This window comes from Scyliorhinus canicula, chromosome 18 (genome assembly GCF_902713615.1).
Source record: "Scyliorhinus canicula chromosome 18, sScyCan1.1, whole genome shotgun sequence".
Classification (NCBI taxonomy): Eukaryota; Metazoa; Chordata; class Chondrichthyes; order Carcharhiniformes; family Scyliorhinidae; genus Scyliorhinus; species Scyliorhinus canicula.
Window position 1 is genome coordinate 127025608 of NC_052163.1, and position 72089 is coordinate 127097696.

General features: G+C 46.2%; 1 protein-coding gene across 1 annotated transcript; it reads left to right on the forward strand.

The window, feature by feature from the left end:
• Window positions 1–914: 914 nt before the first annotated feature.
• fstl3 (follistatin-like 3 (secreted glycoprotein)) lies at window positions 915–20718 on the forward strand. Its single transcript, XM_038777743.1, has 5 exons — window positions 915–1096; window positions 7515–7700; window positions 15110–15328; window positions 16725–16952; window positions 18376–20718. Exons 1-5 carry the CDS (start codon window positions 1012–1014, stop codon window positions 18450–18452), a joined length of 795 nt encoding a protein of 264 aa, XP_038633671.1. The 5' UTR covers window positions 915–1011; the 3' UTR covers window positions 18453–20718.
• The last annotated feature ends 51371 nt before the right edge of the window (window positions 20719–72089 follow it).

Consider the following 72089-nt stretch of genomic DNA (forward strand, 5'->3'; position numbering starts at 1 on the left):
AGCTGGGGAAAAAAGTGATCTTCTGATTGTGATTTGGGCAAATGTGGACTACAAATTTATCAAATAAAAATGTCATACTTTAGGGAGGGTGGTCAATGTTAAAGTTACTTCAATCGACCCAGCGACGTGTCCTGAAATATGGGCCGATATCCAGGAGTGATTCGACTGACAGAAGTTAAGGTTAGCACCGACTGGAGTCAGAGAATCTCATCCACAGGTAACAGCAACTCTGATCCTTGTCACAATTGATGCTGAAGCAGAAACAGGCAAGAGTTTTTAAATAATATTATAATAATAATCACTTGTCACAAGTTGGCTTCAGTGAAGTTACTGTGAAAAGCCCCTAGTCGCCACATTCCGGCGCCTGTTCAGGGAGGCCGGTACAGGAATTGAACCCGCACTGCTGGCCTCAGTCTGCATTACAAGCCAGCTATCTAGCCCACTGTGCCACTCTGTCTGATCTGCAGCTTATTATTGGGGATGCTCAGCCGACCGGGTGTCAGAATGTGAATGTTAAAGATATCCCCTGACTCTCCAGCGACATTCAATTCTTCAAGCACAGCCAAATCGGGGAATCATGTGTAAACATTGGAAAATAACAGCCACCGAGGCGGGTGAGTTACAGTCAGCCCACATTGTCCCCAGGAGCTGGGTCAGTGGAGAATGGTGACTAATGGTAAAAGTGGTCTGGATGTTGGCGGCGAGGCTTGTTTTGGGTCAGATCCAAGTCAGGATCAGTTGCTGGCGCGATTTGAGATAAGATAAAAGTTTACAGACAGAGAGAGGGAGAGAGAGAGAGAGAGGGGGGGGGAGACAATAACTGTGCCTCTCACCTCACTGGCTGCTCTGAACCCGCCCAGCCCTGTTCTGTCCGCCCACCAAGTATTTAACGAGCAGTTAGTTGGGAAATCGCAGCCCACACTCACTGGGGAAAGTCAAGTTCAGCCCTGCACGGGAAAGTTCCGGGCTTGCCATTTGATTTTGTTGCAGTTTTGCTTTCTCGCTCTCGCCATGCGTTTGCTGAGCAAGAACATGTTGCTGACACCATTCGCCTTGGCCATCCTGTCTCACATCCTGGGCGGCAGACCCTCTTACGGTAAGAAGACACCGCTCTTTACTTTAGCAAATTGTGGAACTCCTTCGACATAAAGACGTCTTCATTCCGCGGAAAGTAAACTCTCCCCTTCCCGCATTGAGGGAAGCTTGTTGGGGGCGGTAGGGGGGTGAAATGGACAATGCTGATGTTTGGGAGGGGGGGGGGGGGGGGTGAAATGGACAATGCTGATGTTTGGGGGGGGTGAAATGGACAATGCTGATGTTGGGGGGGGGGGGGGAATGGACAATGCTGATGGGGGGGTGAAATGGACAATGCTGATGTTGGGGGGTGAAATGGACAATACAGATGTTTGGGGGCGATGTTTGGGGGGGGGGGTGAAATGGACAATGCTGATGTTTGGGGGGGGGTGAAATGGACAATGCTGATGTTGGGGGGGGGGGGGTGAAATGGACAATGCTGACGTTGGGGGGGGGGTGAAATGGACAATGCTGACGTTGGGGGGGTGGGTGAAATGGACAATGCTGACGTTGGGGGGGTGGGTGAAATGGACAATGCTGACGTTGGGGGGGGGGGGTGGGTGAAATGGACAATGCTGATGGGGTGGGTGAAATGGACAATGCTGATGTTGGGGGGGGGGGGGGGGAATGGACAATGCTGATGGGGGGGTGAAATGGACAATGCTGATGTTGGGGGGTGAAATGGACAATACAGATGTTTGGGGGCGATGTTTGGGGGGGGGGGGTGAAATGGACAATGCTGATGTTTGGGGGGGGTGAAATGGACAATGCTGATGTTGGGGGGGGGGGGTGAAATGGACAATGCTGACGTTGGGGGGGGGGGGGTGAAATGGACAATGCTGACGTTGGGGGGGTGGGTGAAATGGACAATGCTGACGTTGGGGGGGTGGGTGAAATGGACAATGCTGACGTTGGGGGGGGGGGTGGGTGAAATGGACAATGCTGATGGGGTGGGTGAAATGGACAATGCTGATGTTGGGGGGGGGGTGAAATGGACAATGCTGACGTTGGAGGAGGCAATATGTGTAAAATAAAAACTCTGAGCAAAACTTCCATCCAGTTGACGGGTTACAGAATAAGTTCTCAATGTACTTCAGTGACAACTCTTGTGATATGCACCGATTCAATCTCCCTTCACCAGTAACATGAATAATAAATTGTGACATAGAACCAGGGGATTTTATGACCACTTCCCTCCAGGTTCAATAAACACCCCTGCCCCGCCCTGAGAGTTTAAACTGCTCTGATGTTCACTGACCTGCTGTATATTTCCAGAATGATTCATTTAAATAAAAACATAGTGGTAGTATTTTCTTAATCCCTTGTTCATCAATCAAACTCCAAAGCAAGGTTATGGAACTTTTAAAAGTAACAAAAACAAACTTAGCACATTAGTCAACTCGGGTGGGAGTGTTGAGCGTCTGTGGAAAGTCTGAGGAAGTGATCTGGTGGGTGGGTGATTGATGAATAGTTCAGAAAGTGATGATTTCAGGGGACCAGATGAACTTGCTCGCTGGCTGGTTTTGTTTTCTCTTTCATGAGGTTGGATAAAAGTGCAGGTGAAGCCCAGAGTGTGAAACGGGGGGGGGGGGGGGGGGGGGCATTTGTAACGAGAGGGGCATATTGAATTATTATCTTACAAAAATGTCTACCTCTGGGCTAAATAAAGCTTTGTGTTGCTCGCGATAGTGAGAAGGGTTAGATGGTAAAAGTAAAGTTTAGACAGAAAACTGGGAGTGACTTTCAGTTTAGTAACCCAATCACCTCACCATGTCCATCCCTTTCAATTACAGCTACTCCAAAAGGAGTCTGCATTAGTTGAGAAGGGGCAGGGGAGTGTGCTGGAAGATGTGGTACAGACTTATGCCTGGGGATGACTGACAGTGTGTGTGGAGCACCCTCTAGGGTTCCATAACAAAAGCTGCCGTACAGACAGGGCGGGCCACAGCCCCAGGTCCTGACTCTGCAGGAACTCAGTCGAGGTGTGGGTGACTTGGGCAGGGACAGGCACAGATTCGGGGATTCTCCTCTCCCCCAGAAAGGAGAAACCTGCTTTCAAGAAAGCGGAATCATTGAAGTTCCCCAGTAATTTTAAAGGACACATGTTATATATACACATTTTGTAAAGCAACACACGGAGAGGAAAGGGTTTAAGTTGAGTCCGACGCTCTCCAACTGGGTGTTTAGGCAATGAGGTATAAAACAGGCTGCAAATAACAACATGGTTTTGCAGCACGTTTGGACTTGCTGCCCCTTTGCTTCAGCACTAAACCTCCCGACTGCGCCAAAAGATGCAAACATGTGTCTGGTTTCTGGGAGTTCTGCTTGGACAAGAAGGAGTCAGGGTTCTGTTGCTCTGAGTTGCAAAGCAAGTCAGTGGCACCTACTGGGTGAGCACCTGTGGCTGGGCTCCACCATCTCCACATGAATCCCTACTCCAATTCTCCCCCCCCCCCCCAAAATCCTCAAAATGCAAGTTGGCAGCACCAAGTGCATTTCCTGCAAACACACAAAAGCATTCTTTGATGTGGCACTCCCTCGATGTAAACCATCTTGTGGGTCATTCGCCCACAGATGGGACATACAATTAAATCTGTTGTGCTCTATAATTCCATTCCTACGGGTTGTGCATTTAAGAAGCACTGCCTCCAAATTCTAATACTCTGGGCAATTTAATTAACAGGGTGGATAAAAACAAGGACAGCATGGTAGCACAGTGGGTAGCACTGTTGTTTCACAGTGCCAGGGTCCCGGGTTTGATTTCCGGCTTGGGTACCTGTCTGCACAGAGTCTGTACGTTCTCCCCATGTCTGCGTGGGTTTCCTCCGGGTGCTCTGGTTTCCTCCCACAAGTCCCGATAGACGTGCTTGTTAGGTGAATTGGACATTCGGATTTCTCCCTCTGTGTACCCGAACAGGCGCCAGAATGTGGCGACCAGGGGATTTTCACAGTAACTTCATTGCAGTGTTAATGTAAGCCTACTTGTGACAATAACAATTATTATTAATATTAGATTGCCACCTCACTTGGAAGTACTTCGAGTGAAAGTAGCAGACACATGGGAAGAGCACACCTGTAAGTTTTCCTCCAAGCCTGACTTGGAACTATATCTGCTGCCCTTGTCCTTTTGGGTGGTGGTGGTTTGGAAGGGGCTGCCTAAAGTGCCTTGGCAAAAAGTTGCTTAATCTTAGAAATTGTAAGCATTTGTTTGAGAATAACTACTGAGATTGAAAGGCTGAGTATTTCTAATCACCTTTGTCGCAGTGATCTTTGATAATATTAAGCACCCCTATGTTTAATTCAAATACATTCACTTTAAAGGAAATGCCCCAGAGTTCAGTGTCCCATTATCAACTGAATGCAATAATATATAAACTGCAGATACATCTTCCTACCCTAAGCAATGTGTAGGTGTGTTTGAACAACATTGGATGAGATGATCAGTAGGTAATGTATTTGGATTTGCAATGGTGTCAAAGTTGTAATGTGTCACTTAGTTTTTTTTTGTCAGTATTCATGGCTGGGTGCCGTTTTTCGTAAATAGACCAATTCACTTGTGTACTAGCACATTTATAAATCACAGTGCATATGGCCAGTTTTAACATAAATCCTAATCATTGTTAAGGAATACATGGTGTTTGTCTCCACTTTCTCAATTCCTCCAAAGGTGAAAAATAATCTGTTTTCAGACAAGTGCATATACATTAAAACTACTTAGTAGCATTTATTTCAAAGTTGTAATAATACATGGAAGCAGAAGGATACAATCACTAAATTGACACAATATATTAGCTGTTTCAAAACAAAAGAAACATCTGAAATCTTGTTATTCTTTCTGGCAAGTTTTGAGTAATAGTCTCTGGTGTTGGGATATGTGGGAGGTGAATCTTCACAGCATCCCATTGATTCTTTCATTTGTTAATGCAAAGCAAGACATCTTTTTAGTGAAAAGGTCCTATGACAACAAACCAATTGTTAATTATCCTGAAGGTATCTGAGCCTTTCCAGTATAATGATTCATGCAACAAGTGTCAGCTCAGTTGACCCCCCTTTCTCCACCTTGCAACCTTGCCTGAAGTGTGGTGATCCGCGGGGTAAATCAACACCAGTCAGCTCTCCCCCTCAAAGGGAGTCATCTGGGATGATAGCGATTACTTAATCACACCTTCCCAATGCAATGATTAATTGTTCTTGGTAAAATAGTGATTCCTAGCTCTATCTATTAATCCACAAAAGGTAATTGCTCTAAAAATGTGTCCTGGCCACGAAAAGTATTTTTAGTTAATTGATTTCTGAACCCAGACATTTGCTACTATTCCATGTCAAACCATTTAGAACCATAGCACAATTATGATGCAGAAAACGGCCATTCGGCCTATCATGTCTGCGCCAGTCAAAGTAGAGAAAGAAACTAATAATAATAGCTTATTGTCACAAGTAGGCTTCAATGAAGTTACTGTGAAAAGCCACCACATTCCAGTGTCTGTTTGGGGAGGCTGATACAGGAATTGAACCCACGCTGCTGGCCTTGATTTTGCATTACAAGCTAGCTGTTCAGCTCACTGTGCTAAACCAGCCACTCATTTTCATCCCATTTTCTAGCACCTGGTCCTTGGCCTTTTTTCATTTTACCATTTTCAGTGCTGGTAAGGGAATGCACTTCTTGCATTTTAACTAAAATATACATTTAAATCTCCACAGTTGGAAATCTTGTTAAACTGTAATGCTTTCCCTGTATTAATCACCTTTTTAATGAAATCTAGCTGGGAACCTTTGTCAAAAGCTCTCTGACTGCACAGTAATGTAAGATCTGCATTGTTGTGCGTTAAGGAATTGGGCTAACGATGGCTTCATTGTCTCAATAAATCACAAATTAGGAAGATTAGCTATACTGTCTCACATATTTTCTGTAATATTTACATACTAAGAGATGAATTACACTTCAGCAGCAGATTCTACCAGAGTCACTCAGCTCCAGACCTCATTGCAACCTTGGTCCAAACATGGACAAACATGTTCAGGAACAATCGCAACACCTCATGGTGAAGCAGTTTGTGGCCACATGTAAGAAAACCAGGACAACATTCAGACTTGGGTTGATAGGTGGAAAGTAACATTTGCTCCAGGCAATGACCATCTACAACAAGAGAGCATCAAACCATCTCCTGTTGACATTCAGCAGCATTACTTGAGTCCGCCACCATCAACAACCTAGGGGGTTACTTTAGGGGATGAGCCCTTGTGGTCACGTGACTGGCCCTGAGCCAATCATGTGGGAGCTTGCAAATTCCGACCAATGGGAAAATGATGCAGGGCCCTGGGAACACGTTTCCTGGCAAAGTGGACCCTGGAGCCAGAGAGTGAAGAACTGTTTAGTGACTCCGCGTGTGGGAATAGTTTACCGTCTTACTTGTTACCAATAAAGCCTGGTTCAGTTATCCTGGAAGTCTCTTTAGTATTGCCTTGAGCTATCTGTTATCGTTGACCAGAAACTGAACTGGACCAGCAAAAGCAGTTCAGTGCCTGAGGATTACTTACTGGTATAGGTGGATACGTTGACTTGAGTAGGGTGATCATTGCTCGGCACAACGTTGAGGGCCGAAGGGCCTGTTCTGTGCTGTACTGTTCTATGTTCTATATGAGGCGCCCAGAATCATAACCAGGTGAAGTAATTATTTTACTTAATATACTATGCGGCCCTTTGAAATTGTGAATTTCTGAATGTGGCCCTTGCACGGAAAAGTTTGCCCACCCCTGGTTTACAAGATGCACTGCAGCAACTTGCCAAGACTCCCTTCAACTTTCCAAACCTGCAACCACTACCACTTAGAAGGACAAAGGCAGAAGCCGGATAGGAACACCGCTATCTGTAAGTAACAGACCCTCCTGCCCTGCAAATATATCACTATTCCTTCACTCGTTCTGGGACTACCTTCCCAACAACTCAGTGGGTGTGATTACACTGGATAGATTGCAATGGTTCAAAAAGGCAGCTGCACCACCCACTTCTCATAGGAATTAGGAATGAACAATGGATGCCCACATCCCGTGAGCGAATGAATAAAAATTCAAAAACATTGAAAATCGTACAAATCCAATTTTTCTATCCTGATTTATGACTTTCATAACATGCTGCTCAACATGAAATGTTACGGAATGAAAAAGGGCAGCTAATATTTTCCAGCACAAAATTACTACTTTAAACAGGCTGCAGAGCACACAGCCCATTGGTGCTCCAGTGTGCGATGTAAAGTGTTTAACTACTGTTTTTGATTTTTAGAATTGTTAATTAAGGAAGGGAGAGCCTCAATGTGATGGCAGATGCAAGGTGCAATTTTTACAAATTGTAAGAAACTTAATTATATGTAGAAAAAAACATCAGTGAAAGCAGATGTTTTTGATGTTGCTCACCCATGTTTTCTCCATTATGGTTCTTTCAGCTGGGGTATGTTGGCTACAGCAAGGAAGGAGTGGAAAATGCCAGGCTTTATCTATGACTCGGATTGATCGAGAGGAGTGTTGCAGTAGTGGCAGTGCTCAGGCTGCATGGACAAGTCAGGATATACCAGAAAGTGACCTTTTAAAACTTATAATTCTTGGCGGAATCAATTGCTACCCATGCCGCAGTGAGTATATAACAATAACAGCAGCGTATATACCTGTCCTGAATGTAATAAACATCCCAGGGTGCGACTCTGGCAGTGTTAGGGTGCCTGGGTGGCACTGCCAGGGATCAGGCCCAGGGGAGATATGAAATAGCAATTCATAATGACTCTGTCACCCGTGTTTATTGGGATTTATCTTGACTGCAATAGTAATTGATTCACCTGAAGAAGGAGCCGTGCTCCGAAAGCTCGTGTTTGAAACAAACCTGTTGGACTTTAACCTGGTGTTGTAAGACTTCTTACTGTGCAATAGTAATTGGCATGGAGATACACAACACTCTCATTTTTTTGTTGTTGTGTGAGGCCTGTACATTTTTCTTCACAGCTTGGGACAACTCGTGATCAACTTGTACAGTAGCTTCCAAGTAGCTGTGTATACACGCACCTTAGGGGGAACCTTGGAGGTACAGATGACCCTGGCCAACCTTGCTGCTTTGAGGTCATTTATATTGAGATGCAGCAAGCCTCAGTGATCTGCCACAGGCCTGCAGGCAGCCTTTAGCTGGAAAGATTCCTTGCCTTGTTATTAAAATGTTGCCTTTTCAGGATGTTCATGGCTGATATTGACCCCAAATGCCAGAAAACAAATGGGGTCCTTTATTACCATTAAGAGATGGCTGGATACCTTGCCTAACCAGCATTAAAACTTATGGAAAACGCATGTAGAAGACATATTTTCTAAAATTAGCATCACATTTTTATGTTCTCTCCCAAATAAAGGCAGGTGTGCTGTCCATCAACCAAGAACTGTAGAGAATGGCAAGGATGCACGTCGAAGCTTGGCAGGGGGCTGGCAGAAGGTTTAGGCCATTTTCCCTCCAATATGAAAGATGAACATGCTGATAAATATGATTTTACAAGAAAAAAATTATACTAGTAGCTAATTTGATTTTTAAAATGGCCTCCCTGTACTTGAAGACAAGCGTGGAAAACCGAGTGTCACGGGGTCTAATCCCAAATTCTTGCCCGGGTCTGAATCACCATTTAATGGTAAAGTAGACTCAATCATTTTTTTTTTTAGTTAATAGCATGAGATTTGGGAGAAGCTTCTGCAAATAGCCAAACCATAAGATACATGTGAACTGTTATCAACATTCTATAAGTTAGAAAATTACATTTCATTCCAATGTATATCTTCAGTAGAACTGGGCATGATAATGTGAGATAAAATGGTAGGAGTAACACTTTTCAAAATTTCAGAATTTACAGGGCAGTAGGAGGCCATTCAGCCCATCGAGTATGCACCGGTCCTTGGAAAGAGCACCCTACTTAAGCCCGCGCCTCCACCCTATCCCCATAACCCAGGAACCCCATCGATGCGACCATCAATTCACTCGGAGACTCGAGTTGAAGTAAACAGTGGTTTTAATCAGCTTACAACTTTGCCTGCCTGCGACTGGTACATTACTGAAGGCGGTCCCGCAGGTCAGCTGCTCTTATACTTCCTATAAGGGGCGGAGCCATGGGCAGAGCCTGTACATGCTCCTCATCTCCCCCTGTGGGTGAAGCCACACAGTGGCCCATAGATGGAGCCCACAGGGTTAATAGCATGGTATAATGCAACACAGTATACTGGTAAATTAATAGTACTTGTACATTCACCACACCCATCTAACCTTTTGGACACTGAGGAACAATTTAGCGTGGCCAATCCACCTAACCTGCACACCTTTTGGACTGTGGGAGGAAACCGGAGCACCCGGAGGAAACCCACGCAGACATGGGGAGAATGTGCAAACTCCACACGGACGGTCACCCACCCGAGGCTGGAATTGAACCCGGGACCCTGGAGCTGTGAGGCAGCAATGCTAACCACTGTGCTACCGGGCCGCCTTTTCTTTGTCGAAAGTTTTTAAAACACAGTACAGTAGCAATCACACTCCATGACAAATCATCTATCAAATCTTTTTTGTCTTCTGATTTAGCATTCATTTGTTTTAATTTCTGGGTGGATTATTAGTCATAAAATGCTGCTCTTGGGGCAAAGCTACATCTTGCACACATGAAATTGTTTCATCTCTGTACTAGGCTGCAGGGAGCCTCTGAAATCTTGACAGGTGCCTCATTTCTACAATTTTCTCTGTGTAAACTTTATTTTCCTAGAAATTTGGCTTCGAGTTCTGAGGGCATGTCCCATCCTTCTACAAAATTCTTGGCAGGTAACTTCATCAGGACACTGCTTACCTTGGCACGCCATTGGCCATTTACCATTTTGATCACCTCAAAAACTGCCTGCTGACAAAATGAAACGATCGTTTGTTATTATGGTGAGGTGTGCAAATGGTGTATTGGCCTTAATGGGCATGTCGTCGGGAGCGCTGTTACAATATTTATACTTTAGTGAAGCTGTTTTTCTTTAAAGCACAGTGAAGTTGAATAAATATTAGAACCAAGTACTCTGGATCAGAACTCCAGGGTAAGTTGTTTGATCTGAGGATTGCTTGGTGGCTGCAACTGCACGGAGTTAAGTTCTGCGCACACTGCTATTGTCATATGGTTCTTGTAAAATATAGTAATAGCGGTTATATTGAGAAGATTTCTTTCTTGCTGGGGAAGTGATAGTAGCAGCCCCAAACCGCTAGACCACCAGAGAACTTGCCCACATTTGTTAACCATTAAATTTCAAAGGCAAGTTTAATAAACTTTCAATGGGCTTAAATAACACTTGCCCAAAAAAGTAGACAAGTATATTATATCATAACTTAATTATTGTAATAAGAAAGTTCCTCACCTACTCACGCCAAGTATCCCCCTCACCACACTTTCCCGAGCTGTATGGCTGATCCCAACTGCTCAAGCTACATATAAAGGGCTCTTCATTACGTAAGCCACCCAGAGCACGATCTGATGACTTAAAAAGCAGTGGAAGCCGTGGGTTGCCTTAGCCACCATAAAGAAGAATAGAATATAAAAGACATTTGTAGCTTCCATGTAATTTCAAATAGTGAGAACCGCTGCCTTAATGTAAGACCTGACTTATGTGGCTTTTACAATTCCAGTCCAGTGGCCATGATTTAACACACAAAAAAACGAATCCCCTTTTGAGTGCGTGTAACAGGCATCGGGAAATACCCCGCTTTCTTACGGGACTCTGCTGTTTTGTTTTGGCCTCGATCGGGAGCGCCCCGCCTAATTTCCTGAACTGGGGTGTTCAGCCTGTGTGATGATCGGAATACCTTGCCCCTTTAAGAGGCTTGGCATTGCCCCTTTAAGAGGCTTGGAACCCTGGGGGACTCCGCCTCTGGCTACGCCCCCTGGGAAACAGTATTTAAGATGAGACTCCATTTTGCGAGCACACTTCTCTTGGATGCTGCCATTGTTCAATGCTTATTAAAGCCTTTGATTACTGACCTAACTTTCGCGTCGTAATTGAGAGTGCCTCAGCTTGTCACTGTAGAAAGATGAATATTGGATAGGGGAGCCATTTTTAAACTACACCCGGATCTTGCGAGTCCCCCTCTCTGCTCTTCTGCCGTGGCCTCTGGAACCCACCCCATTGCCCCCAACTTACCTGTTAGGCAGTCCCTGGGCCCCATGTCATAAGAGCGGGGCAGCCCTGGGCCTCATCCCTGGGACGGGCAACCTGGCACCCGTGCACCATAGCATTGCCAGCCTGCCATCCTGGCAGTGCCACTCAGGGGGCCAGCCAGGGGGCCGGGCTGGCAGTGCCAAGTTGCTTGGGTGCTTGCAGGAGTGCCAGGAAACCACCTTGCCCAGAGCCCGACCACTTAGGGTATCCAATGACCTGGGAGACCCCCCCCCCCCCCCCCCCCCCCCCGCCACGTGCCGTTCCGCCAGGCCCACGTTTGTGTGCGAGGTCTCCCAGACGAGGACGGTAGTTCCCGGGCTTCGGGAGAATCTGGCGTATAAATACTTTTAAGCCTAATAGCACACTTGAATATGTTCATCTGGATCGCGCCCAGTGATATAATATTAACTCCATATGCTGAGTGACTATTTCACACACCCTCTATTCTTGGCAGGGGGAGGAATTATTTTATAGGCAACATCCTAATTTTGTACTTGCATCTTTTCACTCACTGCTGAGTTTGTATTTACTCTCACTTGAAGCACATGCTGCCCGTCACTTACCATTTTTAAGATGCTCCATCAAATCTGATAACAGTGAGTTCCTGAAACATAATATGATGTTACTCCATATTGATTATTTACAAATTCTTCAGCTGCATACATATTAATAGCTGCACTGAACATTCTTACGAGGCATGTTTGTCAAACTAACTATTTACAGCGTTCAGCTCTTTGTAGAATGCTTGCTGGCCCACAGTGCAGGTCGGGAGGTGGGTGCCTGGCCCTTTTTGTTTAAGTAAAATCTTATTATCACTGAAACCCTGAAAGTAAAAGTTTGATGTTTCCGATGCAGCATTTTAAAAGGTTCAGCTTGCACACAAGCAGTTCCATGCATGTTTCCCTCCTTATGTAGGTGCCACCAGGTACAAAACCTAACCTCCCTCCAGCTTTAGAATGAGCAGCAGGCGGTAATCCTCGATTCATTCCTCACTCTCTTTTAAAAATATAAACCACACCTGCCATAGTCTCATCCAGTGTCCAACAAGTATTGTAACCCAATTGTTTAAGATGCATTGATAAATTCCTGATGTACATTTTTATATAGAGTTGGATTGGTGTGGTGATTTATTATTGATTAAAGTATTGGATGTGAACAGATGGGTCATACTGAAAGGTTTAGTGAGTTGCAGCCATGAGTGTCGGTTCCTATGTGTTCTCGTTGCCGAGTACAGTGGCGCATGAATGGGCAGCACGGTAGCACAGTGGTTAGCACTGTAGCTTCAGGGACCCAGGTTCGATTCCCAGCTTGGGTCACTGTAGGTGCGGAGTCTGCACGTTGGCCCCGTGCCTGCGTGGGTTTCCTCCGGGTGCTCCGGTTTCCTCCCACAAGTCCCGAAAGACGTGCTGTCCCGAAAGACGTGCTGTTAGGTAATTTGGACATTCTGAATTCTCCGTGTCTACCCGAACAGGCGCTGGAGTGTGGCGACTAGGGCATTTTCATTGCAATGTTAATGTATGCCTACTTGTGACAATAAAGATTATTATTATTACATTCGAGTCTATCAAAGTGCACCCAAGATTTGGTGCCTTACAACAACAACTCACATTTTAAACATGGGAAACGCGACCCAAAGTTCTCCACAGATGCATTAGCAGCAAAATTCAACAAGAGGTCACATAAGAAGATGTTAGAGCAAGTGACCAAAGGGGTCAAACCGGAAGTTATTAAGGGGTGACTTTAAGGAGGTGAAGTTTGCGGAGGGAATTCCAGAACCAAGGACCCAGGTAGTTGGAGACGTGACTGCCAGTGGTGAAGCAATTGAAAATTAGGGGTGCTCTGGAGGTTAGAACTGGAGCAGTGCCAAGAGCTTGGAGGTGGTTGTGGGGCTGGAGGGGTTTGCAGAGGTGGGGAGCGGCGCGGCCACGGATGGGGTTGAGCACACAAATGCGACTTTTTAAACTGAAGTCTCAACAAACCAGGAACCAGTGTAGGTCAGTGCGTACAGTGATGATGGGTGAATGTTTTTACGAGTTAGGATAAAGGCAGCAGAGATTTGGACGAACTCAAGTTTCCAGAGGAGCTTGGGAGGCTGGCCAAGAGAACATTGGAATAAACATAAAATCCTTTCCACTATTGCTATAATACAGACCACAAAATGAGTGATGTTTGTAATCCCCTCAACTGCCAGATTGAGCTGTACAGTGAAATAAGCTACACTGGGGAGTAAACTACACAGTGAACAACATTGTCTCATTATGTTCAGGCTGCCAGTATTGGTAGTTACTTCAAGGTAATATTTTGTTTCAGAATTTACAGCTTCAAAATTCAGTTGTAGCATGTGCACTTTTATTTCAATTTCACAAATTATTGTTTCCTAAAGTTCTTCCAATGTTAGGGGTGGCCTGGTAACACAGTGGTTAGCACTGTTGCTTCACAGCTCCAGGATCCCAGGTTCAATTCCCAGCTTGGGTCACTGTCTGTGCGGAGTCTGCATGGTCTCCCCGTGTCTGCGTGGGTTTCCTCCGGGTGCTCCAGTTTCCTCCCACAGTCCAAAGATGTGCAGGTTGGGTGGATTGGCCATGATAAATTGTCCATAGTGTCCAAAAAAAAAGTTTAAGTGGGGTTACTTGCTTACGGGAATAGGGTGGAGGCATGGGCTTAAGTATGGTGCTCTTTCCAAGGGCCGGTGCAGACCCGATGGGCCGAATGGCCTCCTTCTGCACTGTAAATTCTATGATCAGTAGCTCTGCTGGCATTACTGTATGACTATGATCAGTCAATACAAGTTACTCCAAACAACAAAATGCATTTGTGAATAAGCTATGGTAGCTTCCTTATAAATGAATATACAGTGTTCAATTGCACTAATTTTCCAAGACATCAATTTGTGAGCAATTGTGCAATAAGGGCTTGTTGTTCTAGAATTGGCATCATATTGAGTGGGGCAGCCTTCGCATTTTGTGAAATATATATATCATTAAATACGTGACTGCAGAATAAAATGCAGAGCCATCATTCATATTTCTGTTTTCTGAAACCTGAAGAGAAAATCATGGTAGCAGCAGAGTGATTGTGACCTGCGAAATATCTTGTTGAAAAACTGTTTTGTAAAAAGATCGGCCTTACTATACCAATGACATCATCCAGCCCCGAAGCCCATAACTATCGTACAAATATGCAGATAATCAATCAGTTCATATACAAACATTATCCCCTTGATAAAACTGGCAGTTTCCAAAACGCCATACATGAGACCTACCTGAAACGTGGATGGAAAACTGAGACTAATATCATAATTGGTCCGTTCTATGTAAGAAAAAATATATATAATCCACATTTATGAATTTGGATCTTCTAGAATAAACACCATTGGAATATTATGATTTAGGGCAGAACGGTAGCACAAGTGGATAGCACTGTGGCTTCACAGCGCCAGGGTCGCAGGTTCGATTCCCCGCTGGGTCACTGTCCGTGCGGAGTCTGCACGTTCTCCCTGTGTGTGTGGGTTTCCTCTGGGTGCTCCGGTTTCCTCCCACAGTCCAAAGATATGCGGGTTAGGTGGATTGGCCATGATAAATTGCCCTTCGTGACCAACAAAGGTTAGGAGGGATTATTGGGTTACGGGGATAGTGTGGAAGCGAGGGCTTACGTGGTGCAGACTTGATGGGTCGAATGACCTCCTTCGGCACTGTATGTTATGTGTGCTAACATGGACCATGTTCTTTGCATTATTGTTCATGGAATTACTGGTAGTTTAAAATGGGCACCATGTTACTGTTCAATATTCTACATCATTGACACACACCAGTTTTGCTGTTTTGTCTGTTTGTTACTTTAGAAACTTGTGAGGGTGTGGACTGTGGACCTGGGAAGATTTGCAAAATGAACAAGCACAACAAGCCAACCTGCATCTGTGCACCTGATTGTTCAAATGTCACAAAGAAGGTCCCTGTGTGTGGGACTGATGGTAAAGTCTACAAAGATGAATGTGGTCTCCTTTTGGCAAAGTGCAGAGGACTGCCAGAGCTCGAAGTACAGTATCAAGGAGAATGCAAAAGTAGGTTTTTAAGTTCATTTTTCTTGGAAGCTTGTTTTCTCCCAATATTTCCTGTCTCCTGCCCTGTTTTTGTTGATGGTGTTCCTAAATCATGTGGAAGATGTGACATGATTTTTTGCATTTGGTGCACAGGGGAAGGCTTCAGTCTAATGAAGACAGGTGGGGCTGAGTGGGGGGAGGGGGGGCGGGGAGGGCTCCCTAGTCTTCAGCGGATTTCCGATGGAGAGATGCAACTGCCCCACCCCACCTCTTGGCAGAGATCACGAGTGAGAAGTTTCCTGTTTCCCTCCATCCCACCCTTAGTCAGCAGGCTCCCGACATTTTAAACATTGAGGCAGGATGGGAAAAGGCCATTAAGTGGCAACTTAAAGACCCTTAATTGGGGCATGGGTGGGCTTCCCGTCTGTGGCTCTGTCTGCTCCACCGTTAAAGTCGCATCGCATCGGGTGGATCCCCCCCCTCCCCCACATAAAATTCTGGGCTAAATAAATATAAATGTCATTTGTAATATGAAGCGTTTGCAAACACAGTAACCCAATGACCGAGTTCTTTATTGATGAGTCACATATTTGGATTGAGTTATCTATAGCACTGCAAATGGTAAGCATATTTTTGGTAAATTGGGTTCATAAAATGTATACATGAATGAAATCCAAAACAATGAAAAATTGTCCATAGATCTATGTCGCTGCCATTTTAACATCTCTCCACCAGTTGCTAATATAATGAAAAGCTGTTGCTGTAAATGTCATAACCTCTGTTAGAAATTCATAGAAGCAAACTGACCTTTTCCATGTAGAATGAATACTGATGTGATGCTAATTCCTTTTTATTAATAATGCGTTCTCCTGTTGTTTCAACAGATAAGCAGTGTTCCATAAGTTTAAGAAAAAAAAATCAGTTTGCAGCCTATGTTGATGCCGTCTCATGTGTGACATTAGGCTAAGTTTTGATTTGTATAATCGATTGCAAGTACTGCATATTAAGTCACTGTGGAAGGATGGATGGAGGCAGTAACTTTCCACCACACTTGCCTGTCCTGAAGCACTTGACACTGTTCTCCTTAAATGTCAAAATCACTTGATGACAGAGACATGTCCACTTGGATCTGTCCAAGGTTTATATTTTCCTGTGCATTGCAATCCAGGTTGCAAGCCCTGCAGCTGGCTTTCAGATTGCCGTTCATATTATTTTACTGTTGGCATTATTGAAAATAGTACTTCATCCTTGTTTTGGCAATATTGATATTCAGTGGGCAATGCAAATTATAATTTAAAAGACCCACATTGTTGTAAGCTGTATCCATTATAGCTTCTAATTTATCAAAACTGAATATAGCGTTTTTGTTCATTTTTGCTTGTGGCACTTACCATTATATATTACATATGTCTTCCAGAGTCTTGCACACAGGTTTTATGCCCTGGTACCTCCATGTGTGTGATAGACCAAACTCACAGTGCACACTGCGTGATGTGCAGAGTGATGCCATGTCCAGAACCGTTGTCATTTGAGCAAGCACTTTGTGGAAACAATGGTATTACCTATCATAGTGTCTGCCACTTGAGGCGTGCAACTTGCTTATTGGGAAAATCGATTGGTGTTGCTCACTATGGTAGATGCAACTGTAAGTTAAACATATTTTATCAACCGTCTCCGCTTCTAAGCATAAGTTTGAAAATTGTTTGAAACAGTTTGTACAATACACATGTAACGTTTTAAATGTCTCTGGAGATACAACGGTGTAGCAACCAGTGTGCTATGCTCCCATTTGTCAGTTGTAAAATGGGTACAAAGCTTCGCAGTAGGCCTGGCCACTACCTAATCTGTGCAGGCATTGTACCCACTGCCCAATTCATCACGCTTCTTTTTAATCATCACAAACCCCTCAGACAAAGTAGCACCTCATGAGAATGACGGGCATCAGATTTTTTTTAAATAGCTAATTTATAGCGCCATGGCTTTCTTGAATGTTTCTTAGCTTCATATGCCTTTAGTTTTCCTTTACCATGAGTTAGAAAATTATCTTTGCAGGTACCAATGGAAAAACAAGAAACTTTAAGCATTCCTAAATCCATATTTGGCATTTTAAGGTGCAGCAATCATTTAATGGAAATGAATAAAAGCTGGAAATGCCAAGCAGATCTGGCAGAATCTACGGAGAGTAAGAACCAGAGTTCATGAGCTGAATTCTCCGCCGTCGGGAGTCTCCATTTTGCCGGCAGCCCGGGGGTTTCCCGACGGCGTGGGGCTGCTCCCACAATGGGAAACCCCATTGACCAGCCGGCGAACCGGAGGATCCCAACGGTGTGGCGGGACGGAGAAACCCACCTGATGTTTACAGTTGGTGAATTACATAGAACATAGAACAGTACAGCACAGAACAGGCCCTTCGGCCCTCGATATTGTGCCGAGCAATGGTCACCCTACTCAAACCCACGTATCCACCCTATACCCGTAACCCAACAACACCCCCCTTAACCTTACAGGACACTACGGGCAATTTAGCATGGCCAATCCACCTAACCCGCACATCTTTGGACTGTGGGAGGAAACCGGAGCACCCGGAGGAAACCCACGCACACACTGGGAGGACGTGCAGACTCCGCACAGACAGTGACCCAAGCCGGAATCGAACCTGGGACCCTGGAGCTGTGAAGCATTTATGCTAACCACCATGCTACCGTGCTGCCCCCAAAGTCAGTTCCGTCAGTTCTTTCCACTCTTGCGTGAATGGAAAGGACTTCCTCAGTTATAAAATCCAAATAACATGCAGCAGTGAACCTCCAATGATACCTCTTCCTCAATGTATTGAAGTTGGAAATTAAAATAAAGAGAAATGTATAAAGGATCACTGATCGATATTGGTCGATTTTTGCGAGTCAAAATTGCCCCTCCTTTGATTTACCTCCAGCCTGAATCCCTAAAGTGAACTGTGCTCTTCCATGTTATGCGGTATGGTGTTTTAATAAACTTTGGTGTCATTGTGTTCATTTATTTTTATGAATGCAATTCAGTATTGAAATAACTTTTATGGTTTTTGCTTGCAGCTTCAGAAGAAGGTATCAAACAAAAAGTGGACAATCAAGAAAATACAGTATTTTCGAAACTTTTCCTTGGATGGTAGTTAATAATGAATAATGAAGTTATAAGCAGAGAAGAAAAAGACACTGGGGCAAAAATTCCTTTGGGCATTAGAGTAGTGCCTTAGCTATGTGAACACTATTGCGTAGTCATTTGCTGCTTTAGATCTAACAAAACATCCATTCACTTCTTCCTCTCACTCGTGTCTGACTTGTCACGTGTTAATGCACAGATCTGGAGCTCAAAACCCTTCATTTCCAAGTGCTCATTGAGGCATAACTAAAGATCAAAGGGGCTTGTGCACAATTTGTTCAGGTTGGACATCGTGTACTCAACCTTTTCTAATTATACCCAGTAAAAGCTGATGCTAAAACAACAGTGTCGGTGGAGTTTCAGCAGGATTTCGAGCAGGAGATATCATAAAAGAACAAATGGAGGAGGGGTGTTTTGTGTGCACTGCAGAAGTCGGACTTTGATAGGCAGGTTGGAGGAATATCAGGAGAGAATGGCTTGGGGTGCAGGGACACCACAGTCTCCTGCAGTGTCAGCCCTGTATCTGTTGGAGATTACTAATGGTTAAGCCCAACAGAAACATTATATTGCCTGTGCCATCTCATAGAACTAGGCCTCCAATCAAGGAACCAGATCCCCAGTGCAATCTCAATGAAAGTCATACAGCCCTAATCCTCAATATAACAGATTCCTTTCTGTTGCCCATTAGATCAGCCAGTATTGCAGTTCACCAGTGAATGAAAGAGGCCATGGTCTGCGAAAGTGACCCACATTCTCCTACATTTGTCCCAGCAATGTCCTGCTAGATGTTTTCAGGGTCTTCCATTGCTGGTCTTGACGCACATGATGCTGAATGACTGACATGTGCTACTGAGTGTGTGTCACTGTTTGGAGACCAAGTCCTCAAGGTATCCATTGGTCTATATAAGAATACACCATTGAGTGTGTGTACGATCTCTGCATCTCTTCAGTATTGTTGTACGGATTGCCTCTTTAAATGTATTGAAGGCAACCTTGTGTGGACACACATCTGAACAACAGCATTTATGAGGGGTGACCCTATAGAGCTTGGGGGTTTCTCTGCAGATGCCATTAGTTCTACATTTTCGAGCGTAGAATAGGATGGTAGACTTGCCAACTATTCCCTGATCAGCTTCTATGATGCAATGAGGCACAAGACCAGAAAACCCATCCCTGGCCATGCGGTATTCCTTATTTCATAGCTTGCTCTGTGAGATCAGAGTCACAGAGCAACGCAATAGAACCATTTGTCCTGTTGGACCTCCAACCAGTAATTTAGAACCTTGTTTTTGGAGCCATTAGTATCCATCAACCGAGTCCCATGTTGAAGGAAGTTCATTTGTTTCTAATTTTGTTGATGATAAAGTTCAGTAGGAAAGTTTGTAAAGTTTTGACCTTCAGGGATTGTGGTATTTCTGTGTAAAGTCATGACATGAGGGGAAAATGCGCAATGGGATACCACACTTAAAAAGATGTGTGCTTCACAGAATCAGTTTTTCAGCTTCATCTCAAAGCTATATTGTGCCCTCCCAAGTCGACATGAAATGTCCCATAGTATTGTTTTGAAGAAGAGGAGGGAGTTCTCCCCAATGTTGTCCACTCAACCCTCAATTTAGCCCTCAACCAACATCACAAAAATAAATTCTGGTCCTTTTTCTTTTGTTTTTTTTCTTGAGGCGCAATTTCAAACATTTCATTCCCATTGCCTGTTGTTGTAATGCTAGCCTTTGTTGCTTTCTAATTTCGTGGCATTAATTGATAAATGTAGGTTTGCAGTGTTCTTTGTAAAATTAATTTGGCATACAGTTGCAAAGTCTTTTCATCTGCGTTTGTCCAGATTTGGGTAGTTTACATTCGTTTTTTACATGCGGATCTTGTATATATCCTTCCATGTGTAGTGGTTCATTGATTGATTCGATTTATTGTCACATGGGCTGGAGAAGCCATAGACACTGTGGTCCAAATCCCCAATCCTAGATGGCTGACTCAGCAGATCCACCTGGGTTCGAAGGGCCCAGTTTCCCCCCAATCTTTGCACTGTGGTGGGGGACTGCCAAGACAGGCTGGTTAGAAGGCCCGCCTCAGTTATCTGGGACTACATCCTAGTTGATTTTAGATGCTGTTAGGTTTTCTAGCCCTCCCCGCTCACAGTTCCCCATGCCAAGTCATGCGCCTTCCATACTATCTCATGTCACCTCTTACTCCCATTCTACCTCCATAACCACTCACCCAGAGTCCACAAACCTCAGCCACCATGTGACGACTGAAAAAAAAAATCCACAGGCCTCATCCACTCATGATTTGGGGGGGAAAAAACTCATTCATGAAAAACATTCAAAGAATTTCAACCTCCTCAAGTGTTCAGTCTGTCATAACAACAAACATATTCACTAACTACATCATCATCTAATGGTTTACATAGAAACATACATAGAAAATAGAATTAGGAGGAGGCCCTTTCGCCCTTCAAGCCTGCTCCACCATTCATTATTCGCCACTCAGTTCTATACCCTGATCCATTCTTTTTTTAAAATTTAAATGAAAATGAAATGAAAATCGCTTATTGTCACGAGTAGGCTTCAATGAAGTTACTGTGAAAATCCCCTAGTCGCCACATTCCAGCGCCTGTCCGGGGAGGCTGGTACGGGAATCGAACCGTGCTGCTGGCCTGCCTTGGTCTGCTTTAAAAGCCAGCGATTTAGCCTGGTGAGCTAAACCAGCCCCTGACTCAATTCATTTTTTTCAATTAAGAGGTAATTTTTAGCATGGCCAATCCATCTACCCTGCACATCCTCAGGTTGTGGAGGTGAGACCCATGCAAACACGGCAAGAATGTGCAAACTCCACATGGACAGTGACACAGAGCCGGGATCAAACCTGGGACCTCGGTGCTGTGAGGCAGCAGGGCTAACCCACTGTGGTACTGTGTGCTGCCCTTACCCTGACCCATTCTGCCCCCCACCCGTTTCCTTTGATCCATTTAGCCCCAAGGGCTATATCTAATTCCTTCTTGAAATTACACAACGTTTTGCCTCAACTACTTTCTGTGGTAGCGAATTCCACAGATTCCTCACTCTCTGTGTGAAGAAACGTTCTCTCACTCAGTCCTAAAAGGTTTACCCCTCATCCTCAAACTATGACCCCTAGTTCTGGACTCCCCCACCATTGGGAACGTTCTTTCTGAATCTACCCTGTCTAATCCTATTAGAATGTTGTAAATTTGTATGAGATCCCTCACTCTTTTAAACTCCAATGAATATAATTCTAACTGACTCTCCTCATCTGTCAGATAAGAACACCAAAACTGCACACAATACTCCAGGAATCGCCTCACCAACGTTCTATACAATTATAATAAAACATCTCTATTCCTATACTCAAATCCTCTCACTTTGAAGGCCAACATACCATTTGCCGTCTTTACTGCCTGTTGTACCTGCGCGTTTAGAACATTCATAGAACAGTACAGCACAGAACAGGCCCTTTGGCCCGCGATGTTGTGCCGAGCATTGTCCGAAACCAAGATCAAGCTATCCCACTCCCTGTCATTCTGGTGTGCTCCATGTGCCTATCCAATAACCGCTTGAAAGTTCCTACTCCACCGACTCCACTATCACAGCAGGCAGCCCATTCCACACCCTAACCACTCTGAGTAAAGAACCTACCTCGGACATCCCTCCTATATCTCCCACCCGAACCTTATAGTTATGCCCCCTTGTAACAGCTACATCCACCCGAGGAAATAGTCTCTGAACGTCCACTCTATCCCCCTCATCATCTTATAAACCTCTATTAAGTCACCTCTCATCCTCCTCCGCTCCAAAGAGAAAAGCCCTAGCTCCCTCAACTTTCCCTCATAAGACCTATCCTGCAAACCAGGCAGCATCCTGTTAAATCTCCTTTGCACCCTTTCCAATGCTTCCACATCCTTCCTATAATGAGGTGACCAGAACTGCACACAATACTCCAAATGTGGTCTCACCAGGGTCATGTACAGCTGCAGCATAATCCTGTGGCTCTTAAACTCAAGCCCCCTGTTAATAAACGCTAACACACTATAAGCCTTCTTCACGGCTCTATCCACTTGAGTGGCAACCTTCTGAGATCTGTGGGCATGAACCCCAAGATCTCTCTGTTCCTCCACATTCCTCAGAACCCTGCCGTTGACCCTGTAATCCGCATTCATATTTTTTCTACCAAAATGAATCACCTCGCACTTATCAGGGTTAAACTCCATCTGCCATTTTTTGGCCCAGCTCTGCATCCTATCAATGTCTCTTTGCAGCCTACAACAGCCCTCCACCTCATCCAGTACTCCACCAATCTTGGTGTCATCAGCAAATTTACTGACCCACCCTTCAGCCCTCTCCAAGTCATTGATAAAAATCACAAATAGCAGAGGACCCAGCACTGATCCCTGTGGTACACCGCTGGTAACTGGTCTCCAGCCTGAAAATTTTCCATCCACCACCACCCTCAGTCTTCTATGTGATAGCCAGTTACTTATCCAATTGGCCAAATTTCCCTCTATCCCACACCTCCTTACTTTCTTCATAAGCCGACCATGGGGAACCTTATCAAACGCCTTACTAAAGTTACTTTCAGTAACTGATACACAAGGACACCCAGAGCCTGAGTATCTGCCTCTCTCCATTTGCATCCATTCAAATAATAATTTTCCTTTTTGTGTTTGCTACCAAAGCGAATAACCCCACATTTATCCACATTATACTGCATCTGCCATGTATATGTCCACTCACTCAGCCTGTCCAAATCCCACTGAAGCATCTCTACATCCTCGTCACAGCTCAGCCTCCCAAACAACTTTGTATCATCTGCAAGTTTGGCGATAATACATTTAGTTCCCTTGTCCAAATCATTAATATATAATGTGAACAGTTGGAGTCCTGCCATAGATCCCTGCGGTCCCCAACTAGACTCTGACTGCCAATTGGAAAAAGACCCATTTAATCAAACGTTTTGCTTTCTGTCTGCTCGCCAGCTTTCTGTCCATCTCCAGACACAACCCATAAACCCATTATTCTGCTATGCGAGACCTTGTCAAAAGCCTTCTGAAGGTCTAAATAAACCACATCCTTCAAGCTCGCTGGTTAACTCTATTAGTTACATCTTCACAGAATTCCAGTAGATTTGCCAAGCATGATTTCCCTTTCGTAAATCGATGCTAACTTTGTCTGATTACACCACTGCTTTCCAAATCCTTGATAATGGATTCTCGCAACTTCCCTACTACCGACGATAGGCTCATTGGTCTATAGTTCCCTGGTTTCTCTTTACCTCCCTTTTTGAATAGTGGGGTTATATTAGCGACCCTCCAATCTGTAGGAACCATTTCAGAGTCCAATTAATTTTGGGAAATGACCGGCAATGGATCTACTATTTCTAGGGCCACTTCCTTAAGTTCTCTAGGAGAAGATTATCAGGCCCTGGAGAGTTATGCATCTTCAATCCCATTCGTTTTCCCAAAGCCATTTCTGTACTAATTACCAATTTTCTTCAGCTACTCACTAAAACTTGTGTTTTTCAGAACTTCTGGTACATTATTCAGGTCTTCCTTTGTGAAAACAGAAGCAAAGTATGAATTTGGTTCCTCTGCCATTTCTTTGTTTCTCCTTATGAATTCTCCTGTTTCTAATTGAAAGCCGCCTCCATTAATTTTTATCAATCTTTTTCTCTCTTTACATACTAGTAGAAACTTTTACAGTCAGTTTTTATGTTCCCCGCTAGTTTACTCTCAAATTGCATTTTCTCCTTCTTAATCAATCACTTGATCTGCCTTTAGAACTGGATTTTAACTGCTCCCAATCCTCAGGTCTATTGCTTTTTCTTGCTAACTTGTATGCCTCTTCTGTGAATCTAATACTCTCTCTAATTTCCCTTGTAAGCCAATGTTTGGCCACAGTTCTCTTTCTACTCTTGCGCCAAATAGGAATAAACAACTTTTGGACGTCACCTATTCATTCCTTTGAATGTCTGTCCACTGCCCTTTCTTTAAATAATGTTTCCTAGTCCATCATAGCTAATTAATGTCTCATGCCATCATAGTTACTTTACTGATATCCTGGACCCTGGTCTTAGAATCAACTACCTCACTATCCACCTTGATAAAGAATTCTATCATAATATGGTCACTCATCCCCAAGGGTTCTCTCACAACTAGATTGCCAATTAATCTTTCTCATTGCACAACACCCAGTCCAAGATGGTTTGTTCCCTTGTTGGTTCCTCAACGTATTGATCCAGTAAACCATCTGATATACACTCCAGAAATTCCTCCTCTATTGCACTGTGACTAATTTGACTCACCCAATCTATATGCAGATTAAATTCACCATAATCACAGATGTTCTTTTATCATATGCATCACTGACTTCCTGTCTAATGCTATTTCCAACATTATCACTGTATTAGCCCTACAAATGTTTTTTGCCCCTGCTGTTTCTTAACTTGACCCATACCGTTTCCACATCGTCTATGTTAATATCGTTCCTCAATATTTTATCAATATCTTCTTTAGTCAACGATGCAACTCCATCGCCTTTTCTTTGCCTGTCCTTCCGAAAAAACTAACAGCCCTCAATGTTTAATTCCCATTCTTGGTCACTTTAGAACCATGTCTCCGTAATCCCAACTATATCATATCCCTTTCCATCTATCTGCGCAACTAGTTCATCCATTTTATTTAGAAAGCCCCACACGCTCAGGTAGGAAACTTTAAGGCTAGCCCTTTTAACATTCCGTGTCCCGTCTCTATGATTGTTTACAGTGTCATTATCTGATACTGGCCCCTGATTTATCTGCCTATCACTTTGCTTATTCTCCTTGTTGTCTTTTTCTTTTCTTCTTGATTTCCCCTGCTCTGAATCATTACATATGTTCCCATCCTCTTTTAATAACCTCATTTATACTTTCAATTAATGTGTGAACTCAGATCTCTCTTTCTCTCCCCCCCCCCCCCCCCCCCCACACACTTAACATAAGTGCTTTTGGAGCTTTCTTTTGAAACATGGTCAAGGATTTATAATGACCATAGCTGTAATAATAGCCTGTGGGAAATATCAACAATTATTGAAACTGCAGGAGCAAATGGTACTGCTTTTATTTGACTTGTACCAGATGGCCTGTCAATCAAAGCAGATTTTTTTTTTTAGCTAATTGACCGTTTCATACTTCTTCATTTTTAAAGATCTGGTCATTTAAATAACTTGAGCTGACACTATCCATATTCAAATGTGCTTATCTCTGCTCCATAAATGTGTGGCTCCCATACCATGGGTTAACGCACTTGGAACAGTGGAAATGAAGTCAGTTTGAATCAGCACCAATTTTACAGGGCCTTGATGATGTTTGAGTATCCCAGATTTATGATTCACACTTCATTTCCTTCCTGGTAAAAATGGGCTCCATCAAAAACGGGGGCTGGTCTTCCGCATCCTGGTCCTGCCTGCAATTTTTAAAGATCTCCAGAGTTAACCTGGCCCTGTGTAATTGTCTCCCATGTCTGCTGTGCACTGTTTATTTGATAGTTACTATTCTGACCAGGAGACGATGCTTTGCTGCGCCCTCTCATGGTCAATTTTTAAAAAATTTTGAGCACCCAATTAATTTTTTCCAATTAAGGGGCAATTTTAGGAAGGCCAATCGACCTAGCCTTTGGGTTGTGTGGGTGAAGCCCACGCAAACACTGGGAGCATGTGCAACTTCACATGGACAGTGAACCAGAGCCAGGATCAAACCTGGGAGCTCAGCGCCATGAGGCAGCAGTGCTAAGCACTGTGCCAACGTGCACCCTCTAATGATCAATAATAATCTTCAGGACATCTTAAGTGAATAGGATTTCAGGACCTCATCGTCCCTGGATGAATGCTGCAAATTGTATACTGCACAGTTGAGTTGTCACTGTGTGCTATTTATACCCCTCAAGTGCCAATTTAGATAATTCACAAATGCGTCAGCATCATTAGTGCAAGTTTCCTCTGATAGGCTTCCCATTGTGCAACAGTAGTCCATTCTTTCATAATCCTTGACTATGTTGTACTCTCCTGTAAGTCCATGGTAACAAATAGCGGACTTTACTCTTTACTTAACACATTCTCAGTGTACTAGTCGGTATTTCACCCCTGTAATGTGTATATTGTACATACTCCATACCATATATTTATTGTAAAAGAAACAATGAAGAAAATACTCCATATTATTTATACCTTATTATTATTTGTCATAACCATCTGGTGTAATTATAATTATTTTTCACAAAGTTTGCAAATTCTTAGACACATTTGCAACTGTAAAAATAGATGTATTTTGTATTCATATTCTATCACAACATTGTTCAACCCTGAAAACAGCCACATTTGGAATATATTGTCAGTCATGTAAGGTGAAAGATGTATATACTAATAAACAATTAAAATTGGGTTGTGGGATATTAGCAACGTCTGGTTGATGGGAAAATTGTTTCAAAAACTGATCAATGCGATCATTAAAATAGTGATCACAAGGATTTCACATTAATTACTTTGTTGCTCGTAACACACCGTGCATTATTCACCTAGTTTATAGTAGTCATTTCCAAATCAACTTAAATATTTGCCAATACAATGAATTATTGTATTTTAACATATATATCTTGGGCGGGATTCTCCGACCCCCCGCCGCGTCAGAGAATCGCTGGGGGCAGCGTCAATCCTGCCCCCGCCGGCCGCTGAATTCTCCGGCACCAGAGATTCGGCGGGGGCGGGAATCACGGCGCACCGGTCGGCGCCCCCCCCCTCCCCCACAATACTCCGGCCCGCAATGGGCCGAAGTCCCGCTGCTGTAATGCCAGTCCCGCCGGCGTGAATTAAACCACCTCCCTTACCGGCGGGACCAGGCGGCCTGCGGTCCTGTGGGGGGCGCAGGGCGATTTGGCCCTCACATCATCAAAATGAAGGACCAAGTACAGAAATAATTGCTTAAAATGAAATGTTTTTTTTAACATGAAGATTCGCACAGTTGTAATTTTCAATTTACAGCTATTGGGATGCAAAGATTATTGGAAGGAAGAGTATAATTTAGACTCTCAATTGTCCCTTCTTATGTCTTTGTTGGATTTATGCTTAAAAAATATTTTTTCAAAGAAATTAATAATGGATTTTGTAGGTCATAACAAATGTAAAGTATTATCTATAGAATAAATCTCTGTATATGAAACCATCTGAGGAGAATAGATGCTTTTTACCTTGTATTATTTTTGATCATCACGAATAAATACTATCTCTACTGCTATTGTCATTGTGAAATTCTCTAAACCCTTGGTTCTTCCTCTCCCCTACGAGATGCAAACTTTTAAAAAGTTTTCCGAATGCACTTCTCTAGTCGGTAAGCTTTCCCACTGTGAACGTGCGTGCAGTCAAACAGTGCACCATTTGTAATGGCCTCTCTCATGAAGTGGAAGGTTACCATCAGCATCCAGCCAATTCAGTTTGCTCCCCATGAAATTGCTGTGTACTGGTCACAGCAAAGACTACGAACGCTGACCACATTCCCGGCAGGTAGTGGCGCAGTGGAATTGCCACTCGAACAGTAATCCAGAGGTCCGGCTTAAGGCTTTGGGGGACCCTAATTCGAATCATAGCAGATGGTGAAATTTGATTTCAATACAATCCTGGAATTAAAAGACTAATGATGACTATGAAACCATTGTCAGCTGTTGAAACAACCTATCAGGTTCACTAAATGTCCTTTAGCGAATCAAATCTGACAGCCTTACCTGGTTTGGCCCACATGTGACTCCTGCTGTTGACTCTTCAATGCCCATAGTTCAAGATCAATTCAGGATAAGCAATAAATGCTGGCACAGCCAGTGATTGCCCTCATTCGGTGAATTAATTTTTAAAAAATCAGATTAAACTGCCATGCGAGCCAAGTTGTTTCAATACAACTGTGATATTGACGTCCTTACAATATGAAATAATTCCCATTTGCAAAGAAACGGTAGCACAGTGGTTAGCACAGTCGCTCCAGGGTCCCAAGTTTGATTCCCCGCTGGGTCATTGTCTGTGCAGAGTCTGCACGTTCTCCCCGTGTCTGCGTGGGTTTCCTCCGGGTGCTCCGGTTTCCTCCCACAGTCCAAAGGCGTGCAGGCTGGGTGGATTGGCCATGATAAATTGTCTTTAGTGACCAAAAATGTTAGGAGGGGTTATTGGGTTACGATAAGGGTAGAAGTGAGGGCTTAAGTGGGTCGGTTCAGACTCGATGGGCCGAATGATCTCCTTCTGCACTGTATGTTCTATCTTCTAACAGCCTTAACCCAGACATCGATGCAAGAGCTGAATATCAAAAGAAAGGTCGGAGCAAATGCCCCCAACATCCAAGCAGAATTTGACAACATGACACCAAGGATTCCTTGCAAAACTGTGGTCAAAGGGAAACTGTCCAGAACCTGATGCAAACCAGGATGGTTCTGGATAATGGAGGGCAATCATCACATCCTGAGGTCATCTCTTCTGAAGACCCTCAGAAAAGCAAGCTTCTCCCAAGCATCTTCATTGATGACCTTCTCTCAATCATAAAACCAGAAGTGAGGCTGTTCGTTAGAAATCACAGTATCAGACAATCCATACAGGCCTACAACATGATCTGGGAAACATCCAGGCTTGGGCTGACAATTATCAGCTAACATTCATTCCTGGCAATAAATAACTAAAACGTTAGTAACTCCAACCATTTCCCTACAACCATCAAGAGCATTACCATCAACTCTCAAACTGAAGCACCATGGTTAGGCAAGCAGAGACCAGGCTGGGTACACGACCCCTGTACAGAACGGAGAGAGGCATTGTCAGAAGAATTGTGATTGTGCCATATTAGAAAATATTTAAGTATAGAGCAGTGCATGTTCAAGTAAGGAGCTGGAATTCTTGGGGTTTGTAGCATTGGAAATAGTATCTGTTGTTGCTGGGAAGGAGATAATCTTGTTCCGTAATGTGGCAAAGTAAATATGCAAAATTTGAACACCCTCAAAACCCATTTATTTTCACCAAATTAAAATGGGGCCCAGTATGTGTATATTGTTCCTTGTAAATTATGTTTTGCTCAATACTAAATTTCAGTCCCAGTGGCTCTGACCTCGGTAGAATTCAATAAACTCACAAGAAATTTTGATTGTCGGTTGAAATCCTAATTTTCTCCCAGTTCTGCAATAGTTATTTGAACACCCATTAAGCTTGCAGTGTTATGAAGGTAAAATAATAATCCTTATTAGTGTCACAAGTAGGCTTACATTAACACTGCAATGCAGTTACTGTGAAAATCCCCTAGTCGCCACACTCCTGCATCTTTTTAAGGGTACACGGAGGGAGAATTTGGAATGTCCAATTCACCTAACAAGCACTTTAGGAACTGGTGGAGGAAACGGGTGCACCCTGAGGAAACTCACGCAGACACGGGGAGAACGTGCAGACTTCACACAGACAGTGACCCAAGCCGGGAATCGAACCCGGGATCCTGGGGCTGTGAAGCAACAGTGCTAACCACTGTGCTACCATGATAGAAGGGTGGGTGGCTCTTAAAAGAAGGATTACCTTAAAAATTAACGCCCAAAGTAATTAAAACGGGTTAATAACAAGCAGAAAAAAATAGAGTTGTGTTAAAGGAGTGGGAAATTTGTCTCGGGTGGCAGCGTACAACATGTTAGCTGGAATTTTCCAGCCCTTCACGATGGAGATTTCAATGGTTCGTCAGCCCCACCATGAGTTCGGGTGGGACGATTCTGACCGATCACCCTCCCATTATACGCAGCACCTGATATCCAGCTCCATTGCAGTTTAGGAATTAAATTGTGTATAAGAAATGACTAATCCGTTGATGCTCATTTACGCCATCGTCTCAGGTAAATATCTGACCCATGATACCCAGTATATACCAAATATTTCCATCGGTACACATTCAAAAATGTAGACAGTCATTCAGTGTTTCTCTCCACATTAAAAATCATCATAAATGCTTCTTAGCTGGGACTAAATTGATTATTCAGTTTCAGATGCTGTGCAAATATTTTAGGGCAGAATCCAAAATAAAAACATAAACAGTCTGTAATACAATCTTGTGAATTTCAAGATGCATTCTTCCATAAATGACTTTGCAATAGGAAAGCCATATAATTGCAATGATCCAACATGAAACTGCTGCCTCACAGCGCCAGGGAATTGGGTTTAATTCCCACCATGGGTGATGGTCTGTGTGGAGTTTGCACGTTCTCCCCGTGTCTGCGTGCGTTTCCTCCGGGTGCTCCGGTTTTCTCCCACAGTCCAAATATGTACAGGATAGGTGGATAGGCCATGATAAAATTGCCCCTTAGTCTAAAGATATGCAGGTTAGGTGGGGTTACAGGAATATGGCGGAAGGGGGGCCGAGGTGGGGGTGTTCTGTCGGAGGGTCAGTGCAAAGAACATAGAAAAGTACAGCGATGGGTTGAATGGCCTCCTTCTACACTGTAGGGATTCTATGCAATATCCAAAGAGATACTGCATCTTTTGTGTCTTCAGTCTTTCAGAAACCTTCCCCTATATAAACAACGCATAATAAGACTTTGGGCGGGACTTTCCAGGTGCCCCTCCCCCCGCGGCTTGCTTTCCAGTGGCTTATCACTGGTTGCCAGTGGGATCTTCCCATTCCCCGATGCCTGCACCGTTTTGTGTGGCTCATCCATCCTGCCGCTGATAGAAGATGATAGACTAATAGGGCAGCACAGTGGCATAGTGGTTAGCACAGTTGCTTCACAGCTGCAGGGTCCCAGGTTCGATTCCCGGCTGGGTCACTGTCTGTGTGGAGTCTGTACATTCTCCCCGTGTCTGCGTGGGTTTCCTCCGGGTGCTCCGGTTTCCTCCCACAGTCCAAAGATGTGCAAGTTAGGTGGATTGGCCATGCTAAATTGCCCCTGGTGTCCAAAACATGTTAAGTGGGGGTTACTGGGTTACAGTGATAGGGTAGATACGTGGGCTTCAGTAGGGTGCTCTTTGTAAGGGCCGGTGCCGACTCAATGGGCTGAATGGCCTCCTTCTGCACTTTGAATTCTATGATTCTATGATTATCACCACAGACTATTATTCTCACCACTGGTAGTTAGACCAGCTGACTTTGATGACTACCGGTGAGATTACTAGGTGAATTAGCCATGCTAAATTGCCCCTTAATTGGAAACAAAAAATAATTGGGTACTATAAATTTATTTAGAAAAAAGGAATGTCACTCCCTGGAGAGGGAACAGCCAATGACAATGTACACGTGTACTATTACGAGACCTGCACAATGTATTTATCCATGTAATGAATGTGCGGAGACTGATGAGAATAATGAAGTTTGCTAATGCATGAGAGCAGTGGGTGTCTACTTAGCACCTTGGGTAACTCACAGTTACACATGATAGTGCATGCAAATGTGTCTTTGGTTCGTTAAGAAAAGGGTGGATGTTTGGGAATGAAATGCAGTCCTGTGCTAAAGATCCCACCTGACTTGCTGTAGTCATGTGACCTCTGCCATGAGGTCCAGGCAGGGGCCAACCATGTTTCAATGAGTTCGAATAAAGTCATTAGGTGGGTTCTCCGGTCTGCCAGCCAGGTTTTCCTGCACGGCACACCCTCGGCGACAGCGAGATCCTCCATTCCGGCAGCCAGCCATTGGAGTTTCCCATTGTGGCCACCCCACGCCGTCGGGAAACCTGCGGGTGTTGGTGCGCTGCCGGCGGAGTGGGGGATTCCGCTGAAAATATAATAATCTTTATTATTGTCACAAGTAGGCTGACATTAACATTGCAATGCAGTTATTGTGAAAAGCCCCTAGTCACCACACTCCGCTGCCTGTTCGGGTACACAGAGGGAGAATTCAGAATGTCCAAATTAACTAACAGCCCGGCTTTCGGGACTTGTGGGAGGAAACCGGAGCACCCGGAGGAAACCCACGCAGACACGGGCAGACTCTGCACAGACCCAAGCGGGAATCGAACCTGGGACCCTGGAGCTGTGAAGCAACAGTGCTAACCACTATGCTACCGTAGACGATCTGCAGTCATAACAAACTCATCAAAACTGTCGGAAACTCTCAGCGGGTCAGGCAGTATCCACGGAGAGAGGAAGATTTGTTAATGTTTACAATCAATGACTTTGGTTTGAGACCCATTATCCCCACACATGTTGCCTGGCGTGCCGAGGCATCCGTCACGTGGAGCTTCCCGATACCTGAGTGCCGAGGACAGATATCGAGATTTTCGACAAAAAATCTGGTCAGTCCTACAGAATATTCTGCCCGCTAAAAATCCAAATTTGTCACTCTGGCAGGCAAATTTGTAAATGAATTCTGCAACGGGACAAGCAAATATAAAGGGCAACCAGCAAAAAACTGGTAGCAGATTAACCGAATATAAAACAGACTGCACTCAAAAGGCATCACTTACTTCCTGAGCTAAAACCTAATAAAGTTAATCAGGTTAGCCAGTCCCATCTGGAGCTCATTTACAACGTCAAATCATGGGCCCAGTTTTGGTCATACAATCATCACACATACCATCACAGTTGCTCGAACTTTGTTTTTCAGTGTTTTGCAAGAAAAATCTTATTCCCCCCCCCGCCCCACCCTCGGCCATTAGGCCACGCGATGTACAGAAATAACGTAACAGTCCCAAGCTCGTAGATCAACATGACTGTCACACTTATAACTGAAGGCAGATGTTTTATTCTGGAATATTTTGTGAATCAACAAGAAACATGAATGCCATAAACTGTTATGGGTCAATCTTCGGTGCCTAGAAACTACTTCAAACTTCTTGGAAATATCACAAGAAATGTTGAAGATCTAACAACTCTGATGGCATGAAAACCACAACAAAACTGAAGCAGCCCACACTGCCATTTGTCAAAAAGAGAGTGCCCCTTTTTAAAAAAAAAAGAAATTCTGATAGACACTGCACCAAATAGCTCAAGGCTTGAAAGCTTATTTTGACTATTCCTTGCATACGTTACGATTAGAAGCTTTCATCCACAAAATGACCACAGTTTCGCTGAACACAACATTCCCTTGTCCTCTTTTTCCCCCGACATGTTCATTAGGATGAGGGATGTTAGTGATGAGGAATGGAACTCATACATTTCAAGAATTATGGGGAGGATTTTTAGCACCTGGTTGGGGACGTGGGGGGGGGGGGGGGGGGGGGGGGGGGGAGTGGTATAGATGTCCAAATGCACACGATTGGCTTGCATGATGATTACCCATCTCCATTCTGCCCTTTTTCCCCCGAGAGCGGAGGTGCAGCATTTCCACCCTCCCACATGCAACCAGTAGTTGAATCAATTAATCAATAAAAACCTGTTAAGGTCAGGGCAGCACGGTGGCCTAGTGGTTAGCACAACCGCCTCACGGCGCTGAGGTCCCAGGTTCGATCCCGGCTCTGGGTCACTGTCCGTGTGGAGTTTGCACATTCTCCCCGTGTCTGCGTGGGTTTCGCCCCCACAACCCAAAGATGTGCAGAGTAGGTGGATTGGCCACGCTAAATTGCCCCTTAATTGGAAAAAATAATTGGGTAATCTAAACTTAAAAAAATAAATAAAACCTGTTAAGGTCTTCCGTTGGAGGCCAACCAGAATTTTTTAGTAGGCCTCCAGGTCTCTGGAGGTGAGAGAGAACTGGAGAGCTAATTGGCCTCTCGTCAGCAAACTGGGGTCAGGGAATGCTGAAGGCGAGCTTGGAAGGCACCCTTGGATGCTTAGCCTCAACTGCAGTCAATGGCCACCCGGTAGAGGGAAATTTTAGTTTTGAGGTTTTGTCGGACAAGGCTGTGCAACAGAAGACATCAGCCATGATCTGACTGAAAGGTGGAGCAGGTTCGAAGGCCTGAATTGCCTATTTCTGCTCCTAATTCCTATGTTCCTATGTGACATCCAGGCAGTGCAGCATGTCCCCTGGCCCTAGATTTGAAGTGCAGGACAGTCTCCTTTTCTATGGAGCCAAGTAAGTTTAAAGGTCCCATTGAAATTTAAAGACCCTTGACAGGCCTGGAAGGAGGGAGGTAAGTGTACAAGGTTAAGTGGATAGGATTGGGTGGTGCGAGGGGGGGGAGCGGTTTTCAGTTGGGAGCTCAGAGGTTAGGCGAGACCAGGGCTCGGGCGGGAGGGATTGGAGATTGGGGGGGGGGGGGGGGTCGGATATTAGGGAGAAGGTCGGGGCAGGTCGGGGTGGAGGTCATTGAGGAAGGTAGGGGTTTAGGAGGTTGGGGGGGTGGCAGGGTTTCTGGGGGCAGGGTGTCGGGTTGGACGTGGGGGAGTGTGAGTGGGCTTGGAGTTGACTCGGGCTGGACCTAGGTGGTGGGGTCAGGCCTCAGAAAAAGTCATGTCGGCATATTAACTCCTCAAAGATATTCTTCAATTAATCAAAATGTGCAGATTATGGATGTTGACAAACACAGGGTTTGATTCTCCGGTCTCCGAAATCGCTTCGGCGATCGGCCGGAGAATCCCCGTTCCCGACCAAATCGGGGGCGGCGCCGCTGTCGTGATGATTTGCCCCCTCCAAAGTGGTGTATCGACGACCTCAGGGCATTGCCTGAGGCCTGCCCCCTGATGCTCCGCCCCCGGCCGGCCGAGTTCCCGACGGCGTGGGACGTGTGCAGTCTCAGCCGTGAGGGAACTCGGCGTGGTGGCTGCGGACTCTGTCCAGCGCCGCCGCAGTCGGGGGAGGGCTGATCCACGGGCTGGGGAGGGATTTCATCAGGGGCTGGGGGCACTGTGGGGGTGTGGTCAAGGGCGCACAAACCTTCCGAAGGTGGGGACAATTTTGTAGGCCGGGTCCGCGGCACTGCGCATGCGCGGCCACAGACTCGGCAATTCCCTGGGCCATATCAGCAGCTAGAGCCGGGTGCTCTACGCTGCCTTCCTGCTAGCCCCCAGCAAGATGGGGAATCAGTGGCTGTTTTATGCCAGTTGTTCTGGTGCAAAACGCCACCGTTCCGACGCCGGCGTGGGGACATAGCCTCAGAATCGGAGAACCCAGCCTCCTATTTTGCATGAAAGAAAGACTTTGATTTTCCATATGAGTTCTCAGATGTCCATTTTAATCAAGATTCAACAAGATGTAAAGCACCTTAATGTTCATCAATTCAAATATTTCAGAAGATATAGGAGTATAATTCGGCCATTCGGCCCATCGATTCTGCTCCGCCATTCGATCATGGCTGATATGTTCCCCATCCGCCACCTACAATGTTACAGACCAAGAGCTGGATTGCTGAATCAGCCAGAAATCAGTCAGAGCATCTCCTCCCTAGAACACATGACCTAGGAGTGGAAGTCGGCAATTTAGCCTCCCGAGCCCAACACCCTCAATGTGATCCTGGCTGATCCCATCCAGGCCTCTACTCCACCGACCTGCCTGTTCTCCATAACCCTTCAACCCATTATCAATTAAAAATCTGTCTAACTCCTCCTTAAATTTACTCACTGTCCCAGCATCCACTGCACCCTTCGGGTAGCGAATTCCACAGATTCACAATCCTTTGGGAGAAGTAGTTTCTCCTCAAATCTGTTTTTAATTTGCTACCTCTTTTCCCCTAAGACTATGACCTCTCGGTTTAGAATGCCCCACAAGAGGAAGCATCAGCTCCATGTCTACTTTACCCAGACCTTTTATCATCTTGTATACCTCTATTAGATCTCCCCTCATTCTTCTAAACTCCAGAGAGTATCGGCCTAAACTGCTCGATCTCTCCTCATACGACAAACCCCTCATCTCCGGAATCAATCTGGTGAACCTCCTCTGAACTGCCTCCAATGCCACCACATCCTTCCTCAAACAACGGGACCAAAATTGTGCACAATACTTTATTTTTGTTTCTTTTCATGCACTAAATGATCTGTTTGAGCTGCTAGCAGAAAAATACTTTTCATTGTACCTCGGTACACGTGACAATAAACAAATCCAGATGCAGGTTTAGTCTTACCAATGCTCTGTATAGTTGCAGCAACACTTCCTTACCTTTATACTCAATTCCTTTTGCTATAAATGCCAACACTTCATTTGCTTTCTTTATTATCTGCTGCACCTGCATGATCGATTTTTGTGACTCATGCACAAAGACACCCAGATCCCTCTGCATCGGAGCACCCCAAAACCTCTCCCCATTTATATAATAAGTTGCATTTCCATTTTATAGGCCAAAATGGATGACCTCACACTTATCCACGTTAAACTCCATCTGCCACATTTTGGCCGACTCCTCTAACCTATCTATCCATTTGTAACATTCTTATTTCCTGAATACAACCTATTGCTCCACCTATTTTTGTGTCATCTGCAAATTCTGCTATAGAATCTTCGATGCCTGTATCCAAGTGGTTAATATAGATTGTAAATAGCTGGGGCCCAAGGACCGAACCCTGTGGCTCCACACGAGTTACATCCTGCCATCCAGAAAAAGACTCACTTATCCCGACTCTCTGTCTCCTGTCCAGCAGCCAGTCTTCTATCCAAGCTGATAAATTACCCCTAATCCCATGTGATCTCATCTTGTGAATTAACCTTCTGTGCGCCACCTTATCAAACACCTTTCAGAAGTCCAGATATACTACATCTACAGGATCCCCATTATCCACTTTGTCACATCTTCAAAGAACTCAAGCAAATTAGTCAAACATGATTTGCCCTTCATAAAACCATACTGACTCTGATGGATAGAGCTTTGACTTTCCAAATGTCCTGACATTACGTCCTTGATAATTGATTCTAGCAATTTTCCAACAACAGATGTTACTAACTGGTCTGCAATTTCCCACATTCTGGCTCCCTCCCTTTTTGAATAAGGGCGTTATGTTAGCATTTTTCCAATCCACTGGAACCTTTCCCGTGTCCAGGGAATTTTGGAATATCATAACCAATGGATCCACTATCTCTGCTGCCACTTCCTTTAACTCCCGAGGGTGTATGCCATCAGGCCCTGGGGACTTGTCTGCCCTCAGTCCCAAGAGTTTGTTGAGTACCACTTTCCAATTGATGCTGATTGTTCCAAGTTCCACCCTTTCCATTATCTCTGAATTGCACGTTCCTATAGGCATGCTTCCTAATGGTGGGGAACACTCAAGATTTTCCCAACTCCTTGGCTTCTTGTATTTTTGTGCTCTGGCCTATTCGACCATTCCAAATATTAAATGGAAACACTTTCAAGAAACATTTACTTTAATCTGTAGAAAACAATTGTACCATTTCCTCCCTTGAAGCAAAGCCAATCTTTTATTATTGCCCGTTCATTTCATGTCCAAAATAATTGCCAACACAGCAGATTCAACACATTCCTTGATGAAGGTTTTATGGAGACCGTCAATTTAAACATATTTGGTGTGTTGTGGATAAAAATAGTAGAAGGAGAGAAAGAAACAGAATACCTATGATATTTTTTATTTTTAAAGTTTTGAACCGAAAGATTCCATTTCAAGTGCACTTCTGATTCAATCTGTACGGGATGTGCAGCAATTTAATTCAGCAATGTTGCAGACAAATGTATTTATAACATCAGAAAACAAGGGGAAAGGCCAAAATTTGAAGTGCAAGATGAAAAAGAGTGAAATAGACAGACGGTGTTAGGTTTGGCCTTTCAAAATTCAACATTTCAGGACGAAGTTTAAATGGTGCCATGTCAGTACTTAGCAGGAATTTTCCAGTTGTTGCAATTCCCTGTTCCTACAGTACATCCCCATCTGTGAGTTTCCCGGAGGGGTGGCTTTAATTTGAAATTCCATTGACTAAGCTACGGGCGTAGTAAATTCCACCGACCCCGAGAAACACGGGGCTGTGAGACTGGAGAATCCAGCCCCATGTCTCCTATCCTGCGCAACTAGATCTCCAAGACCAAGTAATGTTAATGATAGCACAGCACGGTGGCGCAGTGGTTAGCACTGCTGCCTTACGGTGCCGAGAGCCCGGGTTTGATCCCAGCCCTGGGTCACTGTCCGTGAGGAGTTTGCACATTCTCCCCATGTCTCACCCCCACGACCCAAAGATGTTCCGGGTAGGTGGATTGGCCACGCTAAATTGCCCCTTAATTGGAAAAAAATAATTGGGTACTCTAGATTTTAAAAAAATAAAGTAATGTTAATGCTCCCTCCAAAATCTAGAAGAGTGGGTACACTAATAATAATAATCTTTATTAGTGTCACAAGTAGGCTTATATTAACACTGCAGTGAAGTTACTGTGAAAATCCCCTAGTCACCACATTCCGGCACTATGAAGCTGAAATATGGACACTGAGGTCAAGAATGTGAGCCTCCCTTTGGTATGTGCATTTGGAGCTACACAGAGAGAGCATACTAAATAGATCAGAAAAGAGCTGAGTGCCATGAAACGGGAGGAACAGATATTGGTTGACGTCAGAAAGGGCAAAGGAATAGATTCGGACAGGGGCTCAGGGGTCAGATGTTGCAAAGATAATAGGAGGATGATGGAAGCAGAAATATCAAATAGGACAGAAAAGAGAGATGTTTCTGTACAACCCGAAGAAGAGGAGATTGTACGGAGAATTGATGAGAGAATAATCGACAGGATTGTAGAGAAAGGAGATTAAAGCCAGAACCGGCCGTCGGCAGTCCATTGATGATTATGAAAGAAGGAGAAGGAGATCATGACGTCATGTTATTGGTGCATGTTTGTTGTTTTTGCATGGACACTCATGGTATTCGTACATGTTGAGCATCTCGTCTCATTCAAACAGGTGCATACTCACTCACGTTTAGGCATTTGAAGGGGCAAATTTATCGATTCACGCATTGAAGGAGGTCAGTGTCCCTGAAGGCCGTTTTGTCCATTGAGAGTGTGAGTGTATGTACTCATTGAAGATGGCAGGCAATATTGAGACAGCAGTTAATAAAGCATGTAGTGTCTTAGACTTTTTAATACAGGATTGAACACAAGAGTAATGAGGTCATGTTGAACTTGTAAAAAACACTAGTTAGGCCTTATCTGGAGACTGGGTCCAGCCTGGGCATGATACTGGAGGAAGGATGTGATGGAGAGAGTGATGCGACCATCAATTCCCACGAGACGATTAATAGAAGTGAACAGTGGTGTTAATAAGCTAGATCTGTGCCTGCCTGCGACTGCTCTGTACTGAGTGCCGCCTACAGGCTTACAGGTTTATATACCACCTCCGAGGGGGTGGAACCACAGGCAGTGCCCACAAGGACATCAACATAATACATTACAATACAGTGGTGAATTGTAGTAGCAATACGTTCACCACAGAGAGTACAGAGGAGATTCACAAGAATGATTCCAGGGCTAAAGACTGTCGGCAGGGTTCTCTGTCGGTGGGAGGATCCGGCCTGCCGGCAGCACACCCACGCTCGTGCGTTTCCTGATGGCGTGGGGGTGGCCCACAGTGGGGAACCCCATTGGCCGGCTGTGGGATTGGAGAATCTCGCTGCTGGCGAGGGCGCACCGCACCAGAAAACGGGGCTGACTCGATGGAGAATCCCACCCTGTTGCTATCAGGTTGGATGAGGAGAGATTAGATCTGTTTTTCTTGGAGAAAAGAAGGCTGAGTGGAGACTTTATAGAGATATTCAAGATCCGGGGGGGGGTACGGACAAGGTAAATAGCGAGAAGTTGTTCAAGCTCGAGAGAGCGTCAGGAACTAGAGAGCTCAGATTAAAATTAATGAACGAAAGGGGTAGAATTGATGAGAAGAAAAATCTTTTTACACAGAGGGTGGTTGGGATCTGGAAGGAACTGAGTGAGAGGGTGGTGGAGGCCGGTTTGATCGAGGTATTCCAAAAGCAATTGGATTGCTGTCTGAAAAGAAAGAATGTGCAAGGTCACAGGGATAAAGCAGGGGAGTGGGATTAGGCAAAGTGGCGCTTTAGAGAACTAGTGTCGACTCGATGGGCCGAATGGCCTCTTTCTGCACTGTAACAATTCTGTGATTCTGGGACAGAAAATCCCATGGGATGTGCTAACCAAATTCACAAGACATAAATTCATAAAATTGCCCTTCCTGAAAGTGAATGGTGGAGTAACACATCACCCAAACTCTTAATTAAACTTAACCTGAAGGAACTCTCTCATCAGGTCATGCAGCCAATACTATGGTGCCCCAGGTGGGTTGCTGCAGGTGGGCTGTTTCAGGGGGCTGCTGCCTGTTCTCTGTTGTCAGTTGTGCCTCAGTAGGTGTCTATCTCACCTCAAAGCCACAAGGTTCAATTCACACCCCATTGAGCACCATAAAATGACATCGGTTTTTCCTCACATCCCCTCTAGACCTCCTGCCCCTTACCTTAAGTCTATGCCTCCTGGTCATTGACCCCTCCACCAAGGGGAAAGGTTTCTTCCTGTCAACTCTATCCATGCCCCTTATAGTTTTATACACCTGAATCATGTCACCCTGAGTCTCCTCTCCACCAAGGAAAACAATCCAAGTCTATCCAATCTCTCTTCATTACTAAAACTCTCCAGCCCAGGCAACATCCTGGTAAATCTCCTCTGCACCCTTTCCAATGCTATCACATCCCTCCTATAATGTGGATTCTAGAACTGCACCCAATACTCTAGCTGTGGCCTAACCAACACTTTATACAGTTCCAGCATAACCTCCCTTCCAGCATAACTCTGCCTCAGCTGATGAAGGCAAATATACCATATGCCTTCTTTTCTAAAAAAAAAATTTCAATTTTACAGAATTATATTTTGAACAGATGGTGCCCCTGGTATTTACATTTTGTATAGTTTCTTATTTACATACAGATTTCTTAACATATATTCTTCCTGCCCCCCCCTTCTTGTCCCCCGGTTGGTTGCTCCCTCTTCCACCCTGGGTGTCCTACTGCTGAGCTTCGCTCCTCTTTTCCAAGGCTTTTGTTGTTGACCTCGTGGGTTTGGGGGGGAAGGGGGGAGGATTCCTGCTCCCTGCCCCCTTTTTCCTCCATGTTTCTCTCTGTGGCTTCCTTGGGTTCCCTCCTCATCTCCTCCCCTTCCCCCTTTATACCGCCTCGTTGTATGTGTTCTTGTCTGCTCTCCCCCGTCTCCCCTTCTTTCCCTGCTCGCTGTTGGCCTCGAACAGGTCTTGGAACAGGCTGACGAATGGGTTCCACGCTTTGCGGAAGCTGCTGTAAGCCTTGTTCTCCGGGCCCGAAGCCGTGTACCCCTCGCTTTCGAGGGTTCAGTCGATTTGTTGGTCCCACCCTTTCTCTTTGTTGGAAAATGTGGGATCATGTGAGATGAGATGCCGATTAAATTTGGCCTATATTCTGTGAAATTTAGAATAACGAGAGGCGATCTCATTAAAACATTCAAGATTCTGAAAGATTTTGAGCAGATGGATATTGAGACATTTTCACTGGCTGGGGCAGATTGCAGTTTCTGAGTAAAGGGCCCATCATTTAGAGCTGAGATAAGGGGAAATTTCCTCATTCAAATCGATCTGAATGTTTGGAATTTCCTACCACCGAGGGTTGTCCATGCACCATCATTGAATATACTTAAAGTTCAGAAAGGGAGACTTTTGGTCTCTTGGGGAATCAGGAGATTATGGAGAGTGGGCGGGAAAGTTGAAACAAAGCCAAAGATCAGGCACAGTCATACTGAGTGGTGGAGCTCGAGCGGAGGTTCCACAGGCAGAGTCGTCTTCACCTGCTCCGATTTCTAACGTCCTTGCATTCATTGTGAATTAACATTTTTATTCTATTGAATGGAAGAGCAAACCTGAACATGGATAATACTTCATTGAAACTTCATGGGCAGCACGGTAGCATTGTGGATAGCATAAATGCTTCACAGCTCCAGGGTCCCAGGTTCGATTCCGGCATGGGTCACTGTCTGTGCGGAGTCTGCACATCCTCCCCGTGTGTGCGTGGGTTTCCTCCGGGTGCTCCGGTTTCCTCCCACAGTCCAAAGATGTGCAGGTTAGGTGGATTGGCCATGATAAATTGCCCTTAGTGTCCAAAATTGCCCTTAGTGTTGGGTGGGGTTACTGGGTTATGGGGATAGGGTGGAGGTGTTGACCTTGGGTAGGGTGCTCTTTCCAAGAGCCGATGCAGCCTCGATGGGCCGAATGTCCTCCTTCTGCACTGTAAATTCTATGACAGAAAAAATTCTATGACATGAAACAGATTTAACGGAAACGCTAAAAAATTAGCTTGTATTTTCATTTCTGCATATTCCTGAGTGACAAACATCCGGCCTGAATTTCCATTGGGTCGGAAGCCAAAATCGTGCCAGGGTCCCAATCCTGGATGTCCCACCCCTGAACCTGGTACCCACCATTTTCACTGAGGGCGGGGTTGGGGGGGGGGGGGGATATATTTCACAAATCCGCAGTTCATAGAGGCAGCAGCACATTTAAAACTGCAGCTGTCTTGTCTCAGGAGCACTTGTCCCGTGTCACCCAGATTTCTGAAACATGGGCGGGATTCTCCAATAATGGGGCTATGCCCCACGCTGGCATGAACAGCGGCGCCGACCACTCAGGCATCAACGGACCCCGAGAATGGGGAATGTTCCCCTTCCTCGGGGGCTAGGTCGGTGCCGGTTCCAGCTGGTGCGGAACGGCCATCGCAAGTCCGCGCATGCGCGGAATGTCCAGCGTGATTCCCCGCATGCGCGGGGGTTACCTTCTCTGCGCCGGCCCCCGGGCAATACAGGGGCCGGGCACGGAAGAACATAGGCGCCCTCCGATTGGTAGGCCCCGATCGCGGGCCAGGCCACCATTGTGCACCCCCAGGGTCGGATCCCCCCCCCCCCCCCCCCCCCCGCCCACCCCCCCCTCCAGGACGGCCCCCACAGAGTCCCCTTCCAGGTCCTGCCATGTGGGACCTGAGTAACCCACGCCGGCGAAACTCGGCCAAACTCGCCGGCCACTCGGCCCATCGGTGCCCAGAGAATCGCCGGGGTGAGGGGGCACTTTCAACGGCCCCCGACTGGCGCGGTGGGAATCCCATGAGCACCTGAGAATCAACGAGGGAGAATCGGGAAGCCGGCGGCGGGGCATGGTTCCCCCCCCCCCCCGGCAATTCTCCGACCCGGCGCTGGTCAGAGAATCCGGGCCATGATTCATTGACTTTAAGCATTTGAAGAAAAAGTCTAAAGCTACCAGAGTTCTTTGGTGAGGTCAGGTACCCTGCTGGAGAGGTCAATAGATTGTTAATGGTAGAGATTATTGTACGTGAAGGATGGATATGAAAATTAAAAATGAAAATCGTTTATTGTCACAAGTAGACTTCAATGAAGTTACTGTGAAAAGCCCCTAATCGCCACATTCCGGCGCCTGTTCGGGGAGGCTGTTACGGGAATGGAACCATGCTGCTGGCCTGCTTGGTCTGCTTTCAAAGCCAGCGATTTAGCTGTACAGATATGCTCTGTGGAACTGTCAAGCACTCAAGTCATTTAAATTCACTCCCCTTAAAATAATGGGGGGAAAAGCAGCCTGCACTCTAAGTTGAAAAAAAGGTTGGTGTTTGCAATTTCAATAGATGTTTGTTGGCATAATTCTGAAGGTTACCATTTTAGGATTAGTTCTGCTTGACTGCTTCCATAACCTATCATTATCACCTTGGGGAGCCTATAAGTGTGGGTTTCCTCCGGGTGCTCCAGTTTCCTCACACAAGTCCTGAAAGACGTACTGTTAGGTGAATTGGACATTCTGAAATCTCCCTCAGTGTACCCGAACAGGCGCCGGAGTGTGGCGACTAGGGGGTTTTCACAGTAACAGAAATGCACTGTTAATGTAAGCCTACTTGTGACAATAATAATGATTATTATTAAGTTAACAGTTAGATTGACAGCTCCACGTTGTTATAAAGGGATTAACTGTTTAATGTATGGGGCTATGAATGCAAATATTAGTTTTTATACAGGATTAAGTACTTGGAGGGATTTAAATGTATTTAATGGGCATTTATCAATAGGAGTGTTGTTTTAATATAGTCAAGTCTGTAATAGATACTTAGAACTTTATTTTAATTAATTTATGCATGGTTCCTGAGGTCTGGCCATGATGGGTAATGGGTGAGGTGGCATGGAGGATGGAAGTGCAAAGGGCGGCAGGTGCTGTGGCATGGATTGACACGAGGTGGCACTAAGTTAGCATGGGGCTATAAAGGACTATGGGAATGAGTGAGGGTCATGGTTTGGTTTCTGTTATCACTAAATTGGCATGGGGGGGTATGAGGGGACATGGGGATGGGTAGAGGGGCAGAGGGTGGTATGGGAATGAGCAGGGACATGAGGTGGCATGGATAGGGTATAGGCAGTGTGTGGAGGGTGAAGGAGGGGTGAGATGTGAGGATTAGAGGACTGTTTTTTGTTTTATTATCTTTATTCCAACTGGGATGAAGTCCCAGAGAACCGAAAACCCTCGAATCCCTGACCCCAAGAAGGAAAATCCAACCATTCGGGGCATCATCCCCCGAGACTGTTTTGTGGACTAAAGAAATGGGAACGCAAGAGCATAAATTTATCCCTCTGTAGGAATTCTGCAGTCCAGTCTTTAGCATTACTCTGCATCTGCTCTTCGACTTTCAAATAATATATATAATTAGCATCTGGTTTTAACTGGGGTTTGTTTTTAGTTGAAGCCAAGTATCATTTGACTGTTGATTAGTGCTGCTCTTCAAAAGAAAAGTTAAATATGTTCTTAATAGACCTTCAAAAATCTATTAGAGTTTTACAAAAGAGAGTTTATTAATTAATACAAAGCATAAATCCTTTGAATACTAAATGAACGATGTTGGGTTGTACATGAAAAGACCACAGGACTCGGAGTGCAGGGATGCCAAGTCTCGAGTTGCTTCATCTCCATGGCCTTCACTGAAATCAAGATAGGCATCAAGCATTGAATCACATTGTGTTGGCTCCAGGCTGAAACCCATTGCTCATAGATTACACAAAAAACCAATGCAGTCCCTAAAGTCACATCATGTTATCCCATAAAGCAGTCTGATGTTCTACGGTGAAGATACTGTCAGCTCCCAAATTTGTGCCCGTCTCCCGTACAATGCCATGTCTGAATCCCTCCAATCAGGTTTTCTGCCCTGCCACAGAACTGAAAGAGCCGTTGTGATTATGACTGAGGTTAACTATCCCTCCGTGTTGCACTAATCTATCTGCAGCCTTGCACACGGATGACTGCACCAAGCTCCTCCAACATCTCTCCTCTGTTGTCCAACTGGCTGTTATTTTCCTTGCTTCATTCCATTCTTATCTATTGAATCGTAGTTAGAGAATCACACGCAATGGCTTCTCTCCACAGTCTGGCAGCATTCTCTCCGGAGTCCGCCAAGGCTCTCTTATTGGCTCCCTCTCGACAACATTGTCTGAAAACACAAGATCAGGCCCACATTTATGCTATTGGCACTCTGCTCAATCACACCACCACCTCTCTGGGCCCCTCCCTTATCTCTGGCTTGTCAGACTGATTGTCTGACATCCCACATTGGGTGGGTAAAAATTTCCTTGAGTTAACTTTTGGAAAGACTGATTTTTTTTTCTTTCTTCGTTCTTTCATGGGATGTGGACGTGGCAGGTAAGGCCAGTATTTGGCCTTCCCTCGAGCCAAGTGGCATTTTAAGAGTCAACCACATTGCTGTGCATCTGGAGTCACATGTAGGCCAGATCAGGAAAGGATGGCAGATTTCCTCCCTGAAAGGACACTAGTGAACCAGGTGGGTTTTTACGACAAACGGCAATGGATTCATGCCATGGCGGTTCTTAAATGTTGTGAGGGTCCCTGCCTCCACCATCCTTGGAGGCAATGGGTTCCAGACTCCCACCACCCTCTGGGTGAAAAGGTTTTTCCTCACATCCCCTCTAAACCTCCTGCCCCTTACCTGAAATCAGCTGACTCTGACCTGGTCTCATGCTCCTTCATGACTTTGTTATCTCAAGATTTGACTATTTCAATACACTCATGGTCAGCCTCCCATTGTCCACTCTAGATAGATGTGTGCGTATCCAAAACACTGCTGCCCATTTCACCCGGGAGAGAGAGATACCCAAGATACAAAACACTGGGACACATGCTCTCAGGGGCCTGGGCTCATTGGCTGAATAGCCTGTCAATCAGGATGGTCTACGCACCAGATTTGTTGCTTTGGATGTGCAGATTAATAAGCCAATGATTGCTGTTGTTCTGAACAACAATGATCATTGGCCAAGTAGGGATGCCCCAGATTCCCCAGTCCCTCTTTGCTTTCCTCGTGGACTGTTCTGTTTTGTTGGGCATGGCTTTCTTCGCTCTTCATCAGACCTGTGTGGAGGCTGCTCGAACACAAGGTATCATAGTTTTCACAGACTTTACAGGGCGGAAGGAGGTCATTCGGCCCATCGAGTCTGCACCGGCCCTTTGAAAGAACACCCTACCTAGGTCCACACCTCCGTCCTATTCCCGTAACTCCACCTAACCTTTTTTTTGGGCACGAAGGGCAATTTAGCGTGGCCAATCCACCTAACCTGCACATCTTTGGACTGTGGAAGGAAACCGGAGCAGCCGAGGAAACCCACGCAGACACGGGGAGAACGTACAGACTCCGCACGGACAGTGACCCAGCGGGGAATCGAACCTGGGACCCTGGCGCTGTGAAGCAACTGTGCTACCGTATTGCCCCTGGTAAGGTATAGTGCCAGTACTACTACATTTAGTTCACCCCCACAAGGCCCTTGGTTTCCCAGACTCTCCTCCTTTGATGATTGTGGGTCCCTGGCCCTCCTTGGCACCGGCGACGGGCCATCCCACTGATGGCGGATGAATCCCGCCCATTAGCATATTGCATCCATCGATAAGATCAGTTTTTTAAAATAATGAGTTAAAATGATCATTTTAAAATCGTAAACTTTCAAATAATTACTGTTAAACTGTGAATCCATATAATTATTTCGATAAGTGCATGTTGAATGCTATTTTTGTGCTGAGTAAAACCTAATTTAAGTTAGTTCATCTCAATAGTAAAAGAAGGAAGCACAATAATCTTGAAGAGAAATATTATTAATTGCCCAGTGTTGTTGTAAGTTTATTTATGGCATTTTGCCAACACTGACTCAATATATGTCAGAGGAATATAAATTATGTTATGAATTTCCGAGCCTGTGGTTAGAAGAAGCATTCGGAATTGTGCGGATAGTTTGTGGATGTTCTCTGCAGAGAAGGCTTCTAGAAGCTACCCCGCCGTTCGTGGCTGGGTCAGTACTGCCCGCTCCTCCCTTGAGTTGATGATGTGGTCCTGGTTCTACTTTTCCTGTCAATGGTTTATAGAGTGCCTTTCACAACCGCATAAAAGTGCTTCTCTCGGCTACTGTGAGGCACTTTTGTCGTCAATATTGTTGCATTCTCAATTCTGACAACTAATTTGCGCTTTGCAAGATTCACAAACATGATGGACCAGATGTTGGGATTGGGAGGGAGAAATGGGATTTTTGGCTACCATGAAGCCCCTTAAAGTTCCAAAATGGAGTTTGTGGCATTTCTGATACAAAGTGTGTGGATGCCATTCTGGTGAGTGGTTAATGGTACACATGTTTCCCGTTAATGTGCAGAGTGAGTGAGTGTGAGAGTAAGACAGTGAGAGAAAATCTGTGCATGCACATATACACACACAAACACACACAGGTATACACACACACAAACACACACAGACATACACACACACACAAACACACACAGATATACACACACACACAAACACACACAGATATACACACACACAAACACACACAGACATACACACACACAAACACACACAGACATACACACACACACACAAACACACACAGGTATACACACACACAAACATACACACAAACACACACAGACATACACACACACACACACACAAACACACACAGATATACACATACAGATATACACACACACAAACACACACAGATATACACACACACAAACAGACACACAAACACACGCAGATACACACACACAGATACACACACACACAGATACACACACAGATACACACACACAAACAAACACAGATATACACACACAAACATACACAGATATACACACACAAACATACACAGATATAGACACACACAAACACACACAGATATACACACAGACATGCAGACACACATACAAACACACACAGATACACACACACAGATATACACACACACACACAAACAAACACAGATATACACACACACAAACATACACAAATATACACACACACAAATATACACACACAGATATACAGACACACATACAAACACACAGGTATACACACACAAACACACACATACACACACAGACACACATATGCGCACATACATGGGCACACACACAGACATACAGTAAGACTGACACACATTTAGAAGAACATTTAGAACAGTACAGCACAGAACAGGCCCTTCGGCCCTCGATGTTGTGCCGAGCAATGATCACCCTACTCAAACTCACGTATCCACCCTATACCCGTAACCCAACAAACCCCCCCTCCCTTAACCTTACTTTTTAGGACACTACGGGCAATTTAGCATGGCCAATCCACCTAACCCGCGCATCTTTGGACTGTGGGAGGAAACCGGAGCACCCGGAGGAAACCCACGCACACACGGGGAGGACGTGCAGACTCCGCACAGACAGTGACCCAGCCGGGAACCGAACCTGGGACCCAGGAGCATACAGACACACACCGTCAAACATATGCACACAGCGATACAGACGCACACACAGACAGACATACAAACACATACATGCACAGACCCACAAATGCATATATACAAACACACACACATACGCGCATTCAAACACAGCACGCAGACACATACAGACACACACACAGAGACAAATTCAGACACACATACAGACACACATACAGGCACACACACAGACGCACACACACAAGCATCCTCCTTGCTCCCCAAACCTATCCATGCTGGACCAGCTGAAAGTAAACTCGTCTTCGCCCCCCCCCCCACTTTCAAATGAATTCCCCGCGGTCAGATCAGATTGCGCGCCATCAGAGGTTAACTAAAGGCTGGTGGTAGTTCGACCTAACTCCTTAGCCCGGCTCCAGTCTCCTTTTCCTTCCCTTCCCTGGTGACAAGGACTTGGGGCCTAGTCTGTCTCTATCTAGATCTGCTTATTAAGCAAAAAGGATAAAAAAGGTTTTATTAGTTAGCTCTGCTGCTTGACACATTTTAATGGTCATTTTTATTAATTATTTGTTCCGCTTATTGCTTTGAATTTTGCTCAGCAAATTGCTTTGTTTACTTCATACATTAACTGTTTTTTTGAAATCCATGTTTAATATTGTGTCAAACCAGATTGTAGGCAGCTGCTGCTGGGTTTTGTGGTGAAGGGGACGTGAGGGGCTGACAAGAGTCTGACTTCTGGCTGGAAGAAAGGGTTATTTTTGCTGCAATAAAAATGGGAAGTGCTGAAAATGCTCAGCACGTCTGGTGATATTTGTGTAGAGAGAGGCAGAGGCCAGTGACCCTTCATCAGAACTAGTGAAGACAGTAGACCTGACGCGTTGATTCTGTTTCTCTCGTCACAGATGCTCCCCGAGTATTTCTGGCATTTTCTGTTCCTATGTTAGATTTCCAGCTGTACTTTGCTCTCCTGTTATATGCTCCAGGCTGGGCCTTTCCAAGTGCAGTTAGTTTCAATCCAAAATAAGAAAATATTCACCACTCAATGCAAAATGTAATTTTTCTGTTAACAAAGCCCACTTGCGTAGATTGAAATAGCACATTATTGGCAGGTGAATTGGTTGGCGCTAATTCTTCATGTTAACAAAACAGCCTTTTGCTGTGCTGGACGTTACATCTACCGTGTGAGATGATGTGGACCCCAAGCGTAGGTGTTGAAGGGTCCAGTAGACGCAGGGTAAGTTAGAATGAGAATGACAAGGAGGTGCCAGAACCAGTTGGCACAGGCACAGCAAAGTGATGTATGTGAGCGTAAAGGGTGCAGAGCTCCAATATTCCCAGCTGGGAATAAATATTGTCACCAATCTGGAGCTGCTTCCGACTATGAGAGCCAGAGGGGCTTTGTGAGCTCCTCTGGTTAATCCCCCTCAACTTCCTCAAGAGCAGTAGCTATCATGGGGCGGCATGGTGGCACAGTGGTCAGCACTGCTGCCTCACAACTCCATGGACCCGGGTTCAATTCCAGCCTCGGGTGACTGTGCTAAGTTTGCACGTCCTCCCCGTGCCTGCGTGGGTTTCCTCCGGGTGCTCCGGTTTCCTCCCACAGTCCAAAGATGCGCGGGTTAGGTGGATTGGCCATGATAAATTGTCCTTAGTGACCAAAAAGGTTAGTTGGGGTTACTGGGTTATTTTCTTAGCACTTTCTAAGGGTTGGTGTTGACTCGATGGGCCGAATGGCCTTCTTCTGCACTGTAAATTCTATGGTTCCCTGAATATACAAATGATGCCTGAGTCCATGGAAATGTGATGTGCCAGAAGTTGTCATGTTGCATTCGTACTTTGGAACCCAACACTCGCTGGCCGCTTTAACCATACTTATACCATCCCTCATGAATAGTAACCTCTCCATCCACAACATAGAGCTAAAGAGTTTTTATCGTATAGAATGAAGCCCTTCGGCCCATCGTGTGCCAGCTGTAAGCACCTATTTATTCTATTCACATTTCCAGCAGTTGGTCCATAGCCTGGTATGCTATGGTGTTTCAAGTGCTCAACTAAATACTTCATTAATGTTATGAGAGACCCCACCACTTTCAGGCAGTGAGTTCCCACCACCCTCTGGTTGAAAGGATTGTCCTCAAGTTCCTTCTAAATCTCCTGCCCTGTACCTTAAATCTATCCCCCCCGGTTATTGGCCTAACCTACTGAGGGGAAAGATCCCTTCCTATCTACCCTATCTATATTCTTCATAATTCTGTACACCTTGACCAGGTCCCCCCTCAGCCTTCCCTGCTCCAAGGAAAACTACCCCAGCCTAACCAGCCTCTCTCCATGGCTGACATGCTCCAGCCCAGGTAACGTCCTGGTGAATCTCCTCTGCACACTCTCTAGTGCAATCACATTCTTCCCATCGTGCGGTGACCAGAACTGAGCACTGTCCTCCAGCTGTGACCTAACAACCTTCATTTTAAATCTACTACCACTCAATTTCTGTCAGGCAGTTAGAATGTCCCCCCAGGTTTAAGAAACATTGATGAATAGAAAAATAAATTATAGGAAAAAAAGAGGGCACAGGTTGAAAATGAGTAAAAGATTTACAACTCGATCTTGCTTAAGCTCTTGTTAAGGACAGAATCATACAGTTTAATGAGCCAACTGGCCACCCTCCATGCTGCGTGACTGTATGTAATAATTCTCAAGGATTGTGAATGACATAAATTGTACACTGAGCGACAGGCTCCCAATTGGGGCAACTGACCGAGCCCCGCAGGTACAATTAATATCATCAGAGACTGGCAGGGGAAGTGGCAATGGCTCACACAATGGCAGGGGAAGTGGCAATGGCTCACACAATCTGATGGCTGATGTGGTACCCTGTCTGTCCGCTACACTATAATGGTTCTTACAAATGATCACAGCATAACCCTGGGGTGATTTTTTGATTGGATTGGATAGGATTGGTTTATTTACACGTGTACCGAGGTACAGTGAAAAGTATTTTTCTGCGAGCAGCTCAACAGATCATTAAGTACATGAAAAGAAAATAAAATAAAAGAAAATACATAATAGAGCAACACAAGGTACACAGTGTAACTGCATAAACACCGGCATCTGGTGAAGCATACAGGGGGGTAGTGTTAATGAGGTCAGTCAATAAAAGGGTCATTTAGGAGTCTGGTGACGGTGGGGAAGATGTTTTTTAATCTGTTTTTGTGCGTGTTCTCAGACTTCTGTATCTCCTGCCCGATGGAAGAAGTTAGAAGAGTTAGTAAGCCGGGTGGGAGGGGTCTTTGATTATGCTGCCCGCTTTCCCAAGGCAGCGGGAGGTGTAGATGGAGCCAATGGATGGGAGGCAGGTTCGTGTGATGGACTGGGCTGTGTTTACGACTCTCTGAAGTTTCTTGCTTCGGTCCTGGGCCGAGCAGTTGCCATACCAGGCTGTGATGCAGCCAGCCAGGATGCTTTCTATGTTGCATCTGTAAAAGTTTCTAAGAGTTAATGTGGATGATGAGCCATCAATTGCACGAGAGACGAGTTGCTATACAAAAGTTAGGCTTTAATAAACTAGAACTTAGCTCTGCGGTTGACTACAATAAAATGGACGACCGCCGGGCGTTCCGACTATTTATACCTCGGTATGGAGGCGTGGTTAACTCAGCCTCTCGACCAATCAGAGAGCCGTGACATGACTGGTCTCAACCAATCGGTCGAGAGGCACATGACCGACCAGGGCCAATGGTAAGCCGGTATTCTGCACCAATGGCAGACAGCTATGCAAATCATACCACCACATTCACCCCTTGCGGAGAAAGAAGCCGGGGGGGGGGGGGGGATATCAACGAGAGCCGGGGGCTGGGTGGGGGGGGGGGGGGGGGGGGGGAGAAAACTGGTGGTATGAGTAGCAGCCGGGAGAACAAAAATTTTCTCTCCTTTTCTTTAATTACATTTTTGGCTTCCCACTGGCCCAGACAATTAGCAATATTACACAAAGTCCCAACAAAGTCCATGGAGCTGTTGAAATTTAGATCGATTCAATCAGTCTTTTTGTGGCCTGTGACGTTCTGGCAGACTGCCGCAGTGGAGTAGGTGACGTCGGTTCAGCCGATGGTGGTGGTTCCGCTGACGTCCTGGAGTCCGGGAGCGATGGTTCTTGAATAGTCTCCGTCACCCGAGCTGGCAGTGGAGACGCTATGGATGGGGAAGGGGTGACCTGGGTAGGGCGCTGGGGGGAAAAAAACAGGGGGGGGGGGTCTGTGGTGAAGGGGGGGAGGCCGCACGCCGGCGGGTGCCAGGTCCCGGAGGGAGACCGTGTCCTGCCGACCGTCGGGGTACTCCACATACGCATACTGCGGGTTAGCGTGGAGTAACTGGACTTGTTCCACCAACGGGTCGGACCTGTGCACCCGCACATGCTTCCGGAGTAAGATGGGTCCGGGGGCGGCCAGCCACGTCGGGAGAGGGGATCCGGAGGACGACTTCCTGGTGAAGACAAGAAGACGTTCATGAGGTGTCTGATTTGTTGCGGTACAGAGGAGTGAGCGGATAGAATGTAGGGCATCGGGGATCACCTCTTGCCATCGGGAAATAGGGAGATCTCTGGACCGGAGGGCCAGTAGTATGGTCTTCCAGATGGTACCATTCTCCCGCTCGACCTGTCCGTTACCCCGGGGGTTATAGCTGGTCGTCCTGCTAGAGGCGATGCCCCTGTTGAGCAGGAATTGATGCAGCTCGTTGCTCATAAAGGAGGACCCCCGATCGCTGTGTATGTACGCGGGGTAGCCGAACAGGGAGAAGATGGAGAGGAGGGCCTTAATGACAGTCGATGTGGTCATGTCGGGGCAGGGAATGGCGAAAGGGAAGCGGGAGAATTCGTCAATTACCGCCAGGAAGTAAATGTTGCGGTTGTTAGAGGGAAGGGGCCCCTTGAAGTCAATGCTGAGATGTTCGAAGGGGCGGGATGCTTTGATCAGATGTGCGCGCTCGGGGCGGTAGAAGTGCGGTTTGCACTCGGCGCAGATGTGGCAGTCACGGGTTACTGTCCTGACTTCCGCGATGGAGAAAGGCAGGTTGCGGGCCTTAATGAAATGGTAGAGACGGGTCACCCCTGGATGGCAGAGGTCCATGTGGAGGGAGCGGAGGCGGTCTATTTGCGCGCTGGCGCAGGTACCCCGGGACAGGGCATCAGGAGGCTCATTGAGCTTCCCAGGACGATACAAGATCTCATAGTTGTACGTGGACAACTCGATCCGCCACCGTAAGATCTTGTCATTCTTAATCTTGCCCCTTTGTGCATTATCAAACATGAAGGCTACTGACCGTTGGTCTGTGAGGAGGGTAATCCTCCTGCCGGCCAAATAGTGCCTCCAATGTCGCACCGCTTCGACTATGGCCTGGGCTTCCTTTTCCACAGAGGGGTGGCGGAGTTCGGAAGCCTGGAGGGTTCTGGAGAAGGCCACGGGTCTGCCCGCTTGGTTCAGGGTGGCCGCCAGAGCTACTTCTGATGCGTCGCTCTCGACCTGGAAGGGTAGGGACTCATCGATGGCGCGCATCGTGGCCTTTGCGATGTCCGTTTTGATGCGGCTAAAGGCCTGGCAGGCCTCTGTCGATGGCGGGAAGGTCGTGGTTTGAATGAGGGGACGGGCCTTGTCGGCGTAGTTGGGAACCCATTGGGCGTAGTAAGCGAAGAAACCCAGGCAGCGTTTGAGGGATTTGAGGGTATTGGGGAGAGGGAGAGGGAGTTCCATCAGGGGGTGCATGTGTTTGGGGTCGGGGCCTATCACTCCTTTATGCACTACGTAGCCGAGGATGGCTAGACGGTCGGTGCTAAACACGCACTTATCCTTATTGTATGTGAGGTTAAGGAGTTTTGTGGTTTGGAGGAATTTCTGGAGGTTGGTGTCATGGTCCTGCTGGTCGTGGCCGCAGATGGTGACATTATCAAGATACGGGAAGGTAGCCCGTAATCCGTACTTGTCGACCATTCGGTCCATCTCCCGTTGGAAGACCGAGACCCCATTTGTGACACCAAATGGAACCCTAAGGAAGTGGTAGAGGCGCCCATCTGCCTCAAACGCGGTGTATTTGCGGTCACTCGCGCGGAGGGGGAGCTGGTGGAAAGCGGACTTAAGGTCCACTGTGGAGAAGACATTGTATTTCGCGATATCGTTTACCATGGTGGAAATACGGGGGAGAGGATACGCGTCCAGTTGCGTAAACCGGTTGATGGTCTGGCTGTAGTCGATGACCATCCGGTTTTTCTCCCCAGTCCGGACCACCAGCACTTGGGCTCGCCAGGGACTGTTGCTGCCCTCGATGACCCCTTCCTTCAGCAACCTCTGGACCTCGGACCTGATGAAGGACCGGTCCTGGGCGCTGTACCGTCTGCTCCGTGTCGCGATGGGTTTGCAATCGGGGGTGAGATTAGCAAACAAGGAGGGGGGGTCCACTTTGAGGAACACAAGGCTGCAGACAGTGAGGGGGGGGTATAGGGCCACCGAATTGGAAGGTCAAGCTCTGCAGGTTGCACTGGAAGTCCAGTCCTGGGAGTGCCAGTGCGCAAAGGTCAGGGAGGACAAGGAGTTTATAATTTTTAAAAACCTTCCCTTGGACCGTGAGGTCCGCGATGCAGCACCCGGTGATGCGGACGGAGTGCGAACCTGAGGCTAACCCGATTTTGTGTTTTACAGGATGGACAGGGAGCGCGCAGCGTCTTACCGTGGCAGGGTGAACAAAGCTTTCCGTGCTCCCGGAGTCCAGCAGGCAGCACGTCTCGTGGCCGTTGGGGTAGATGAGCGTTGTCATTTTGGCGAGCGTGCGTGGAGTGACTGGTCGAGCTGAATGGCCGCGAGCCGTGGAGAAAATCCGTATTCGTCGTCATCGTCCGAGTAGATGCTGGAAGAACCTTGCGTGCCAGTCCCGGAAGGTGGTGCCCAGGATCCGCACGTGGAGTCGGGGCCCCAAGATGGCGGCTCCCAGGACCCGCACTTGGAGTCGGGGCCCCAAGATGGCGGCGCCCAGGACCCGCACGTGGAGTCGGGGCCCCAAGATGGCGGCGCCCAGGACCCGCACGTGGAGTCGGGGCCCCAAGATGGCGGCGCCCAGGGGGCCCTCGTAGTTGCTGGGGGCGGGGTTAGCGGTGCCGATCAGAGCGGCTGGGAGTGGGGGCAGAGAAGCGCGCAGGCCAGGCGCAGGGGCCCGGGGGCAGCGAGCGGAGAGTAACGCGGTGCGCTGGAGGGGCCCCAGAGGAGAGAGAGAGGCGCGCAGGCCAGGCGCGGGGGCCCGGGGGCGGGGGGAAGAGAGTTGCGCGGCGTCCAGGAGGGGACCAGGAGGGCCCAGAGGAGAAAGAGAGGCGCGCAGGCCAGGCGCAGGGGCCCGGGGGCGGGGGGAAGAGAGGTGCGCGGCGTCCAGGAGGGGCCAGCAAGGGCCCGGAGGGGTGGGGATCCCCGGTCGCTGCGCGGAACCGCAGCGACCATTTTGGCCTGGCAGACAGTGGAGAAGTGGTCCTTCTTCCCGCAGCCCTTACAGAGGGCGGAGCGGGCTGGGCAGCACGGGCGAGGGTGTTTCGCGAACCCGCAAAAGTAGCAGCGGGGCCCCGTGGACTTGTCGGGGCGTCCCACGGCGCAGGCCTGAGGGAGGTCGGGAGCGGCGGATGGCGGTGGGGATGCATGCCAGGAGGCCCAGGTAGGTGCCACGCGGCTGGGGACCTAGGCGCGGGCGTTTAGATCGGTGACCTCCAGGGAGGTGGAGAGAGTCCGTGCCTCAGTTAGGCTGAGGTCGTCTTTCTCCAGCATCCGCTGGCGGATAGCGGGGGACTGCATCCCAGCCACGTAAGCGTCTCTGATCAGCAGTTCCATGTGCTCCGTGGCTGAAACTTGGAGGCAGGAGCAGTTCCTCCCCAGGACAGCGAGGGCCTGGTAAAATTGGTCTAATGACTCACCGGGGAGCTGTTGTCTGGTGGCCAGCAGATGTCGGGCGAATACTCTGTTGACTGGTTTAAGGAATTGTCGATTCAGCTTTAGCATGGCGGCATCGTAATCTTTCTCCTCCTTGATTATCGCGTAGGCTGCTATACCCACGCTGGAGTGGAGGATGTGAAGCTTCTGTGCCATGGTGGGGGAGCTGGTTGCAGACTCCAGGGATCCTTCGAGACATGCCAGCCAATGTTGAAAAAGTTCTGCAGAGTTTGGAGTTTGTGGGCCGATGCGGAGGCATTCGGGCTTGATCCGGAACTCCATCTTCAAAAATCTAGCTTATTAAATTGATGAGCCATCAATTGCACGAGAGACGAGTTGCTATACAACAGTTCTAGAACTTATCCCTGCGGTTGACTACAATACAATGGACGACCGCCGGGCGTTCCGACTATTTATACCTCGGTATGGAGGCGTGGTTAACTCAGCCTCTCGACCAATCGGAGAGCCGTCACATGGCTGGTCTCAACCAATCGGTCGAGAGGCACATGACCGACCAGGGCCAATGGTAAGCCGGTGTTCTGCACCAATGGCAGACAGCTATGCAAATCATACCACCACAGTGGACATGCCGAATTTCTTTATTTTCCTGAGGAAGTATAGGCGCTGTTGTGCTTTCTTGGTGGTAGCGTCGACGTGGGTAGACAAGGACAGATTTTTGGTGATATGTACCCCTAGGAATTTGAAGCTGCTAACTGATGCACGAACAATTGCACGAAAGACTCAGATTGGTAGAACTGTGGCTTTATTACAGTCAGATGTGTGGCCTCCTGCTGCAGCTGGCGAAATGGCTGATCAGGAGGAGCTAGCCGGCAGGGGCTACCGGCAAACCTGTAGTGCAGGTCCTACCGCACATCCCCTAACACAGGTGCACAGTGGTACACCACACTAACCATCTCCACCTCGGCCCCGTTGATGCTGACAGGGGTGTGTACAGTACTTTGCTTCCTGAAGTCAATGCCCAGCTCTTTAGTTTTGCTGGCATTGAGGGATAGATTACTGTCGCTGCACCACTCCACTAGGTTCTCTATCTCCCTCCTGTATTCTGACCCGTCATTATTCGTGATCCAGCGCACTACGGTCGTATTGTCAGCAAACTTGTAGATGGAGTTGGAACCAAATTTTGCCACGCAGTCGTGTGTGTACAGGGAGTATGGTCGGGGGCTAAGTATGCAGTCTTGCGGGACCCTGGCATTCGTGGGGGACTATCGTGGGGGAGGTGTTGTTGTTTATCCTTACCGATTGTGGTCTGTGGGTCAAAAAGTCGAGAATCCAGTTGCAGAGTGAGGAGCCAAGTCCTAGGTTTTGGAGCTTTGATATGAGCTTGGCTGGGATTATGGTGTTGAAGGTGGAGCTGCAGTCAATAAATAGGAGTCTGACGGAAGAGTCCTTGTTGTCGAGATTGCTCTAGGGATGAGTGTAGGGCCAGGGAGATGACGTCTGCTGTGATGTTGAATGTGCTGCACTATTCTGGGCGGGATTCTCCGGCCGCGCCCGCTTGGTTCCTGGAAATTCCCGGCTGAAGTCAACAGTTCTTTACACGGTCCCTGTCCTGTCCGGGGCGATCTTGTGGTGGGCACAGCCCTCAGTATTATTATTGTATTCTATATAGAATCATAGAAAATTTTCAGCACAGAAGGAGACCATTCAGCCCATCTTGCCAATATGTTGTATACCATGAATGTAATGGGCCGGATTCTCCGTTAGCCGACTCCGAAATTGGGAAAAGCAATTGGACAGAGAATTGGTTCTGACACCAAAATTGCAGCAGGTGCTAATTTGACACCAAATCGCAATGCACCCTGATGCATGATCAATTGAACAATGACTAGAGTTGGATACAACTGAGGCTTTATTGCTCTAAGATGTGTGGCCTCCCACAGCAGCTGACGAAATGGCTGCAGCATGGAGGACACACATATTTATACTCTGCCTACTGGGCGGAGCCAGCAGGCAGAGACTATCGGCGAACCTGTAGTACAGGTCCTACCATACATCACATAATAAAGGTGTAACAGTGGTTTACCACACACCCGCACCTCGCCAATGGCGTTGATGCATTCTGGGACACACGTACAGTAAACACCGTTTGCATACCATTAGCAGGCCTGTCCCAGTATTCTCCGGTGCCTCCGTGATTCTCCGCCTCCACCAGGTTGAATTCCCGACGGCGAGGTTCACTTGTGTTTTTGAGAATCGTGAAACTGGAGTTGTGGCTGCTGAGGGAGAGAGAGGGGATACGGAAAGTGTCCAACATCGCCATAGTTTACTGACAGTCATGCCATTGGCCAGGGGGCTTCTGCCAGGGCTCGGGGTGGTAGTGGGGGGGATGGCCAGGAGGTTGGCTTTGGGGTAGTGGTGGACAGGTACGGAACACCGTTGCTGTAGCCGGCAAGGCAGCCATGCAGCTGCGCACACTGCTGACAGCCCACTGCGTTGGCGGCTACACTTGGGGAGCGATTCTCCGCTGCCCACGACGGGTCGGAGAATAGCGGGAGGGCCTTCCCGCCATTTTTCCCGACCTCCCGCTATTCTCCCCCACACACGGCCGCCCCACGACACGAATCGCTGCTCGCCGTTTTTTACGGCGAACAGCGATTCTCCCCACCGATGGGCCGAGTTCCCAGGCCTTTACGGCCGTTTTCACGAATGCAAACACACCTGCTCTCACCGTTCGTGAAAACGGCCGCAAAGTGCCGTTCCAGACAACCATGGCACCACGGCCGTGCCAAGGGTGACATGGGCCCGCGATGGGTGCCCACCGATCGCGGGCAGCGGGTCCGATACCCGCGCACTCTGTGTTCCTCCGCCACCACGCAGGATCAGTCCGCGGGGCGGCTGAGGGGCATGACGGCCCGCGCATGCGTGGGCTTGACGCATATGCGTGACGCATATGCGTGATGACGTCATCCGCGGGTTGGAGCCGTCCAATCCGCGCATGCGCGGCTGACGTCATCGTGCGCATCAGCCGCCGTGATGCTTGGCGCGCGGGCTTAGCGACGGTCGCTAAGCCCACGATGCCGTGCTTCGCGGGGCCGCGCTGCTAGCCCCGCCCGGGGGGGACAATCGGGTCCTGGGAGGGGGCGCGGAGGCTGCCGTGAAACACGGCCAGTTTCACGGCAGTCTTTACGACTCTCCGCATTTGTGGAGAATCGCGCCCTTGGTCTCAGAAATGGAGAATCCCACCCAATGGGCGGAATTCTCCGCTCCCGGTAAAATTCGGGACCCTCGGAGGCTGCTCCTCGCCCCCTATTCTCCCCTCCCAGCGGGGTCTATGAGCGGCGCTCCGTAACTTTCGGCCATGGGGGCGTCGCGCCAAGAATGACGCGGCCGGCCGCCTAATGACGTCAGCTGCACAGTATTCGCAGGTTGGCCGGCTCCAACCCGCGCATGCGCGGCTGACGTCATGACGCTGACGGCACGAACCCGCGCATGCGCGGTGGCTGTCTTTCCTCTCAGCCGCCCCACAAGACGTGGCGGCTTGACCTTGCGGGGCGGCGGGGGGAAATAGTGCGTCCGATTTGGACGCCGGCCCGGCGATCGGTGGGCACCGATCGCGGGCCTGTCCCCTCCCGAGCACAGTCGTGGTGCTCTTTCCTTGCTAGGCCACCTACAAGCCCCAAACGGGCTTCTCACTCCCGTTTCACGACGGCAGTGACCAGGTGTGTTTGCCGCCGCCGTCGTGAAACAGCCGCGAACGACAGGCCGCTCGGCCCATCTGGGTCGGAGAATCGGCGGGTGCCGTGAAAAACGGCAAGCGGCGATTCTTCCGAGTGGGGGGAGGGGGGGGGGAGAATCATGGGGGGGGGGGGGGCGCCAGGGGGGCGTGAAATTTGTCGGGGGGCCCTCCCGTGATTCTCCCACCCGGCGTGGGGAGCGGAGAATTGCGCCCAATGTATCTCAATTTATTGTCATCAAAAGATTGTAATAAAAGGAAGACGGGCAGCATGGTGGCGCAGTGGTTAGCACTGCTGCCTCACGGCGCCGAGGACTCGGGTTCGATCCCGGCTCCGGGTCACTGTCTGTGTGGAAGTTGCACATTCTCCCCGTGTCTGCATGGGTCTCACCCCCACAACCCAAAGATGTGCATGTTAGGTGGATTGGCCACACTAAATTGCCCCTTAATTGGAATTTTAAAAATTGGATAATCTAAATTAAACAAAAAAGAAGGAAGCCCCATTTAAGAATGACCAGAATTCTAACTAGGAATAAAGGAACCAGCCTATTTTCTGTCCTATGCTTGCTTGACTCAAGAACAACTATTCCTCAATGGTCACACCTAATTCATAGCCCATTACTCAATAGTATTATGTAATGAATGAACTGGTAATTTATATATCAATTACTTCTAAAAGACTGTGGTCAGGCTTTGGCACCGATAGGACAAAGGAAATACGCAATAGTTTAAACCAAATATACCCTTGTTAAAAATGGGCTGTTCATGCTATTACGCAAATTGTAATGAATGAAATGATTGCTTTTGGATATTATGAACGAAAAAAAAGCCTGTGAAAAGTTGCAGAAGTTTTGAAAACAGTTAAGTGGGTAATGCAAAAAAAAAGTAAGCTTCCAGGGCCACGGAATATATTGATAGAATTGGCAGCAAATTTATGTTTGTGCACCAATTGCGTGTGTTCTAATTATTCCCATAACACTATGAGGCACAAGGGAGAATTTAATTTCCCAAGCGGGAAGTCAGTGGGTTGTGTGACCACATCATTAGAAGCCCATTAAAAACATGTCCAGAGCCACTCACAGGTTTTGCGGAGATGACGATGGTCTCTGGTTATAGACAACATACTGCTTTGTTAAGACTGAGACGTAGTGGTCTCCAGAGTGTGAAAGAGGACTCTACCAGAGATTGCCCGAGAGAAGGAATGTATCATCGTATCATCATGGAATTTACAGTGCAGAATGGTCTAAACCCTAAGGATGTTTTTCAAACAAAAATTGTATTGAGCGGCCAAATAAGGGAACAAAATGGAACAAAGGAAATCTCATTCTAAACTGAGCTGATGAACCACTTGATATCAATTGAGTACCTGTGTTCCCAGCAGTGAAGGATTTGCATAGAAATGCCAGGACACAAGTGTGCGTGCCTTGTGACGTCCGCAAATTAGAACCCACTTCATTGCATGGAGTCAACACTGGGGGCTACAGGCAGGCATAACTACTAAAAAAATGAGTGGGTAAATATTGACAAAGAAATTGAATTGAAAGAATCTCGCTCTCACATTCTTGGACATGCACCATCCGACATACCATCCCGCTAGGGCACTCTGAGGATGGGAGGCACACGTTTAGTTAACTGAAAAATGAATGAAAAGACTATCAACAAGAGCTTCAAGCTTTGAACACGGCCTTTGGCCTCAAAAGAAAAGTGTAGATGAAAGTATTCAAAGACCCAATGATAATTTTTTTAAGTAAAGTTCTGTCTTGGTTTTGAGAAAACTGTAGTTTATTTATGCTTTCAAATGTTATAAATCTCGTTTAGGACTTTAGAATTAAAATTTCTGAAAAAAGTAACAGCTACTTTCCTTAATTGGTAGATTTTGACTGTGGCTCATGTTCAATACATTGTGGTCTTGCTTATTGATATCTAGATGCATGACTAACTGGGTTCCGATTTGTTGCTGCTTTATGAATATGAAGTTTTCGTGAATTAAAATGTGTGGTATAGAAGTGTTGCCAGTTAAAGAGGTTGCAAAGGCAAATTGCAATGTAAGAGAAAACATGTGCATTTCAAATACATTATTAGCAGATAGCTCAATATGCTGCCCATGGTGAGTCAGTGGACAGGCTAAACTGTGTTTTCTGAAATCCGATCATTTACAAATGACGGTTGAAGTGTTACAGGAGGTAAAAGTGTGTGCCACATGCAAGGCTTTTAATATAATTTTTGTAATGTACACATTTATCTCCTTTAGCTGTAACATGTAACACATAACATCCTGCTGCTCAGGTGAACCCATGTCCTTTTATGATCTTCAACTTTCTGGCCCTTCGTCTGCTGGGATCTTCCTTGGAGCTTTGGGATGGTTTATTATATTTCTTAGGTAAGATAAGGATATACAAGCTGTTTTTAGTGTTGAATATCGAACCCAGGTAGGGCTCGAGAAAAAAAAAATTCTTAAAATTTTTTATTTTAGAGTCTCCAATTCTTTTTGTTTTCTAATTAAGGGGCAATTTACCCTACCCTGCACATCTTTTGGGTTGTGGGGGTGACACCCACGCAGACACGGGGAGAATGTGCAAACTCCACACGGACAGTGACCCAGGGCCAGGATTTGAACCTGGGACCTCGGCGCCGTGAGGCAGCAGTGGTAACCACTGCGCCACCGTGCAACCATTGGGTTCGCTAAAAGTTAACAATGATTATTAGTTGTGCTTCTATTTGCTTGCAATACAAACCATGCAGATTTTTACTTCCCTGCTTACTATTTATGATAATACCTTAAAGACATTTATGAAGATTTCTTTTGTTCAGTGTTGTCAATAAACAAATTATTTTTGAAATCAGTCTAGGATTTTGCTAAAACACCAGGCAGAGGACATCTCCACAATTACAGTTTTAACGGTGTCATACTCAAATCTTAATTTATATAATTGTGCTGAAATTCAAAATGACACCTAGCAAGGGAAACCTCCTCAACGCACCCCACCAGCATGAGCCTCTCCTGCTTTAGCACGCATTTAGAAAATTGGCCCTTCCATATTTAATTCTATGTTGCAGGGACTAAAATATCCTGATAGCTCAAAGTCCTTTTTTTTAACCTTTCCCCTTCCTGTTTAGAAAAAAAAATGGACCTCTGCCGTTGGCAAAGTTTGATCTTTTCCAGACATATTTCAATGTTTTATCATCAACGTTATTTGTAAACAGCTGATGCCAATTTCAGATAGTGGATCAGAATGCCCTAAATTCCTGAATCAATCAACCGTCAACGATGTGGAGAATGGGACGTGTTTTAGGATTACTGTAACTAGATCATTCCTCCATGCCACATTGACATGCATATAGGCAGCAACGGCACATACAGGAGATACATGATGGTGAAGGCAGATTTCAGAACTCACCTGGCACTGTTTAGACCGAGAACAAGGGTCCTGACGAGGCGCCACCAGAAGAAGATTAACCTATCACTGGGGTTTGTGGGAAAATTGTTCTGTGCAAATTGGTTGCTGAATTTGTATGTCTACGTAACAACAGTGGTTATAGCTGGGAAGTAACGCATAATCTGTGACACACTTTGGGCGGAAAGGCTCCATATAAATGCAAGCCTGTTCTGCCTTCTTCAGCACAAACTATGTGAATGGTACGGCTAGGATTCTTTCTGCTGTCTGCCTTACACATATCTGGCAACGTGAGGCTTGTCTGGTTGCCAGCTGCATGGAAAAATAAATTGGGTGAGGGTGAGAGACTTGAAACCTGTGCCTTTCATAAACCCACATCCTCCCCCACGAGCAAATGTAAATTCGCAAATATTAGGCTGCATCTCAACTTTTACTTTGAGAAGTGCATCTGAAAAATATGTTTTAAAATGGTGCTGTGCCATGTAGGAGAGTGGAATGGTAAGGTCACCTCAGCTGGTTTAGCTCACTTAGCTAAATCGCTGGCTTTTAAAGCAGACCAAGGCAGGCCAGCAGCACGGTTCGATTCCCGTACCAGCCTCCCCGGACAGGCGCCGGAATGTGGCGACTAGGGGCTTTTCACAGTAACTTCATTGAAGCCTACTCGTGACAATAAGCGATTTTCATTTCATTTCATTTCATTGAATGGGTTATTTTAAATAAGCTGACCGTCCAAACCCCTCCCAATAACTTGGTGGGTAACCGTCACTGGCCAGTCTGACACTGACCTATTCAGAATGAAGGCCTTTTCTGTATTTCTGACTCATTTTCAAGAAGTTTGTTATCCTGTGTTGTTTTGCCCTTTCCCCATCAAGGCTGTTATCCACTCAGATCGTAAGATCAATTATTTTCGAAATGTTAGTCGTCTGAGTACTTTTTTCCTGAGAGGCTCCATGCCACCCCTACCAAATTAGATTTGTCAAACTTGATGATTTTCTTACTGTCTGTACCTTCTTCGGTTTTGCTTCAGTCTGTTACATCTAGTTTAATGAGGCATTTGTTTTATAAGATTTAAAACATACTTCAAAATGCAACACATGTATAATAAGCTGAGCACTAACACTGACTTCATGACAACTTCAGCAAGAGCTTGTGTTGTTAAGAAAGATAAACTTTGTTTTGTTAAGAAAGATCAGCTTCAGTCTGTCCATGAGATTTTGCACTCATTTTCCTAGGGTGTCCACAACGATATGGGTGCGAATTGATAGAGATTTATTGTGCGTAAGGGTGGGATAGCTAGATCTTGGTTTCGGACAATGCTCGGCACAACATCGAGGGCCAAAGGGCCTGTTCTGTGCTGTACTGTTCTATGTTCTATGCTCTATGTTGTGACACTACTGGCTCTTTGATACTCTACCTTTTTGCCCATAACCCTCTTTGATTTCACTTCTGAAAGAATCTGACCAACTCCCTTTTAAATTGATCCCTACACAGTGCCAGAAATCTTCTCCTTTGCTCAACTTTCCACTCAAACTTTTTTTGCATATCACCATGTGAACCTTTCCAGGTGGATTATCTTTGTTTCGTTTCCCATTTAGAAACTTACATGCAAGTGGCATCTTGTTTCAGTTACGGTATACTGTAGTAAATTGTGATCTATTTTTAAAAGTATTTTAAACTAAAATTGTCTTCAGAATATTGCAGATGATGCCAAGTTAGGTGGGAGGGTGAATTGTGATGAGGATTATGGGATCCTACAGCATGATCTGGACAGATTGGGCGAGTGGGCAATTCATTGGCAGATGCAGTATAATTTGGATAAGTGTTCACTTTGGAAGCAAAAACAGGAAGGCAGATTACTACCTGAATGATTGTAAATTGGGAGAGGGGAGTGTGCAGCAGGACCTGAGTGTCCTTGTGCACCATTCGCTATAGATAAGCATGCAGGTGCAGCAGGCGGTAAAGAAGGCAAATGGTATGTTGGCCTTCATTGCGAGAGGCTTCGAGTATAGAAGCAGGGATGTGTTGCTGCAATTATACAGGGCCTTGGTGAGGCCACACCTAGAGTATTGTGTGCAGTTTTGGTCTCCTTCTCTAGTGAATGATGTTCTTGCTCTCAAGGGAGTGCAACAAGGTTTACCAGACTGAGTCCAGGGGTGGCGGGACTGTCATATGAGGAGAGATTGACGAGGTTGGGATTGTTCTCGTTGGAGTTCAGAAGAATGAGAGGGGATCTCATAGAGACTTATAAAATTCTAACAGGGCTAGACAAAGTAGATGCAAGGAAGATGTTACCAAAGATGGGTGTGTCCAGAACCAGGGGTTAAAGCCTGAGGATTCAGGGTAAACCATTTCGGACAGAGATAAGGAGACATTTCTTCACACAAAGAGTGGTGAGCCTGTGGAATTCATTACCACAGGAAGTAGTTGATGATAAAACTTTGAATATGTTCAAGAGGCGGCTAGATATAGCACTTGGGGGGAATGGGATCAAAGGCTATGGGGAGAAAGCAGGATTAGGCTATTGAGTTGGATGATCAGCCATGATCGTGATGAATGGCGGAGCAGGCTCGAAGGGCCAAAACGCCTCCTCCTATCTTCCATGTATGTATCTATGGATTACTTTATATGTAATTTCATCATGAGCATTAGGCATTTTTAATCAGAGTGCCTAACCCACCGAGCTATCCAATTTTAGATAAATGAAAATGACTTTGAAAAGCCTTTAACTGGCTACATTGGTTCCTGAATTAAAAATATTATTTATCTGCTTTTCACACATGGCTATACCTTGTGCCTATTAATTCTAAGAGCCTTCTGAGAGCTCTGTAATGGGTGCAATTAGTGGGAATTCACAATGGCGGTTAATTTGATATGGGGATTGTGGACAATTATTTGGGTAGGGCTGGCTACCACCACAATGTTTGTTCAAAGAGTGCCAATTTTATTTTGCCCGGATGTAATTTGCACTAGAAGTTCCTCAATCATTTGCCCTGGTTTGTTCGATTCTGGTGGATTGCATGGAAGAAAGGCTATTAGATTCAGTGCTCCAGTGATCCATTCCATGTATTCCAGATAAAGATAAAAATTGATTTTACCCAACTGTCTCCTAATAGTGCTTTCCACTATTAGGAAAGCATTACAATCCAAATGACCTTAGTACAGTACAGATAAGAAATGTGATCTGTGGTGTAGCTTGTGGGAGTTGTGACCCTGTATGACCCATTCAGCAGGCTTGTTGATTGTTGGAGATTTCTAGACTGCCTCGGATTCTTATTTTTTTTATAGTTTCCCAGTTGAATGGGGACACATTGTGCAGTGTTTCCAAACTGTGCTAAGTGCAATGTTCCATTTGCATTAAGATTGAAAGTCAAATCATGATTGGCCTTTATGAATTTTGTGAGTTGCGACTTTTCGGCATTCAAAACAGTGTAAATCTAAACTGCAGGGAATTTCCTTGTATCTTATCACAAGCGTGATGCAAACTGAGGTTATCAGCTAAAATGTCCTGGTGTGAACACTCTCGAACTACTTTATCTCAACTTGACATGTAATATGCTATTGCTACATTTTTGTACTAAATAATGCCCTCGCCTTGAGTTCAAAAGTCACTCAGCAACGAGTTTATACCCAGAAATAGATGATTCTGCAGGTAGCCTATTGACTGTACAGCCAATTGTCATTGTTACTAGTTGCACAAACCTAATACAGTTTAGCTTGTGTTTAAAATAACAATGGGGATTTTGAATGTTTCACCATGAATATTAGAGATAGATAAATCAAATACCCAAATAAAAAGATTACAATCTATCACGAGACATTTCAAATTTAACTATGGGTTATTGATTTGGTAGTATGATCAATTCCTCTTAATTCAACATTACATTATTAAAATGATCTCAATTTAATTTTGTTAGCATGAACTACAATTCTGCTGTGTTATTTACATTTCAGATCATTGGATAATTCAATTTTTGGCATGACAAACAAGTGCCGGGCGGCATGGCAGCACAGCGGTTAGCACTGTTGCTTCACAGCACTAGGGACCCGGTTCGATTCCCGGCTTGGGTCACTCTCTGTGAGGGGTCTGCACGTTCTCCCTGTGTCTGCTTGGCTTTCCTCCGGGTGCTCCGGTTTCCTCCCACATGTACTGAAAGACGTGCTTGTTAGGTGAATTGGACATTCTGAATTCTCCCTCAGTGTACCTGAACAGGTGCCAGAGTGTGGCGACTAGGGGCTTTTCACAGTAATTTCATAGCAGTATTTTTTTATTTTAAAAAAAAATAAATTTAGAGTACCCAATTATTTTTTCCAATTAAGGAGCAATTTAGCGTGGCCAATCCACCTACTCTGCACATTTTTTTTGGGTTGTGGGGGCGAAACCCACGCAGACACGCGGAGAATGTGCAAACTCCACATGGACAGTGACCCAGAGCCGGGATCAAACCTGGGACCTCAGCGCTGTGAGGCGGTTGTGCTAACCACTAGGCCACCATGCTGCCCTATTTCATTGCAGTATTAATGTAAGCCTACTTGTGACACTCATAAAGATTATTATTATTCAAATTAACAAGAATAGATTATATATGCTAATATTATGTTAATTGTATTGCTAAGATTAAAGATAAACAGGTGGAGGTTATTGATTGATTAAGCAAATGAGCACATTTAAAGAGAAAATCATTCGGCCTGCCTGCCCCCCCTCTATCATGGTTATGTTCACGGCCGAAAGTTTCCTTTTGACCTTGTGTTTTAGTCATAGCGCCCCTCCAGCGGCTGTCACTGCCTCTAATTTGTGTTTACGATTTTGATATTTGTTCCATTAAAAGAATATAAAGAGGGGATCGTTTGCCCAACTGTCTACCACTTTTCCATGGCTCTGTTTGCAACCACGTTGTAATCTGTTTCATAGAATTTACAGGGCAGAAGGAGGCCATTCGGCCCATCGAGTCTGCACTGGCTCTTGGAAAGAGCACCCTACCGAAGCCCATACCTCCACCCTATCCCCATAACCCCACCTAACACTAAGGGCAATTTGGACCCTAAGGGCAATTTATCATGGCCAATCCACCTAAACTGCACATCTTTGGACTGTGGGAAGAAACCGGAGTACCCGGAGGAAACCCACGTATACACGGGGAGACGTGCAGACTCCGCACAGACAGTGACCCAAGCCGGGAATCGAACCTGGGACCCTGGAGCTGTGAAGCATTTGTGTTATCCACAATGATACCGTGCGGCCCCTGTGCTGTCCTTGGAAAGGGAGCACGCTTGAGCCCTTACATGATCACTGGGCCCCAATGTGTTGGAGTGCATCATCAGGCCCTGGAATGACAATTTGGATTAATTAGTTAAGTTTCCTTTGAACATTTTGCTTTTGTGGCAACGCCCCATCAGGAGCTGTCACAACTTTCATTAGTTCATTTTTATTGAGTTACTAGTCTTTTTCAAAAAGATTATGCAAGGGGGGTGGTTCAGCGCAGCTGGCTGCTTCTCGCCTGTGGTTATGTCCTGAATGTCCCTGGAGAGGGGGCATGCCGTGTCCACCAGTACGATTGAGACCTTCCCTGACAGGTGGGGCAGGGGTTGGGGGGGGGGGGGGGGGCAGAGGCACATCATCATCTATCGAAATGTCATTTTGATTTGCTAAATTTTCTTTGTTTTCTTTTATGACAATAATGTGACACTACCCTTTCCATGGTCACTTGTTCATTTGTTTATTTTTATTGCTTTCAGAAAAAGTATAAATAGGGATTGTTGGAATATTGGGTTGGTGAGTGCATAGGAGGCAGATATGTGAACTGCTGCATGCTGTAAGTAAAGGAACTATCGAGAAAATAATTTCATCTTGCTTGGATGATGCAGAGCAAGGCCAGCAGCATGGGTTCCATTTCCGTAGTGGCTGAGGTTACCCATGAAGGCCCTGCCTTCTCAACCTTGCCCCCTCGCCTGAGGTGTGATGACCCTCAGGTTAAATCACCACCAGTCAGCTCTCCCCCTCAAAGGGGAAAGCAGCCTGTGGTCATCTGGGACTACGGCAACTTTTCTCCACTTTTACTTTATTACTGTAAACTAGGAGCAGCTAAATGTTTTGATCTGAATGTAATTTCACAGCGATGGATTGACCAAGCTGGAGTGTCAACCGTCCTGCGAGCCTGATTAGACAAGAATCAAACTATTCCTCACTGGATCAAGGGGCTCCACCATTCCTACTCAGAGGACTACAATACGTCATACGATCCAGACTTGGAAATATATCAATTTTCCTTCACTGTCACTGAGCCAAAATCTTGGAACTCCCTCCCTCACAGCACTGTGGGTCTACCTACATCACATGGACTGTGGCAGTCCACGAAGGCGACTCGCCACCACCTTCTCAAGGGCAGCAAATACCAGCCTTGCCAGCGACTCTCACATTCCATGAAAGAAATTAAGGAACGAAAGGCACCTTGAAATCTTGATAGAGGCTGCGTTCTGCCCGCCGACCTCTGTCTCCTGACATTTTCGCTGGGAGTAGTACTAATTGGCGGAAATTCCTGGCAGTTCCGCCGGTGGGATCATCATGTCCTGCCAACAGCAAGCCCCCGCCACGGATTACCCGGGACTGGAGGGTTGACAACAGCGGAACTGGAAGATCTTGCTGCCGATGGTGGGTAGCCTTCATTACCGTAAAACCTGCCCAATGTCTGAAGGAATGCATTATATTAGAGGCTGCCTGTTGTATCTATAATAACATTTGATTCTTGGATATTTCCTGGTGCTTTTTAATGCTTTTAACTTTCCTCAAGTAGTTCCCCATCTCAAGTATTTCCCCAATGTTGCTGCAAAATGGCTGCTCTCAATGTCGAGTGATGACTTCATGTCTCTCCCCCCCTTTTTTTGGTGCATCAATTAGTTCCCGCTCAGTAAAACAGCTGAGCATGTTGGGACTCCAAGGTTGTGCCTTTCCAGGTTGCAGAATGCTGGAGACCCCCTGTGCTATCGTGTCACTTTGAGAAGAAAAGTTTCATTCTTTCTTCATCTAGTTTCTGGAGATTTGTGGTGGATCGGCACATTGGTCGGGGCACAATCTTACAGAGCTAGTCCGCCAACTAGGAGTAAAATAAGAAATCTCTGGAAGTCTCAATGCTTCACAGCTCCAGGGTCCCAGGTTCGATTCCCCGCTGGGTCACTGTCTGTGCGGAGTCTGCACGTCCTCCCCGTGTGTGCGTGGGTTTCCTCCAGGTGCTCCGGTTTCCTCCCACAGTCCAAAGATGTGCGGGTTAGGTGGATTGGCCATGCTAAATTGCCCGTAGTGTCCTAAAAAGTAAGGCTAAGGGTTGTTGGGTTACGGGTGTAGGGTGGATACGTGGGTTTGAGTAGGGAGATCATTGCTCGGCACAATATCGAGGGCCGAAGGGCCTGTTCTGTGCTGTACTGTTCTATTCTATATAAAAGGCTGTGCATGCTGGCACAATTGACATTTTTCAGGACTGGGATTGATAGCTTTTTGTTACGTTAGCTCAAGTGTTCCCGTTGATCTAATGCTCTTTTGACCACCTTCTAAGTCTTTATAATGTCCTCATTCCTTAAGTATCAGAGCCTTTTAGTGTTGCTGAGTTGTCATCAAACATTCGAGAAGTAAGACTTGGATGTAATGGCTTTATATTAGTCCCATCATACATTCGGAGCCTAGAAACTAAGTATTGTTTCTTTAAGTAATAGATTCCTAATCAATTAACATATTTAATTGACCACATTGACTCTCATGCCATCATTTTGTAGCTTGAAGCATAGCTTGACGTTTAATGTTGTCTTCAGCTTTCTTGGTCATTCATGTTTAACTATACGCCAATGTTCAGATCCACTCTTTTGCTGTTTTGAATGTTGCGCATTAATGCTCGTATAATCTTAAATATCGCCTAAACCAGACCCTATTTCTAATCTGATTCTTGTGACTCTGCTTCATTTTCTTCTCACTGCTGATACAATGCATTGA

Coding starts and splice junctions, on each gene's coding strand:
- fstl3 (XM_038777743.1), top strand. CDS start 1,012: ATGCGTTTGCTGAGCAAGAACATGTTGCTGACACCATTCGCCTTGGCC. Junction 7,701..15,109: donor CAATTGCTACCCATGCCGCA/GTGAGTATATAA, acceptor TTGTTACTTTAG/AAACTTGTGAGGGTGTGGAC. Junction 16,953..18,375: donor TCACTATGGTAGATGCAACT/GTAAGTTAAACA, acceptor TTTTGCTTGCAG/CTTCAGAAGAAGGTATCAAA.